Genomic DNA, 72,089 nt, shown 5'->3' with positions numbered 1-72,089 from the left:
TGTACATATACCTCAAATTGGATAATACACATACCAATCCTCCGGATAACATGCACCCGAACTGGTAAAGTTTTCCAGCAATACACATCACAATTCTACCAAAAATATAAACAAAATGTTGATAGTTCCCACACTCATGATCCTACTCAACCAGAAAGCAGACTCTGCTTTGTGAATGGAATGGATCCATGAGACGTGGGTGTAAATGTATCTGAACCTGACAGCATTGTGAAGCAATACAGTGCTATACACATCTCTGTTAACATAATATGATACATGGGAGACAGAAATTCCAGCATAAAGGTCTGTCTCTAATTTATTTTCTTACTACACTCAAGTTTTTTATATACCTGCTGAACTCTATTTAGTTATTATAGTTGAGTTTGACATCACAATGACTGCTGCTGGCTTTTCCTTCATCTGATATGTTGTTCTACAAAGAGAACTGACCAGCACAAAGGGGGTATTTATGGCAACATGTTATTTTTGCATGCTGTAAGTTACTAGAGGAAACACTGAATCTTTCTACGTGTTTCTACACATTCGGAGCTACAGCATTTTTTTATCGCATTAACATTAAACTGATTCTAATATATATTTTTTGCAACAAATTACTAAATGCTTTCGGGTGTGTTACTTTTTGAAAGACATATTTCACTTGTATTCGTCACGTCTGCAAGCATGAACTGACATTAAATGAAATGAGGGATTTATAAAGCGCTACAAATTCCGCAGGTGTCTAGACGCTGGATAGACCAGTAGGCAGTCGTATTAGGAAGATGTGTTAATAAAGCCAGGTTTTTAAATGCTTCCTGAATTGAAGCAGGTTAGGTTCATTTTTGATCGAAATGGGCAGGGCGTTCCAGAGTTTGGCAGTGGTGTAAGTGAAACTTTTGCCTCCCCATTTTACTTTGGCTATATTGGGAATAGATAAGTTGCCACTGTTAGATATTCTTAGTGATCTGCCCGGGATGTAGGGTTTGAAAAGTTGCGATAGTTGCCATGGGCCCTTGCCACATGTGGCCTTGAATGCAATACATAAGGTCTTAAACTGAATGCGCTTACTGATGAGCAGTCAATGTAGCTCTGCGAGAGCCTTGGAGGCTGAATCGAAGCAAGTGAGCCCAAGCAGGACTCTGGCAGCAGCATTTTGAGTAGTCTGCAGTTAACGTACACTGCGCTTGCTTGCGCTAGTAAGGAGGGCATTGCAATAGTCCAGCCTCAAACCAAATAAGGATGTGACCACTGTTTTCCTGAGCTCTAATGGGATGAACGGAAGTACTTTTTTCAGGATTTTGAGAATGAAAAAGCAGGCTGTTGTGGTGGGATTGATCTGGGATTCGAAGGAGAGTTTGGAGTCGAAGAGAACTCCGAGGTTCTTAATCTTGTTGGCTGGTGTTGGGGGAAGTCCCATGTGAGTTGGCCACCAGCTGTCTGACCAGATAATAGGCGTGTTGCCAAAAATCATAACTTCCATTTTTGAGGTATTACATTTCAGACATTGGTCTGCATCCACTTCCCTATGTGGCTCATACAGTTTTTGAATCGAGATGCAGTATCTGCGGATGAGCTGTTGATGGACACGATGATTTGTGTGTCGTCCGCATAGGACACCAGAGTAAATCCAAAAGTTCTTATTAGCTTGACCAGAGGGGTGACATACAGATTAAAAAGAGTGGGGCTCAGTGAAGAGCCCTGAGGTACTCCAGAAGGTAGTGAGAAATCTGGGGAAATAAATGAGTCAAGTGCCAGTTATGGAGTCCTGTTTGAAAAGAGGGATCGGAGTAGGAGGAGTGCTTTATCCCTGATTCCCAGCGAGGCAAGGCGCTCAACCAACACATCATGGTTGACCGTGTTGAATGTAGCAGAGGGATCTAAAAGGATGAGGGCAGCGCACCCACCTCTTTCAAGGGTTTGCCTAAGTTCCTACGTAGCTGTAATTAGGGCCAGCTCAGTGCTGTGATGTGCCCAGAAGCCAAATTGCAAGTGGTTGAAGATGTCACCTTCCGCAAAAAAGGTGGACAGCTCCTCATTTAGCTATCTTTCTATAGTTTTAGCAGGAAACTGTATCCTAGAAATAGGTCTGTAACTGGAAGGATCCTCAGGATCCAAATTTGTTTTTTTCAAGAGTGGCAATATAGAGGCTCTTTTCCAGTTAGTGGGAAAGTCCCCCGAAGAAATCATGAGGTTAAAGATAGGCCAGAGAGCGGATGCTGTGATTTCAGGGACCAGGTGCAAAATTTTGGGAGGGCATGGATCAGAGGGAGATCCAGACTTAACTAAAGAGATTAGCTTGATAGTCCGGTTGAGTGTGATTGGCGGAAACCTAGGCAGTATGGTGGTGGAAGGGCTGTCTGTATTGGTGTGACGGGCTAGACGAGCACTTGGGTTTTTATCTATGGGTGCAGACAAATTAGACTGGGGAACGGAAGCATCAAAGACTTGCAAAGACAAGCATGCTTCATTTTTCAAATGAAAGAGGAAGATCCCTAGTATTTAAGTGGTTTGAGGTAAGGTTGATGATATGTCCATCTATTATAAGGAATAAAATGCCCTCTGCCGTATGCTAAATAGATATTGCAAGTCAGCTTGGAGTTCCATGAGGAAGGACACAGAACTTCTTTGTGACTTGCTATAGCCTTATAATATGTGACAGGTGGTACTGTGTCCCATATATAAGATGGCATATGCACAAGAGAATCACAGGATGCAGTTAAATGTAATTCTTCAGTCAGTTCCCACTATTTTGATTATGGCCATGCTTCGACAATCCTTTCGTGTGTCAGGCTTTCCCCTCACCGACCATCATCGATGTAGACTCAATAAACATGAACCAACCTTAATGTGTATGGCTTTAACGCAACTTATCAAAAATTATGTAATGTTCATAACATCAGGGACGGCTCCTCTCCTATGGCGGAGGAGTGTCGCCCCACTAGTGAAATGCGAGCACAAAGAAGGTAAATAAAATGACAATAAAACTATTTTATTATCATTTTATTTTTCACTTCTAGTCTTCGAGGCGAGTCTGGGGCAGGCTGACGTCTCCACATCAGCTGTGGGGGGAGTGGGAGTAGGCACGGAAAGTATTCATGTAGGTTTGGCCGGCAGTCAATGGCCGGCCAAACCTACATGCGCATTTTGATATCTCCAGGCTGTTCCTGGGAGATATAATGAGTGCTCAGGGCACACGCTCCCGGTCCTCACGGAGCATTAACCTGGCCCGCTCTGCCCATTCCCAGTGCTTCTTTCATGGTGGGGATTGGGTGGGGTCTGGAAGCCTGTGCTCCCAGGGATTGTAGTTCCAGGAGCCGCGAGGTGTGGCACGTCATGAGGCCAAGGGAGCAGAAGAGTGTGGGCCGGCGAGGGAGAAGAAGAACAAAGGGCCAGCTGCGAAAGCTAAGTGTTTAAATGTTATTTTTTTTTTTTTCCCCTCGCTGCCCCTGCTGTCCCCCAAGTCAGATTGGCAGCAGCCACTACTGCATCACATACCAAAATAATGTAAACCACAGAGCTTAAAGACTCTTTACACATGTTAACCAATGAGGGGCGTAACTATACCCAGTGGAACAGGTGCATTGGCACCAGAGCCCAGAGTAGTGAATGGCCTTCCACACCTCAATATTGGCTGTTGTTTACTACCCAACAGGGTGCATAAGACTGCCTATGTTCAGTGCTTGAAACGGAAAAATAGAAGGGCTTGTTTCTGAGAAGGGCCGGTACTCTCCAATTAAAAGTATGATGTCCCTCTTGAGAAGTGCCGGAACTCTCCAGGGACTCTCCAAATAAAAGTATGATGTCACTCTTGAGAAGTGCCAGAACTCTCCATCTCAAAAGAAAAAAGTGCCGGTACTCAGTACCGGTCCATTTAAAGCGCCTGCAGTCGGGCCCACTGCACCCATGTCACGCCACTGAAGTCAATGCAGCCTCCATATCACATCATGGCAGCAGAGAAAAGACTATCTTTGCTGATAGCAGCAGACGGCCGCATTTACCCTGATGGTTTCACAATCGAGGGACCCTGCCCGCTCTAATCTTGCAAACCAGCAGAAGCACGTCTGCCTCAGAACAAGATTATCAGCCAGTGCGTTCTGCCTCTGTGAGGACTCGCTCCTCATTGTGCACTGCGTACAAAACAACCGACTGAAGCAAGTTTGCAAAGGAATGTTTTAATGAATGTAAACCATCTGCATTTTGCTTGAACTGCCACATAAAATGCAGACTATTGAACTCCGACTTGAAATAGCTTTCGCTTGCGAGAGATCCATGTGCATTGAAAATTACTGCACTTGCATAAAAAAGCCCAACACCATTCTTCCGCGAATCCTTTAATCATGAGCGTTAAAAGGCCGGCCCTTCAGAGGATTGCGGGCTGCAGACGCGGGTCTGCGCGCTGCCAGAGTCGCTCTCGGCGCTGCTAGCTATTTTTCTCGTGCAAGTGATGCTAATGGCGAGTGACACGTGCACCTGTTGTCACCATCTCGCGGTAATTAGCATAGTGCCCTAAGTAGCAGCGAGGCCATCGCATCCAAGCACAGGCCATTAGCATACTGCAGCTGTTATCGGAGGGGGAGGCTAATGGAAGGGGTGGTTGAGCGCGCGGCGGCCTCACCACGGCAGCGGAGCTCCCACTATTGGGGTCACCGGGGACGGGACAAGGGGGCTCTGGGATGGAGCCAGTGAGGGGTGAAAGAATGCATTTTACTGCAGGTTTACTTTCATGCATTATGCATGGCCTTCAAGGTCACTGCGTGATCACTTATAAGATTTTAATGAGATATCAAAGTGGACAGGTTGGGAGGTAATTAATGTGATCGTATGGGAAAGATATGGGTGCAAAAATAGAATGGAGGCACGCAGTCAGTGGGGAAAAAGTGAGCAGCGCGAATGAACCTAAATATGGCCTTCGAGGGCCAGCACGTTAAGTGAGAGATCAAATTGTGAAGCACTGGTCTCTTTCGAGGACATCTCGCTGCTGCTTTTGCTTTAAAGAACATGATGGGCCCGAATTAGAGAGAAAATAAACCCCGTATAGTGAGTACGTGCATAGTATTCACCAGTGCAGCCACAGCCAATGTGGATGCACTTTTAATGTCTGCTGTGGAGAAAACAAATTTTCGGAAAATGTCCAATGCCTGATTTAGAGGAGGTCAGTAAGTGTACATCTGCTTAAACAAGCATTGGCAAAAACCAATAGGTTTCGCCACTGCAAAATCTATTATTTCTGTCAATGTTTCTTTAGACATGTTACACAACAGTGCAAGGTAAAACTTTATTGACTTTGCCATTGCTTGTTTAAAAGTGAAGCAACCTGCAAACAAATGGTAGCTGTGGGGCACTGGGGGAGCAATGAAGGAGCAGTTGGGAGGGAAGCAATGGTTAGCGGGCGAGGAGAGCAACTGGTGGCAGAGCAAGGAGACAGAGGGACGGTAGAATAATTTTAAAAAAATCTAAAGAAAGACAGATAGGGACGGCTCCTCTGTTTCAGCCTAACCAAAATGCCCCATAAAAGCCCCAGAGATGAAAAATACATTGGTATTAAAGTTAATTTATCACCATTATGTTTTTCATCCACAATTCCCGAAGCGAGCATCAGGAAGGGGAGGGGTCTGCTGAGTGACAGCAGCAGGAAGGAAGGTGGGCTGCCTAGTTCAAAGTGCGCAAGTCCCTTTTGCCAGCTGTCTTGCGAGGGCCAGCCAGACATGCGCACTTTGAAACCTCTAACACAGCTGTCTTAAGACAGGTGGGTTAGACCAAGCCTGGGCCTCCAGTGCCCTCAGGAGCTCCCTCCAATCATGACGCAATCCCGACTCACCACTATCTATTGCTGCCAGCTGCAAACTGTAAGGAGAGAAAAGCACTGGGCAGGAGGAGGGAGCAACACAAAGCGGGTCCGGCGGGATGAAAAAAATGCAGGACACAATGAAGAGCGAGCAAATGGGGATAGACGAGCAACATGGAGCGCCCAAGGTGAGGGGTGCATGGCTTTGGTGGAAAGAAAGCTGTACACAAACCCTTGTGTTTAGTGAACATGAAAAACTGCATACACACATAATATTAAAGTGTCTTTCTTTAAAACTGCTTTTACAACAAGAGCTGCCGACTTAGGAACTGGGGGACAAATATCAAGTGCCAGCATTGGCTCAACATCCTATGATGCTGCGCAAATCACAAAACCTCCCCTTGTCTAAAAAAATCAATCTGACTTTCTGTTATTTGAGAGGGGCTCATGTAAAGTACTCCAATAACCTGGGGTGATTTCACGCTGAAAAAATATTTAAAAAAATGTGTTGATAATATTTTACTTATGATACTTCCATAATTGCTTAGAAGAGACTCCCCCCCCCCTTTCTGGCTTTCGGCAACCAACTGACAGTCCAACTCTTCCGTATGTATCTGAAAGGCCGTATGCCATAAGAATTCGACAGAGGCACAGAAACCCTCTGTTTACTGATGCAATTTCTGGCACTTCGCCTGCAGTTGTTGTAAGGCACATTTCAAGGAGCAGATGAGCCATGCGAGCCAGGTTACCACTGAGCACAGAAGGATAAGGTGTTCTGTAGTAACGCGGCATCCCCTGCATTAGACTGGTCCTTTTCACTGAAGCTTCCATCAGCAGTAGAGGAAGGAGTGTGGTAAGACTACACTGTGAGAACGGAAAGGAGAGAGAAAGGGGTAAAGACAAAAAACCTAGATCCAGAAATAAAGACACAACAGTGAGAGAGACATTTCATCCAGTACTGCAGTCTCAACCAGAAGCTTACAGCTAAAGAACTTTAAAACTAAATACCTGAAGGGCTTGTACTGTTATGGCTAGTTTTTGTTTTTGTACTGCCAACTTAGGCAGTAATGTTGTTATGATTGACCATTTCTTGCAGGACAGAGGATGTGGAATAACAGCCAGAACTGGTGACCTTGGAGCTGAGGAGTCGGGTTCGAGTCTTGGCTTTGGCTCAGTCAACATCCTGTACAAGCAGGCTTCAATTGCAATGCACTTTTGCATTGTGAATTGACAGTTTGCATTTGTAAATTGAGATGCGCTGTCTTTACAAATGCAAAGCACTTTTGTGGCTCTGGCCGCAGGGTTTGTAAAAGGTCCAGTTGGGCTTCATTTCCATTACAGAAGTGGGTTCTGTCAGCCCTTCATGAATAGTGCTCCAGCACCTGGCACTGAAGATGTGGGTCACATGACACTCACGTCTCCAGGTAAAACATCAGCACAGCTTTCACCACTTATTTTACACTTACTGTATACTAACGCTAATGTGCAGCAAGTCAACTTGTGTTTTTAGAGTGCACAGCACTTCATCAGCCACTAAGTGAATGCAACCGTCTGCACAGGCAGCACACTGAGACAGGCAGGGTTGCTGTGGACATTCCCCAAGGAGCCAGCTGGGCGCTACATAAAGATCCTGGTGCTGGAAGCCACAGCTTCAAGGTCACTACTGCATTCTGGGGGTACACGACGGTGCGTGAAGGATACAGCATAGCCCAGCAGTACTTTGTATTTATAGCTGCTCAAAACAGAGAGACGGGGTGCTAAATGAAAAAATACATGCTGTCAATGGTAATGTTATTGAATGTTGCTCAGAGCAGCCTTATGAAGCCGATCTATTGAACATATTTATGTACATATATTATACTGTGTCAAATGGGTGGATTCTGTCTTGTTTAAAGTCGATTCTCTGTTCTTCAGATAAGGCATTATGCCTTCACTAATCTTTAACTATGCAGGAATATTCAGGACAGTCAATTTATGTGTACACCTCAATAAGCTTGTTACATTTTAAGTGTGTCTGTGTGTACTTACTATGTAAAAAAGCAATGCATAATGCTTGTTTGTTATAATTGGCCATGTCTTGCAGGACAGAGGATGTGGTGTAATGACCAGAACTGCTGACCTTGGAGCTGGGGAGACAGGTTCGAGTCTCGGGGTCAGCTCAACATCCGATACAAGAATGCTTGAAATTCGTGCCATTACAAAAAAGATTAAATCAAAGACTTTGGACGAACAAAAAAACATGCAGATGACAGGCACTCTTCAAATGCGTGCAGGCCGGGAGAGAATAGGTAAATAAACAGTCTGCCAAAACCGAATAAAAGAAGTTTCACCCAACAATGCGGATGGAAAGGAGTACCTGGGCGACGGGGCACTGATAAGAGAAATACATAAGGAACAAGAGGAAACAGTATGCTACAACCAATAGAAACAGAGGAAAAGCGAGTGGCAAGCACACAAGCCAATAAAAAGTAAGGGCGGCAAATAATCCCCTTTTAAGATTTCTTTTAAATACAATAGTTTTCACAAGCACAGCGCAAGCGCTGTGCAGGCGAAACCTAAAAAAGGTGCATTTACTGTTGCACAGTGCTGCTTTGAGTTTGGCAGATGGAAGGAATACCATCAATATCAACTCCTGCTCTGCTGTGTGCTTTGACAAGGTGAGGGAGTAACTAATTGAAATGCTGGCAGATCTATAGGCTGGTCTACCACCCAGTGGAGTCAGTCTCCATGAAAGGCTAACAATGAAACAGTGGGCAATCTTCCCGCTAACATAAAAGACGGATCACTGACAGCATATCGAGTACAAAATAATCGTGTTACCAACATATTGGGACATAAATATCGATGTCAAAAATATCGACCTCCTATCTTCATAATGGTAAGTACAAAAATATCTTTAAAAAAATATTGTTGTTAAAAATATCGAAAGTCCAAAATATCGTTTTTTATATGTATAAAAAATAATGTAAAATAAATTAAATAATACATCTAACTTAAAAAAAATATTTAGAAATATTTGTAACTATTATGGGGCGGATTCCGATCCGGGTCGGAAGCACTCCGACCGTGTCGGATCCGGAGTGTTTTCCGTCCGAGCTTGACCCCTACAGTCCGACCGAGCGAGTACGATGCGCACGTATGCTGTCGGACTCGGTTCGGTCAGACTCCCATAGAAGTCAATGGGAGCCAGTTGTACGACGCGTACATGCGCTCCCATTGACTGAATGGCTACGTCTCGAACAAGTGCGACCCCTACAGTGGGTATGCATCGGTGCCATCCGCGCCGTACATGCCTGTGTGGGGGAGTCCCATGTCCCTCCCCCTGTGTGCGAGTCGTACGGCTGCGGGTGTTGGGGGCCCGAAGTCTGACTCCGGGAGCTTTTGCGAGCCGGACCCTCCGGCTAGCACAGGCTGTCCAACTCGTGCATCGTACTGGCTCGGTCATGAATCGCATCCATTGCACTCCACGGTTAGCTTTTGACCGAGATGTACGGAGCGGTTCGGTCCCGGAAACGGCTCAGTCGGTGAATTTCGTGTAGCTCGCATCGTACTGGCTCGCTCGTACAGCTGTACGAGTCGGGCGGAAAACACGCGTACGGCTCGTAGTTTTTCCAGCCGGTTCGCGTTCGGTGCCCTTCTGACCTGGATCAGAATCGGCCCCAATATGTAAAAATAAATGATACAGACATATATAAAATGTAATATATATATTTTCTTAATAATAATGATTAAATAATTGTTTTAAATGATTATTAAATATTAAAAATGTATTAAAAATTATATATATATATATATATATATATATATACACCGCTCCAAGTCCACCAAAAGACGCATGCTGTACTCTTCAGGACGGGTGCAGTTAGATGGTGGTGGGTCCATTTAACATAACAAGGCTCACGTGTTAGTAAAAACACACTGCACTCATGGGGTTTACATTCATTCGATTTATTACGAGGACGCGTTTCGGCGTGTCTGCCTTCTTCCAGCTCGTATTTCAAAGCAGTCAACACAGCGTAAAGGGTGCTTTTGAATACAGAGATGGATTCTCATTGGACACTGGCGCAACCAAGGGAAAAGATTGGTCGGTTCTTTTGTAGTACACGTTGATACGAAAGTTCTACACATACTCGGGCAATTCATTTCAAGATATTACAAGTCTGGATGACACATTGAATCCCGCTACAGAATGGGCATTCTCATGAGTATAGGAAGCATGTACTAATTTTCCCTTTGTTGCGAAGCAATTCAAAAGTACCTTTCACACTGTTGGTGTGACTGCTGAACACCTCTTCGTCCAACCATACGGCACTGCGGTTCACGGGGCAGGGACGGCATATATCCGTTGTCCCTTCAATCTGCATGATTAACGACGATGTCGACTCCATTACCCAAAATGCTACACTGGCGGTGCAAAGCATCTGTAGTTTAATACACTGCATCTCCCCTACACATTGCAGGGGGAAATCCAACACCTCCTGCAGAGCATCCCGAACCTCTCTTCTCCGATGACTAAGAGGACCACCACACTTTCGATTCTGATGCCCTCCAACAGCTCGTGGAGAGCCTCCGCAGCCCACTTCCAGGAGCAGGGCAGCCCAGGTGCTATGAGCAGAATCCACCCCCGCACTGAACACACAGCAGGCAGCACCCACCACCACAGCTGCCTCCCAGGACCCCCACAACGAACACATGGCCTTCCATCGCTGTGTGTTGGGGTGCCAGGAGAAGCTGGCTGTACAGGTGCAAGTGGGGTTCGGCCGCATGGCAGACAAACTAGACGCCATACATGGGTGTCTAAGTCCCATCAGGGACCACTCACAGTCCCTAACAGACACCCACAGTCCGCTCCATGCTCTCCAACGAACCATGGCTGACATTGCTAGAGTCCTGACTCTGAGACAAGAACGACTGTCTAGTCAGAGTGGCTCCAGTGAGCTCGCCTGGGAGTTGGGACTCATCCAGAGGCTCATGGAGAACATGAAGCAGACGTGGGAGGAAAGAGCAGCTGCCACGGTTGCACACCAGCGAGAGATAGCTGGGTACCTCAATGCCGTAAAGACCATCCTCATGGTATTGCTGCCACAAGGTCTGGTGCTGATGCATGCTGCTGCTACCACTCCATCCACATCTCTGGCCCCTGATGTGTCAGTGTCACAGAGTGTGGCAGACATTCCATCTCCGGCCCCTGAGGTGTCACTGCCACACAGTGCTGGAGACAGAACACCACCACCCACATGTGAGGCACATGCAACAGCAGAGGACGAAGATGTGGATAAATCTTTCTCTGTGGTCAGAAGGATGCAGTAGCATGCATCTCCTCCATATGGCCTGTTTCTGCTTGGTTCTGCCCTCTGCATCATCACCTTCCACTGTCCCCCGATGCACTCTGCGACACTCACCTTGGACCTCGACATGGAGTGCCATATTCTGTTTGGTCAACAATGACACAGCTATCAGACTGTGGACTGAATTCCTCCTCTTCTGATGTACTTGTCATTCTGTGAAGGACTCTGGCTAGCCCTCCATGGGCCAGCAATGCAAAGTGGGGTTTGCATGGCCCTGTACTGCTCCAGCTACAACACTCCACTGAATGTGCATTAAACATTCATTTTCATGAGGTTCCCCATTTATCCCGAGAGGCAAGATGGCGGCCGTGGCGTGGGCTGTGTAAGCAGCTCCTCACTCTGGCCCCGCACCCGGTGAATGTGAAGACTGTTAGTCGGAGCTTTGCTCTCTAAGTTGCTATTTTGTGGCTAGCATGAGACGGGGAGAGAGATTCGTACCGTAATAAGCTGAAAGCAGAAGAACTAGCCGTTAGTACCTCGTATGGTGCTGTGTCGGAGATTTTGGAGGGAAGGCTTGCGGCGTGGATCCGGGCTTCGGCTCGAGCTCAGACTCGGAAAACGGAATCCGTTTCAGAAACGCCGTCATCCAGGGTGAAATTTCAGAGCTGCTTCTCCTTCAAGCAATCAGATTTTCCAAAGCGTGAGTAAGCTGAGAACTACTTGACTGGCACAGTGCGACTGAAATTTCTGTTTGCTTTTCGAACTTGAGGTGAGATGACGGCTGTGGAAGCTTTCGGCTTTGTTCTCCGAAAATCATAAAAAAAAAAAAAACTGGTGTCGATTGAGCTGCGGGTTTAAGAAAGAGATCTGCAACATTGTATCGCTGTATCGCTGTATGGACACATTTTGATTTATTGTAAAACCTGGCAGCTGTTAGTAGTTCTGACCCGGACATTTGTACTCAGAAGGAGAGGAAAGGAGAGTTTGCTATAATTGAAGAAGCTCTCTGAGCCTCGGGAACTTTAATTTATTCATTGTACTAATCAATCAGAAATTGGCATCAGATGTTGCTTCTTGTTCATGAATACCGGAATCGTTTTCTGCTTTGGCGATATTTTGGTTTCACTGGTGCTCACTGGTCGATAATATACGGGGATAGTGCCTCTCTGAGCTCTCAAAATATGCCACCAAAAAAACAGTCAAAGGCTCAAACTCGGAGTGTGCGGATAAAACAACCCGCTGAAGGAGAGGGTGCTTCATCTCAACTAAATGTTAATAAACTTATACCCACTACAGAATCTGCTGATAAAGTGATAAGTCTTACTGCTGTAGGCACTGTGGATAAAGGCTCCCTGCCTCAGTCTGCTGTAAAACAAGGGATCACTCCGATCCACAGTTTCTTTGGGAAAAAAATAGAGAAACAGAGAGACATAGTTTTACCAACACTTATACCTGAAACTTCTGAGCCCGTAACTGCAGATATTATTATCGAAACCAATATTGCTGCTTCAAACATAACGGAGCAATCTACAAACGTAGACTCTCAGGCTTCTGGTTTACAAAGGATTGTGGGAGATGAAGTTCCAAGCAATCTTTTACAATCCAATGGGTCAGCTGAAACTCCCACTAACATGGACTTAAATACCCTAGAAAGAGCCAAAACTCTTCAAGAGGGTGGTGAAAACTTTTATTCTCTGTCTGACTACACATCGGATGACAGTCCTAGTCATAGTAAGGAATGGGCGGATTACACCGCAGAGAGTAGTTTTGTCGGGGAAGACGATGATGATGGAGTCTCACCGAGTACAAGTATTGCGACAATTAAAAAACTAAAGAAGAGGGGATCTCATAATCGAACGACAGCTAAATCTAGAATCGAGTCTGCAGGGTTCCCCTCCTCAGCTTTTGACAATCCAGTGGTAACAAATAGATCTGAGGCTGAAATTGGAGACATACTGACTAATATTCAAGACAAATCTAATCCAATTGAAACTCCTTTAGAAATTACGCTAACCACTATATATAACACTATGATGGCACACCGTGCGGAGAGCAAGGCGGAAAATCTTCGCACTCAAGCTACATGCACTAAACTAAAGAATTCGATTCGTCGAGTGATTAAGGTTTCTACGGAGACCACTGATAGAGTCACTGAAGCCGAGACCCGTATCTCGGTGTTGGAGGAGGCATCTCGAATTCAGAAAGTAGAACGTGAGAACGTTAAAGCACACAGGGATGACTTATCTTTTAAATTAACCGGGCTAGAAAATCAGGCTCGAAGAAATAACCTGCGATTCTTGGGCATTCCTGAAAAGAAAGAAGGATCAGATACTAGACAATTTATTATTGAACTTTTAAAGGAGGCCCTCCCTGATCTAAAAACATGGGATTGGACAAAGGAGATTCAAAGAGCCCATCGCTTTCCGTTCTCTATGAAGAATACTCGACAGGGTGATCAGCCATATCCTCGAGCAATTCTTGTCAGCTTCAATAACTTTCTTGCAAGAGAGGAAATCTCACTGCTAGCTAAACCTGAGAAAAAGATATCTGCCAAAGGCTGTACTTTTTTTGTGCGGCCGGATTTCTGTCAGGCAACAGTGGCCCAGCGTTGGCAGCTTAGACAGCTAATACCCCAATTTCAGCAGAAGGGGGCTACTGTTTACCTTCAGAATCCCGCCAAACTTAAAGTGATATGGAAAGATCAAACAAAATTCTTCTTTTCAGAGATCAAAGCTAAGGAGTTCTTACTCATGTTATAATACATGGCCTAGTGTTAGATATTAGATTATTTTTATTTTTTTTCTGCTCTTTTTACTTTTCTCTTATCACAATTGGATAATTGGATAAATTGGATAAATTGGATAGTTAATTCTTGTATCATGAAGATTTTGACAAATTATATATATAATTGTCTAGCATAGCGCTACTTATTTTTAAGAACTCTGTTTTCTGATACGGGGCGAAGCCAGAGAGATATGGCACTCCATCTTATACAGGAACTGTTAGTTCCTGAGCCTCATGTGTGGGGGAGGGGGTTGGGTGGGTGGTCTTCAACCTGGGGGTTGAGGCTGTGGTGGGGGTGGTGGGGTTGGTGGTGGTGGGTGGTGTGGTATAAAACAGCAATGATGATTGATCTGGGTTATATAAGTCTTAGTAGGTTGATTTCTATGTCTTATGTGAGCGCCCGTTGGCAAAAGGTCTTTTCGATTCAACTAAATAGGTTATCACTGTCGATACTTTTTAAAGATTTTCGATATGGTGAGAAAAATCAAAATCTGTTCTCTTAATGTTAACGGCCTGAATGACTTTAAAAAGATGGGGATTTTGCGATACTTGATTCAATTTCTCCAAATCGATATTTTATGTCTACAGGAGACACATATTCCCTGGTCTAAGAGGAATTTGTTGAAAAATCTTGATTTAGAGCTACTTGTTTGTTCCAAACAAATGGGAACAACCAGAGGCGTCGCTATTCTCATAAAACGTGGAATTGGGAAATGTATCAGATCTTTAGGCGATAGATGGGGGAGATGGGGGATTGCAGAAATTATTATCGACGGGAACAAACTGACTATTTGCTCTTTATATGGCCCGAAATTAGATGATAAGGAGGTATTTAATACAATCAATTCTGAACTAGCAGTTTGGGATCATCCTTTAATCCTCTGTGGCACCTTCAACATTAATATTAATGCTGATTGTAATATTAGGAATTTCGGGAAATATAGAGATCGGAAACCTCAAACGTTTAAAGCTCTTAGAGAACTAACGTTAAGTAACGGACTGATAGATGTGTGGAATAAATTTAGACCCCTAGAATCAGGCTTTACTTATTTCTCGGCTCCACACCAAAAATTTGTTCGCCTGGATTATTTTTTTATTTCTTTTCAACTTGTCTGTAATAGTAGTATTGATGTTCTACCCCAAATCATTTCTGATCATAATCCTATTGTTTTAGATCTTTCGCTTTCTCATTTAGTCCACTCACAAAAAAGACCGTGGACATTTCAGAGAAATTTATTGTTAGATCAAGATTATCTAGCTCATATGGCTCTGGTAATCAGGGAATTTTTTTCGAATAACAATAATACTGCTTCGATACAAACGGTCTGGGATACTTTTAAATCAATAATAAGGGGTGAGACCTTGAGTTATTCGAATCTCCGTAAAAAGAAAAAACAAGCTGTATTTAGAGAGAGTCTGGATCGAATAAGGCAAGCAGAAATGAAACTAGCTTCTTGTGTCAGGCTGGGTTCAGCGATACAAGAGGCTCAAAAATCGCTGGTCACTGCGCGCTCGACTGTTTATTCTTTTTTAGCCAACCAGGTAGCTGAGAAGTACAAATTATTTAAAAAAGAATGTTACGAATTAAGTGAACAAACTGGCAGAGTATTAGCCCAAAGATTGAGACAGAAAGCAACCGCTACGGATATAGTTCAAATACTGGATATGGAAGGGGTTATTAAGGAATCCAAGTCTGGCGTTCTGGAAGCATTCCGAGATTTTTATCAATCTTTGTACAATCGAACAAATGACGGCACTAGTGTTTGTGAAGATGCTATTAATTATTTTCCGAATATTGAACATCTTTCTTTTCTTACGGAAGTTCAAAAAAGCACATTAATCGCTTCAGTTACTTGGGAAGAGATAGAAGGGGCTATCCTTGGTCTGGCGTCTGGTAAAGCGGTCGGACCAGATAACATCCCTCTGGAATTTTATCGAACATTCCGTAACATGCTACAACCAGAGTTGCTGAAAATCTTTCAAGAAGCATTCAATGGTCGGCCGCCTCCATCATGGTCATTAGCCACTATTGTCGTATTTAAAAAAAAAGGGAAGGATCCTATGGATCTCGGGTCATATAGACCTATATCCTTAATAACATCAGATAGCAAAATCTTCTCTAAAATATTAGCTAATAGATTAAATGACTTAATGCCAAATTTAGTGGCTGATTCGCAACATGGCTTCATTAAAAAGAGAGATACAACCGATCATGTTAGAAGGATCATTACTTTGTTAGACTGGGCGCAGGCCACGGGATCCCCAGTCGGAATTGTTTTACTTGATGCTGAGAAAGCGTTCGATAGGGTAGACTGGGGGTTCCTTTGGCAAGCATTGACTTGGAAAAAATTTCCAGTTGAATTTATATGTGCTTTAAAAGCCTTATATAAACAACCTAGGGCTGTAATTCGCATAGCTTCTGAGACATCCACTACACTATCAATAACAAGGGGGACTAGGCAAGGGTGTCCATGCTCGCCTCTTTTATTTGCACTTTATATTGAGTCTTATTTGCAAAAACTAATACACCAGGAAAGTATCCCGCCGGTTATAATTCATCAAGTAGAGTATAAAATCTTCGCATATGCAGATGACGTCGCGATTGCCACTTCAGATATCAATTTAGCATTTCCTAAAATTATAGAGGCAGCTCGGGAATTTGGTTTATATTCTGGATATAAATTAAATATAGCCAAAACACAAATAATTCACTCTAATGCTAGTCTATCAACTGATTTGACATATGCTACAACGGCCTTATATTTAGGTGTAACACTTTCTGCTAAGGTCGAGGATATTGTTGATCTTAATCTCGATCCACTACTCGTCTCAACTAGCAGATCTCTTGAAAGGTTAAATAATCTTCATCTCTCCCTTTATGGTCGTACTAATGTAATCAAGATGCTCTTTTTCCCCAAATTTCTTTATTTTTTTCGTACTATACCTTTATTATTTCCCAGTACCTTATTCACAAAAATAGATAGAATATTTTCAAGATTTTTTGGGGGATATAAGAGAGCTAGGCGATCCCTTAAATGGTGTTCACTCCCTACTTATAGAGGAGGTTGGGGATTGCCATATCTCCGCCTATACTACTTGGCGATATCACTTAAACTTATGAGAGTCCTAATCTTTCAAGAATTATCACCTAAGGATCCTACTTATCCAACAATATATGAAATGATTTTAGGTGCGCAAGCACGTCAATGTCTTGTACGCTTTTCAGAACCAAGTTATTACAAAAAAACAAGATTTAAAGTCATACTGACCGTCTATCAGGTATGGAGACAATGTAAGAAAAGATTCTGTTTTAATAACATTACCTATTATACACCATTATATAATAATCCGATGTTGCCACCAATATTTTCAGACCAGATTCTTCAGCAATGGCAAAGACTTAATATGCTTAGTCTAGGTGATCTCTATCAAGAAGGACGATTTGTTTCATTTTTGTATGTACAACAAAACTATAATGTACCCCAAAAAGATTTTTTCAAATACGTAGTTTTTTAATTACCAAAAACTTATTATACACTAATAAAATTAGGAAAATTGATATACTTGAATGTTGTAAGAAACAAAATAGAATTGGCATAATTTATCAGACTATGCTAACTCGGATGGAAGACAATCTTGATCTATTTAATTTAAAATGGCAAAAGGATTTGGGTATAAGGTCTATTAACTTATCTGATGCTTTATATTTATCTGATGTAGTCTTAATTAATGGATCCTTAAAAAGCCAATTCTTTATGAGTATTTTTGATTTATATTATACTCCAGCTAAATTGATGAAGTGGAAAGCTAATAGGGGTGATAAATGTAGTCGATGTAATTTTCTTGGTGCAAATGCTGTTCATATGTTTTTTTTCTGTCCAAATCTAGCTCAATTTATTTCCGAAGTTCAATTGTTTTTGAATAATATTATGAATTCATCCGTTACTCTCTCTGCTGAATTTGTCATTTGTGGTGTCCAATCAAATCCTGTTAAACTGTGGACAATTGCCGAAGAAGGCTTCTTATTTATATCTATGTCTATTTTTAGATACTGTATTACTTCCCATTGGCTAGATTCTGATCCTCCTTCATTTATTCAATGGCAATCGAAATTGTTGAACATTTATCAGCTAGAGCAAGCTGTGTATAGACTAAAAGGGAGGAAAAAGAAAGCTCTAGGTTTAAATATTTGGGCCCCTATTAGTAACTGGATTCAATCTTAGAAGGTTAATTTTTCTTTTTTCGTCTCTTTTTTATTGCCTCTGTATTTTAATGCTTTTGAAATGAAATCTGGTCTGATCTTATTCAATTATGTTAATTCCTGTTTTTTGTATGTATGATTTGTAAAACTCGATCAATTATTCTTGCTGTTGTAAAAATTTAATAAATATAAATAAAAAAAAATAAAAAAACCATTCATTTTCACACCGATGTGTCATGTCTATGATCTTGCAAGTGTGGAGGTATGGATGAATGTAGGGTCAATGATTCCCCTTACTTCCATGTTGCTCATGTTGTGGAACTAGAGTCACAGGGTGACACATTGCCGATTACGGTCCTGGTGGCGCCGACACTAGAACGGAGACACATGCATTAGTTACTTCCTTGTCCAGCCCAGAACGGAACCACACCCAGAACCCTTATGCTGGACTGGCATACACCAGGCCAGCCCACTCTGCTTACGCTCACGGGAGGGACGACAACACTACATGTCCCAGGTCTTCCCTGTAGGGATCTGCTGCTCACAGGTCTAGTTGTCAGCATTCCACAGCCACTACCTCACGGCTGATTTACACCCACACCACACCCATCCAGCACAGCCGTCACAGGACATGTGACCCTGCCAATAAAAAGGGCCTGGTGCATGTGCTGGATGCCATTTCCACTCTGCAACTGGGTGTCCCTGTGTGGTTACCATTTATGCATGAGGGCCTAGGGCACTGCCAGAGCACATTGCCCAGTGCCGGGGGTGACATGATGGAGTCCGTGCCATGAGACTCAATCTTAAAGGGTCCATGACTTGCAGTGCACAGACTTGGTGGCACCGGATACACTGCAGCAGGCACAGGCACACCGCCACGAGACGGTGTCTTTCGGTGCACTGAGGTAGGGGCACCTTAAGTGCTGAGCGGGTGTGCAGCCTGCAATGATGCGTCGTCCTGGCTGTCCAGACTGGTAGGATTAGTGTGAGTCCTGCTGGACCGCAGTGTAGGCCTGAGCCAGCAGGCAGTGTGGGCTACCGACACGTGGCATCGCCTCGCGGGTGTGCAGCCTGCGATGATGCCGTGTGCACTATGTTCTCTGCCATAGCTAAATCAAGACCCAGAATCAAGTGTGTGACCTGGTGGACCGCAGTGCGGGGCTGCATGATGTGGAGGGTGCCATGGTCACGGGCCCCGGTCTTGGAGCTCCCACCGGCACGTGGTGGGCCCTTTTGGAGACACGCCGGTGGCGGAAGGTGAACAGTGAGGCCTGGTTGCGCAGGGGAGGGCAATCACCACTGGGCGGCGGGAAGGGCTGGGGTGCATCAGTCTTTGTGCGCAGGGGTGGGCAAGCGGTGTTGGCATGTGCTACTGTATGGACTCTGCCATTCATGTCTCTGGAAACTGTTTCAGATGAGGGACCTGGGGGACTGCAGTCTGTACCGGCACGTGGCTGGAGACACACCAGTGGCAGCAGATGAGCAGTGAGGCCTGGGTCCGCAGTGTCGGCACCCTCTCTCCCTCTCTTTCTCTCTTCCTCTCTCTCTCTCTCTCTCTCTCTCTCTCTCTCTCTCTCTCTTTCTCCCTCTCTTTCTCTCTCCCTCTCTCCCTCTCTCTCTCTTTCTCTTTCCCTCTCCCTATCTCTCTCTCCCTCTCCCTCTCTTTCTCTCCCTCTCCCTCTCTTTGTCTCTCCCTCTCTTTCTCTATCCCTCTCTCTCTACCTCTCTCTCTCTCTCTCTCTCTCTCTCTCTCTCTCTCTTTCTCTCTTTATCCCTCTCTCTCTTTTGCTCTCTCTCTCTGTACTTTGATGAGCGCATGACACACCTTCATATCTAGGTTTTTGTCTTGCAGGCTGTTACTTACAGAATGTCCTGAGAAGACCCGACATGACTCTTCCAAATTGTTGTTTTGGGTTTATTCTATAATAAACGGATTATTTGGATATTCTAAGACGAATGTATGATACTCCTTTTTCTGATCACACATGTATGTTAGGTGTTGTGGTTGTGCGACTACAGGCAAATTGTGTGGTTCTTTATTTCATGGAGCTGATGTGCAATATCTTTGTCCATGGGAGTAGTACCCGGGGTAGGGCCCCAGGGGGATCCTGGAGGGATGGCGGGGGGTGTTGTTGCCCTATTGGGGCTCCAGGCTGCATTCAGTTGCTCTTGGGCATCTGTTGTTCTTCATATGTGGCTCTGGGCTGTGCTCCCTTGACTGGTGCCGGTTGTCGCCCGACTTTACACCAGGTTAGAGCAGGTGTTAGTTTCCTGCTGCTAACGTGCCTTATCGCATGTTTTGTGATCTTATCGCCAATCTGGCTGGTCGTTGAGAATGTTGCGAAGTGGTGTTGTTGTGGCTTTTTGCTCGGGAACGCCTACTCTGCATCTCATTAGCATTAGTTGCCGGGGTCATCTGTGGCGATGTTTTTTGCGCCTGCTATCGCAGGTAAACTGGTGATAGGGGCTGTTAGCACCAGCTTGTGAATGGGGCGATACATTTTTTGCGACTTTGGCTGCGCTAAATCCTTGAGAATATGCCCCAAAGTTGTTTGGATTTGTTTGGATATGGCTTGAAGTGTGAAAATACATACCTATGAACAGTGTTAATAGGCGCCTTTGTCCTCATGAATCTTGAAGAGCTAAAATAATTGTTCATCAATGAGCAATTCTTTTTTACTATCATGTGCTAAGGCAGGGACATAGTACAAAGGAGCAAGTGAAGGCTAACCAGACAACATTTTAGAAAAAGAGTTCTGAACATGTGTAAGACACTGATCATAAGTGGGGCATTACATTTCAGATCCCTCTACAAACTTCTGAATGCGAAATGCGGCGGTCCCGCACCGCTAATTAGAATGCGACTACCACCCTGGCGGTCGAATTCCGCATATTTGACATTGCGGCAGGTGCTGCTGAAAGCCTTGTTATGCATTGCCATGCACAACGTGGCAGGCACCGTGTGGTGCCTGCCACCTTGCATATGGCAATGTAGGGGGGTACCATAGGCACCCCCCAAGTGCAGCCCCCCACACCCCCGGGGGCCCGCAATGGGCCCCCAAAGCAATTCCCTGCAAGCCTTTCCATGGCGGCGAAGCAGCCATGGAAAGGCCTGTGAAACCCTGCATCCTAATATGGATTGCTGTGCCTGCTAGGCACCGCCACCATATTGAGGCCCAAGTCTGCTTGGCTGGCAATCGGAACGCTTGCCTACTGACAGAAAAGCGGCGTACACACTTTGCCTCCTCCACGATACCTCAGCCATTATAATATGGCGGGGGTAACTCGGGTTTGGTTGGTGGGCGGATCGCCACCGGATCCGCCCGCCACCCTAATGACCCCCTTAGTGAGAAGTTTTGTAAGAACTCCATCCCCCATCATTTTCTACAGTTAAACTTAATGTATAGTGAAATTTTCTTGTACTGTAATTCCCAAATAACTCAAATACGTTAATTTTATGAGGGATACTTGAAATAAGGAGGTATTTACTTCACTATGTGTCTCCAGCTCCCTGGGTTACTGGTATTTACCACATATGGGGCCATATGTAGGTAAATTACATTTACCGATTCTTAAATACCGAATTTTACCGATTCGGTATTTATGAATTGGTAAATGTAATGTAGGTAAACAATCGGTAATTATTACCGATTCGGTAAATATCAGTATTTAAGAATCGGTATTTACCGGATCGGTAATAATGCATCCCTTCCCATTCATTCCTATGGGCCTGGAGGCCCATAGGAATGAATGGGAAGCCAGTTACCATTACCGATTCGGTAAATACCGAATCGGTAATAGGGGAGGCATTATCATGGGTGGCAGGGTGTCACATTGACACCCTGTTGCACCCCTGATTCGTGCATGTGTGCACATGTGGCGCACATACATGCCCTAAGGGCATGTATGTCTGCCACATGGCACTTTTCAAATGGCACAAAAATGCTTTTTGAAAGGTATTCGTCATTTACCATCAACTTGTAGTTGGTGGTAAATAACGAATCCAGACACCAATGATGCACTCACTTGAGTGCCCCCTACATCGCATTTCTGGATTCGGTATTTACCGAATCGGTATTTTACAGATTTCTTAAATTCCGATTCGGTAAATACCGAATCCAGAAATCAGCCACCTACATCGCAAATGCCTAAATACCGGTCGGTAACGGGATATTTACCGAATTTCGGCCGTTACCGACCGGTATTTGGCTACCTACATGAGGCCCATGGTATTTACCACATATGGCAAATACTTCGCCCCAATCTGGCCCAATGGTATTCAGAGTCTATGGAAGTTCTCAGTGGGACTGTGGTCTGCCTCTCTCCCTTTGGTAATAAGTTACTTATTACATCATTGCTTGTGTCATAAGTGATCTAAATTGTAGGATAAAGTGTTCCACTAACTACCCTTACTAACTCTTAGCAATTGTCTTTTAGAAATAAGCCTACATGACTGAACAATGTTTGTTGGGTGTATATTGTCATATTAATATGATGCAACTACCATCCTATTTTCATACAGAACAACGCAAATTGTGTATAACTCTAAGGATAAATATTACTAAAATTAATTGCTTGAGTATGTTGAGTTCTTGCGAGAACTCCTTAGGATGAATGTTTGCCATGCCACCTTCTTCATCAACAGTTCCCAGCCAATCTCAGGAGCAGATTGCCAAGTGCTCTCAACTTGCAACGGGTTACTATTCACCTGCATCAAGAAATGGGTTGCCATGCCATGATTGCTATGCAACCACTGTAATCTGGCTCAACGCTATATAAGCACATCTTGTCGTGAAGAACAGGAAGACCATCTACCTGCCTGGGACCCCTGCTCATCTCAATAATATTTCATGTTGATAATGTAGGCTAGATTTCTCATAACTAAGCCATGGGCTATATCATAAATATGTGCGCTAGAGCAGAGCTGTGCAATGTGCCTATTTTGAAGCCATTGCACTGTCGAAAGCACATGCACTTAACTTGGTAATTCCCAAAATTAGTGCATGAGCTGGTGACAGCACAGCTTATGAACAGGGAGAGGCAACCACTGATCCCCATTTCATCTCTGTGCTTTCTTTAGACCATGCACTAACTCAGGGCATTTCATAGCTAACTGGATACACTTTAAACAGTACAATGGCTTTAGAAAAGTGGCACAGCCTGCACCAGCACACACATTAATAATATGGGCCCAAAATGTCTGGTGGCTGTATTCTCTTTCCTCAAATTTAGTTCACTCTTGCTTGTATCTGTATTGCGATTGTGCTGATTCTATTCCATATGTTCTTCAATAGGTTGTGGTATAATAAACCTAATATAATTTATTGTGCTACCGTACACTGTTTTGGGCAGGTCTAAACTGGAATAAACTCCTCATAATCTCAACAAGTTCTCTGGCAGTTCTACAGCCCCTCAAACATCTCTCCTCTAAATGTGTGTAGGCTGCAGCGAGGTGTATCACACACATCTATTTGTTTACTTTTTACCTGTGGGAGGATAACTGTATCTACAAGTCTTGGGTCTAGGGAAATCTATCGCAGGTTTCCCCAGGAATCACACACCTCACGCTCCAGGGCAAGACTCAATTAATGGGTCTGATTTTAAAGGAAACTGATTGGAGCGCTACAAAGGTTGGGCTTGATTAATCAAGTTACTTTATCACTTAAAAAGATTTTGTTAGAACTTGGGTTGCTGGTTGGCAAAGGCATGCACCCTTTCCAAGCAGAATCCACTATCCTAGTCAGGGTAAGATAGATACACACTAAAAGATAACCTGTGTTCACCCTCTTTCAGTTTGACACAGAGCAGTCAGGCTTATCTGAAGAGACAATATGCAACACACACATGCACACACATACATACTACAGACACGCACACACATACACAGTAACACAATGAATACATCACAGAAAAGACTGCAGAAGGTTTATTAAAATAGGTTATTATATTATAAACAAAACAACAAAAATCCAATGTATGGAAGTTGAGATATTTAATTTTAAAAGACTAAATGCAGGAAGGTGCTTAGAAGCACGTACCGTTAAAAAGGTTAATTTAGGTCACGCTGTACTGGGGCAAAGTCGAAGTTCGGGCCGACCTCGTGGAAGCACAGGCCAGCTACAATTACCCACACAGGACCCAGTGAACAAAGTACCTTTCCTGGTCGCAAACACCAAGATGCATCGATCTCCACACAGTGAAGGCGATGAGCCAGTTCCAAAGACTGGTGCCAGAGTCGCAAGGCATCGGATTCTGCCATCCAGTTGAGGGATGCATCAATCTCACCAAGCTGCCATGGCGGTGATACACTGTCTGATGCATCGATCTCTGGAGGCAAATGCGGATTCCGATGAGCCAATTTTACTCCCACAACTGGGTCAATGCGCCAGTTCTGTTACACACAGACCGGAAATACATTGAAATCCACCTTGCAAGTATCTGGGCCACTTCCAGTTAGCCAGGCACAGAAGCAGGGGTAGAGACTTTGATATCACTGAGTCTCAAACAACAGGAGGCAAGCCAGCAATCTCTTGGAGATCACTTAGAGTGAAGGCAAAGTGCAGCTCTCCTTTAGCAGAGTCAGAAAGTAGCAGGAAGAAGGACAACATACAGAAAAGCAGGCATTTCAGATCAGCAGTCCAGCTGAGTTCTTTTAGCAGCACAGCAGTTGTTCTGGCAGAGCTTCAGTTACAAGTCCAGTAGTATCTGATTTTAGGGGGTCAGAGACACAGTACTTCTATCCAAAAGTGCCTTTGTTGTGGAGTGACTTCAAAACATCTCTCTGAAGTGTACAGGTTCCACTTTCAGCCCAGTCCTGTCTGCTAGCCTATCTATGGGCGGTAAATCAGCCCTTTGTGTGGGGACAAGACACTTCCTATTCAAGTGATGTGTTAACCCCTCCCTTCCATTAGGCCCAGGCAAGGCCATCAGAATGCAGATTTAAATAGATGGGTACTCAGGCACAGTTATCCTTCCTGTCTTGTGGCTGTCTAGAGGGAATGACCAAAGTGTAGTTGTCACCCGCCCCACATATGTATTGGTGACATGCTGTCAGGCACACAGAGCAGTAAGGGCAGACAAATGTCCACTTTCTAAAAAAAAAACACATAATTTCAGGATGCACTCCTTTCCTTGTTGATATTCATGAATCATGTTTGTGTCATCGCTGTGATGCGTGCGATCAGAATGCTGTGATCCGTCCCGTGCACAGCTCATACTATAAGTAAATTTAAGAACACTATTTTTGTGTCCCATCTGTCGCACTGCATAGTGGGCGAAAGGTAGCCCCTTTTGTTTAAACAAAAGGGGCTACCTTTCGCCCACTACGCAGTGCGACAGATGGGACACAAAAATAGTGTTCTTAAGTTCACTTTCTAAAAAAGGCATTTCTAAAATAGTAATGCTAAATCCAACTTCACCAGTAAGTAGGATTTATCAATACCAGCCCAAACATATGCTACATGTAGAGGCAACTCCTCTGTGATCAGGGCTTACATCTTAAAAGTGTACTAGGAATTCCCAATGCTCACCTATGAGAGAAGTAGTCCCCACAGTAGTGAAAAACAAAATAGGCTGTCTGACACTACCAGGACATGCAAAACATAAAAGTACATGTTCCACCTTTTACTTACATAGCACCCTGTACTTAGAGCTAACTAAGGTCTACCTTAGGAATGACATATGAAATAAAAGGGAGTTTAAGGCTTGGCAAGTAGTTTTAAATGGCAAGTCAAAGTGGCAGTAAGCTGCACACACATGGCACTGTAGTGCAGGGTCGAACTGGCTACCGGGTTTTCTTTAATAAACAATGCAAAACAAATGTTTTAAAAAGTATGCTTTAAAGCGATTTGTTTTGCATTGTTCATTTAAAAGCGCTGGCAACTCCCCAGCAACAAAATCAGCCCCATAGCAGTGAACCTGGACCCCACCCTGCCACCTCAGCAAAAAACACCAGGTAGCCAGCGCAGTGCAGTGGCAGGCCTGAAACAGGTTTGAAATGCTACTTCTGTAGGTAGCACAATCAGTGCTGCAGCCCACTAATTGCCTTTAACTACAAGAGAGAGAGAAAAAGAGAGAGGGATGGTCAAGGTAGAGAAAAAATGATCAGGGAGCAGAATAGAGAGAGGAGTGAAGTAGAACGAGAGAATGGATGGATGGAAAGAGCGATTGCGCAAACAGCTGAATGGAGGATAGCTGGTTTGTGTAATTTTGGCACGGCCGCTTTTGTTTCCCCAGTCTGACCTTCTCCCTGTCCTCTCTCTTGTTATTGCCGGCACTGTTCAAATAATTAGGTCCCAAAAAGAGCAAGAGCTGCTGAGTGTAAGAAATAGTGTGCGTGTTACACATAACACTGCATCCATTGGCCCGAGGGTAGGCCTAACCAGTATCTGGAAACAAAACTCTAGAAGAGTCCACTTTTATAATCTTGTTGGATCCATTTATTTTTGGTCCTAGTGTGCATGTGTTGGCATTCAAATTCCTGCACCATGGCTTGTTAAGCCTTCCACCTTGATGGACATCTCACTCCCCTGATCCCCTATCTGTTTCCTCTGATCTCCTTTCTATCAACAAGGAACTATTCTTTCTCCTCTTACAAATCACGACATGCACAGATCAAATCTTGAGGGAGCTGCAGCTATGCATATTTACAATAAAAACTCCTTCCTCCTAGGAGCACAAATTAGAATCCATTATCCTTCTTCTGCAACTTTATGACTATAAATGAGCCTGACATTCGTTGTGCAATAGCCTAGTTTGGTATTCAGATCTGCAGGGTTGGGAGGCCTGATCTAGTATCCTGATCTAGTATTTCACCTGATGACTTGTGAGGACTGCATGTCCCAGGGGTGGTTTTTAGTTCTCTGTGTTAATCTTAGAACATATTCATTGCAAGTCACTGGGCTTGTGTTATAGGAAGAGTTCATTTATTTATGTATTTTATTTTGTATGTTTGGTTACTAGCACACTAGAAATCGAGCAATAATGATTATATTACATTTCATAGCATTCACTAAGAATTATGAGTTGTGTGCAGTCGCTGTTTGAATGTAAAATACCTGTTGTGCATTGCTCAAGTTCCTCCTAAGATAAGTTCACAATTGCACTATATAAGTTAATATGAATGTTATAATGCCCATTACCCCACTGTGTGAACTCCGCGTGAATTTATTCTTTGATGTTTTATATACAAGTATACAAGTTCGCTATTTTCTTTCAGCATTGTGATGGCCAACAAAGTGTTAACATGTAAAAAGAAATGATTTAAAATGCATGAAAACACCAGTTTCCCATTTAGAAAAGGTTAAGTTCCCCTAAGCCATAAGAGAAAAAAACACCCTCTGATGGCCTAAGATGGCAGTAAACATCGGTGGCAAGTGACAGGAATTGATCTTTTTATTCAGCGCCTGTCATGTCTCCAAATTTTATTTCCGCCTTTCCAAGAACGCCAGCAAAAGATCAAGTATTGGAGTGGGGCTCTGGCCCGAGGGCAGTGGTGCCCAGGTCTGTGAATTGTCTTCAATTAGCCGACCTTGCTGCCGCATCGTGAAGTGTGCTTCAAACTGGAGACCCTGGCGGCTGCGAGGTATTGATTATCCGTAATATGAACTCAGATTCGCCTGGAAGAGCACCGTGATCAAACATGGAGTCCAGAGGAGGCAGCGCGCGCGCCGATTCAAAGGGCCTCACATTTTGATGAGCTATGTGTTTTCTTTGCCAAGAAGCGTCTTCAGTGTCACGGAGAAAGTCGAAGGGACTTTTCGTCAAAACCTGATATTTTGGACTTGACATGTTCTTGTTAGTTTTCTTACAGGAGCTCCCAGGCAGATAGGAATAGGAGGAAAGTCTAATTCTTCATGTTGTGTGGAGAGCTGCCTGTCTCTTTCGTTTTGAAGCATGTAGACATAATCATTCCATGGAGGGTGACTTTAGCTTGTGTGTTTTTTAGATAGCGCTTAGAATGTAGTTTTGTTTTTATTGCTGTAAATAAGAGATGCTTGTGTTTCCATGTTAGACTTGCCCTCCAAGACTGAAGGCTGAGTGAGCCTTTTTCACTTTGAAACTCATGACATGATAGATATATGTATTTACATAGTGAACCTAGCCAAAAGGCAGCCGAGACACAGTACACGAGTGATCAAAATGGGTAACAGGATTCTAAGAGCGAAAGTGGAATATTACTGCATGGTGATGTAGTGCTTTTGAAGGAGGTGTGTCTTTAGTTCGTTCCTCAATTGGAGAAGACTGATGGTTCAGAACTGGATTCTTAGATGGAGACATCCTGTTGCCTTGTTTGTCTGCAGTCCAATGGGTACCTGGCTGCAGGTTTAATGAAAGCAATCAAAGATGGTGAGCTTGTCAGCCATATTGGCAGGGGTGTCAGTGGTGATGGCTTTGTAGATGGTCCAGCTAGTGTTGAAGATTACAGAGGTCAATAAAGGGGAACCAGCTAGGTTACATCAGAGTGGAGAGGATGTGGTCATACTTCTTCAGACCTTTGATGACGCATGCTGTATCATGAAGGTTGGTCTTACGATATGCCAGTGTGGAGTCTGGGAGGCTTGGACCAGGACATTGCCACCATCCAGAGAGAGAAGTACAAGAGCGTGATTAGCTGTTCTTTAAATACCTTCTCTTAGGAGAGTTTCAGTTTCTTTAGTAAAGCAAGCTAAGACTTCGATTCCTCGGTGATGTGTTTCTTGAGGGTGCAAGCACAGAAAGCTCATCAAAACTTTATAAGTAGCTCCACTTAAAACTTACTAAGCAAACTTTCAATTTCCATTACTCTTTGAGTCGATGAATCTTTGCCACCGTATTAGAATGGAGCACAACCCAAACACATCTCTAAAATAAAATTGTTTTCAAAATTAGATGTTCTGTCAATAATGAGAGGTTTGGTGAAATGGTTAAAGTTTATTTTCTCTTTAAGAGATGAGTCTTTATTTTTGTCTTTTTATTCAGATTAGTCAAATAGATCAATTTACCAAAATATTCAGAACATATGTTTAGAACAAGCAAACAAAATATCAGCGTGTTCCATAAAGAATGAATCCCTATGTTAATGCAAAGGACCTATCTTAGCACGCAACCAATAAAGAGTTCTTTTGAAAAAGAGCATGTAAAATTTCTAGAGCAAAAGGCTGATAGCTTTGAAAAAGGTTGAATTTCTCATAAAGAGTAGTTCTAGAAACTCAGCCGAGTTCCCTATCAGTCACAAGAGAAACCATTAAAACAGGTAAAGGAATTAATCACAGCACTTGCTATAAGCAGCATAAGACAGAAAGTCTCCCCACAAATCGTAAGGAAAACAAAGAAATCACCTTTAGCAGTAGCTTGTGGTAATTCAGGTTATCACAACAAAATGCTAAGGGACATGGCAGGGTAGGGGTGCATAGAATGCCATAACTCTCTAGCTAGGATCAAGTACTATTTATAAAGCACAAAACATGTTGAAAAAACTGTTGGTTATGTAATCTATAGCCAATGACGAAGGATCTTTCGATGGTCCATCCCCTTCTCCCTCGATTCCCATGGTAAACACCCATGGCGACATGTAGTTACTTGAATGTGGCTACAGCATATTACAAAAAGATACATCTAAGAAGGTTCTCATGAGAACCTTTGCAAGCCTGCTCTGTTATCTGTTCAGTGTCCCATTGTGTGACAAAGGTCTGCTCTATGAAATTAAACATTAATATCTAGCATGTCCTGGTTAGATCATGGAATTTAAGTCTACAACAAGCATCTCTTTGATTGGTATACTTGTTCATTATAAGCATATGGCAGAGGAAATAATCTGAAATATAATTAAGTTATATGGTGTGAGGATGGAAAGAATCACATTTTGCAGCATATAGCACATTTCATGAAAATATCAAGTTCTACAGTTCAGTTGTAAAGTGAAATAGACTTTTACAAAAAGGCATAATTTTTCAAAAAGAGACAGGAAAGAATCAAAAAAATATTGAGGTCTAGCAGTGAAAGAACAATAGAAACTGGAGCTTTCTGCACAAATAAGCAGTATTTTCACTTTTTGCGTGTTGAATAAAAGTACATTTTCTAACGACTATTTTGATATGCATTTTCTATGTTACTGTTACAGCACATTTCTAAATCATTATAAGGTTATATTTACGTAAACATGTCAACTTCCACAATCCCCATCTAATGATTTTATTAAACAACACATATCTAAGTTTCTCATGTGCGTCCATTTCAGAGTGCACTTTCATCAACAGTTAAGTCTCGTCTTTTTCTTTTCAAACATCTAAATTTCAATGAGTTTATGTAGTCATCATACATAATACCCCTCAAACCCAAATCCTTCTCATAATTTTTTTCCCCAACCTTTCCTTTCTTTTGCAAAATATATATCTACAGCCCAAGAATAGAGCATAAAGTAATATTAGACAAAGCCCCACTATTATTATTGCCATTATAATAGCTTTCAATATACCCTTTCCTGCTGTTGAAAACCAATTTCCAATTGTGACAATTCCTCTTCCAAAATTTTCAAACAAACTTGGGGGCATGTTCTCAAGGAGATAACGCCGAGTTATCGGCACTTTAGAGCAGCCAAAGTCGAGTTAAAATTACCGCCCCATTCACAAGCTGGTGCCTGCAGCCGATATCACCAGATGTCCGGCGATAGCATCCTCAAAAAACATCACCACAGATGACCACGGCAACTATCGCTAATGAGATGCAGAGTAGGCGTTCCCAAGCAAAAAGCCACGACAACACCACACCCCAACATTCTCAACGACCAGCCACATCGGCGATAAGATCACAAAACATGCCAAAAGGCGTGTTAGCAGCATGAATCTAACACCTGCTCTGACCTGGTGCAAATCCGGATGACAACCGACAACAGAAAAGGGAGCCCAGACCACAGCCACACATGAAGACCAACAGACACCATGGAGTCACTGATCATGCAGCTCGGAGCCCCAACAGGGCCACAACACCCACCGCCACCACACCCAGGACCGCAACCCCTCCGGAACTCCTCCCAGACCGGACCACCACAGAGGCAGCGTGGACAAATATGGCTGTCCCCCAGGAAATGCACCAGACTCACACACCTAACACCTGACAATGTCATTGCCCACTACAGGCTCCAAAGGACAACCATCCTACGCATCTTGACCATCACCGCCCAACAGGCTCACGGCACCAACACAGCGGACAACCAACATCCCACCCCAGACATAACTGCTGGCTGTGCTGCACCTGTTGGCCCCTGGTACCTTCCCACCAACAACTGCCAGAGTCGGAGGAGTCTCACAAGCAGTCACATCCAAGTCCCTCACACCTGTCCTGGATGCCACCATAAGTTTGGTACTCCAATACCTATACATCCCCACAATGCGCAGGAACAGCTGGAGACCAAGCAAGGCCACACGCCATAGCTGAATGCACGCATGTGTTGGGGGCAAAAGACAGCACACATGTCCTACTTGTGCCCCCTGGTGACACTGCACACAATTACCCCAACGGAAAGCACACGCATTCCATCAATGTGCAGGCAACATCCGAGCACCGTGGAATCTCCACCAACGTCATTGCCAACTACCCAGGCAGTGTGCATTATTCCTTCATCGTCCGACAGTCCATCATCAACCAGCGCTTCCAGGATGGCACCAATGGAAATGCACAGCCCCTTGGCAAGTACCAAATGAACACCCCACACACCTCAACTCCACAACCATGCAAATCACAGCTTTGGCAATGCACACGTCACAAACTCATATACAACATGCAAAACAACATGCCCACCCACCAGACACGACAGCACAACTTACTAAGGTAATTGAATGGTGTGCGTAGGATGAAAAAAAGTCCAGGAATTGACTGTAGATTTTTCAAAGTTCTTTAGTAATCAAATTTGTAAGTTGATTCAAACGCAAAAAGTTCAGCCAACGCGTTTCGTTCTCGAAGAGAACTTCGTCAGGGCTGAAAGTGATAAAGACAAACATCAATATACACAAATGGGGAGGATAAACAAGATATGACATTAATTTAAATAAAAACAGGGGAAACATTGAAAAGACGCAAATAACTTGGAGAGCTAATCAAACATAGATATGAGTATACATTACGATCACAAAAGAATATAAGTAAACAATTAAAAAACTAATAATCAACAAAAATACATCTGAAAAGCAAATTTGTACATTTATAAACGAAGCGACAAGGGAAAAAAGACAAAGGAGTCAAAATAATTATTTAAATAAAGAAAGGACAATCATACTACATAATACATAAACACCTAGGGCCCGATTCACAGAACAAACTTAAGACTAAATCCTAAACTTAGTACCATTCTGGTATTCACAGAATGCACCTAGTACTTCTGGTATTCACAGAATGAACTTACTACTTTTGCTATTCACAGAATGAACTTAGTACTTTTGCTATTCACAGAATGGATTTACGACTCCTAAACTTACGTCCGCACTCGGGCCGGAAATTCCGGCCCGGAGGCGGAGCTTCCGGCCCGGAGGCGGGGCTTCCGGGCCGGAGGCGGAGCTTCCGGCCCGGAGGTGGAGATTTCAGCCATAGCTAAATCGGCTGGAATCCCCACCTCCGGGCCGGAAGCTCCGCCTCCGGCCCGGAAGCCCCGCCTCCGGGCCGGAAGCTCTGCCTCCGGGCCGGAAGCTCCGCCTCTGGGCCGGAATTTCCGGCCCGAGTGCGGACGTAAGTTTAGGAGTCGTAAATCCATTCTGTGAATAGCAAAAGTACTAAGTTCATTCTGTGAATAGCAAAAGTAGTAAGTTCATTCTGTGAATACCAGAAGTACTAAGTGCATTCTGTGAATACCAGAATGGTACTAAGTTTAGGATTTAGTCTTAAGTTTGTTCTGTGAATCGGGCCCCTAAACCTTGGACACACAAAGCATCTTATAGCAATTAGTACCCTAAGGTAACATGATGTATCCCAATGAGTACACTCATTGTCTCAATTGCCCCAAAGTGAAATGCATACAGTGCATTTAGCTAATGGCCTAATGGAATTACAGGCAATAGCTGTGGGGCAAGCAGAGCAACCAACATTACTAAATTCAAATGACATACAAAATCGTGTAGAAGCCAAAAAAGAAAATAATAAACAGGACATCGACATGAAATAAAGTGGAGTGAAAGAGATAGAGTGAAAAAATAGAAAAGAAGACTTAATAAAAGTAACTGAATTAAAAAAAGAGAGAGACCATGCAACTATCTAAAGGAGCAAGCTCGTTTTTCAGTAAAACATCTCACCTTCTCAGGGTAATAACCCTTCTGAAGGAGTAATAGAGTTGATCTGCAAGTGTTGTTAAAAAATTTCGCATAAGACCTAAACTGAATGGGAACGAGTTGACTGCTTAGTATTCTGAAAGGAAAAAATGAATCAAAATAAGTAAATCCTATTCGTAAAAAGTAAAAATAGCCGGTCGTCAAGGAGCATCCTAAGTGCTTATGGGAAAAATTAGTAGAGAAGGAAATACGTCTAACCTTTATGCGGCAAAATTCATATGGTAGTCACGGTCCCACTCTCAGTAGAAAACACCCAATAAGGCTCTTCAGAGATGTAGACGTATCATGAGTCTAAAGTAACAAAATTCAGGGTTGTCATAATATCATTAAAAATTGCATAAGATGGGCAGTAGCCATAGCTGTAGAGATCACAAACTGTACCTGTGAGGTAATTATGCAGACACACACTCTCAGTAGAAGACATCCAATCTGGTTCTTCAGAAGTGTAGACGTGTGGTGAGTCTAAAGTAACAACAATCAGGATTGTAATGATATCATTTAAAAAATGCATAGAAAGGGCAGTAGCCATTGGTGTAGAGATCAGAAAATTTACCTGTGTGGTAATTCCACAGACACACACTGTGGTAGAGGCTCCAGGCAGTAACTCTGGAGTAAAGAGGGAATTAACCCAAGGCCAGAATAGGACCTAAAGAAGGGAAAAGAGAATTATTAATATAATCTTCTAAAAGGAAAAGAAAAAATCACTAATACAATATGATGAAAAAACTGTGATGGTGTGCTCCAAAAAGAACACGAAAGGAAAAGGGGATGAGGTTCGCTGAGAAAGGTGATTGAGCAATTACACAAGAGTATGTACGAAAAGGTTGTTTTTAGAATAATTCCGCCTCAATTAAGAGTGTGATATATCACATATGAAGAAAGTCAAGATGAGAATGCAATGCAAATTGAAAGCACGTTTAGCCGCTTTTCTGTCTATACTCAAGTTTCAGATGCTATACGTTAACGTGGCACGATGTGTCGTGTACCAGTACAAACAACTAAAGAAAAGGCACAATAAAATAAAAGCTTAAGGACCGCACTATATTCACGCTGTGAGCAAAGGGTAGTATAAAATGGACTTCTAAACGTGCTCCAGGTCAGGGGGAATAGAATACCAATTAATTTGTGTAAAAGGAGTGTTATGTCATGTATGAGGAAAGTTAAGATTAAGGGTGCAAAGCACATCTGAAGCGCGTATAGCCACTTTCTGTCTATCATGAATTTTAAGATACTTTAAATAAACGCAGCACAGTATGTCATGCATCTGTTCAAATAATAGGGAACAAAGGGCAATAAGTCAAAACTAAACTTTAAAAAAATGTGGCACATTATGTTGTGTATCTGTTCAAATAATAGGGAACAAAGCGCAATAAGTCAAAACTAAAGGACAACGCTAAATATATACTGCAATCGCATAGAAGTGTAAAGCGAACTTATGAAAGTGCTCCAAGTCGGGGAGGTAGAGTACGAAAGGGAAAAGGAAGAGCGCATCCCAAAGCTTACCTGAGTGACCGCAAATCTGCGTCTGTAGTGCCGAAGGAATTGACCTCCCGCGCTGCCCTTCAAGTAGTTTGCAATTTCCAGTATGGGCATGGCTATAGAGGTGTAGCCGCGTCTTGAGAAAGAAAGACTAGAACGAGGTCAGTATAAACAAAGGAAGTGCGTGTTCCGAATACAAAGTTCTTCCATTCGGAATATAACTAAAACGTACTTGATACTTTTAAATCACTAAAAAGTAAGAAAAGCGAAGAAATAATAAGGAAGAAAAAATAGAAATAATTAAGAAAGGAAGCAGGTTAGGACACAAAGTTCAGAGAAACCATAAGACGGAAAAGGAATCCCAGCATGGGCGTGACTTGCATGACATGAGCGCAAGTCCATAAATTGCGGAATTCGAACATTTAGAAAGGCCAATGAGTAAAGTGCAAGCGAAAATAAATTTGGGAGTCCATCACATGAGATTTATGCGATCAAAACCAGCAATACATTAATGTAAAAAATGGAACATTGTGTCAATAGGCAAAGAAAAATTATAAGCAATAATTAATTTTGGAGTCAGTTATAATAAATTATTATTAAGGAGTCAGTTGCAAGAGATTTGAGAGATAAAGAGGAGCAATGAGATCAAAACAAACAATGCTTAGATGAGAAAATGGAAAAGAAAAATTGCATCACTGGTTAATGAGAAAATGTAAGCAATACATTTTAAATTTTAAGGTCAGGTAAGTTACAAAAAATTATTATTTGGGAGTCAGTCGCAGAAATAATTAAATCAAAAAACGAGCAATGCGTGGATGGGTCAGAGACACATTGCGTCAAGATTCAATGAATAATTGTAGAAAAGTTCATTAAAGAGTCAGTTGCAAAAGAAATAGTATATGGAGTCAAAAAAGACGAACAATACAAGAAAAAAGTCAAAGGAACATTGCGCAAACAGTAATTACAAAAATCAATACATTTGAGAATTTGTCCAAAGGAATCAGTAGAGCCAAAGGAACAACCCGCAATATGTCGTACAGTGGATGCGGGCAGCAAGAAACCATATCGGGCGGTGCTAGAAAAAGTAATAATAAGCTGTATATGGTAGGGGCATAAAAGAATGTGTGTGTATATATATATATATAAAAGGGGGTGGTTGTAACATGTGATATTTTAGTTGCTCAGTGCAAGGTACAAAATGAGTTTATATTGTAAAATAGAGCACACACCCATATGTAAAGTTCACTAGTAGGTGTGTGTAAGGTGGCTCACTGAAAAAAATACCTCTGTGGACATGTTTGTTTACAAGTAAAGATGGCCTCAAAAGGGGATACACCTCGGCTAACAGGATCTTCATGAAAGGACGAATATTTAAAAGGAAGATCTAAGAAGACAGAAAGGGGAGATGTGCATACGCATCTCTAGACAACATCAATCCAATGGGAACCTTGTTTAAATTAAAAACAGCTTTAAAAGAGATACAGCTCGGCAATCAAGATCCTCATGGAAGGACGAATATTCAGAATAAAGATCTGAGAGGACAGAAAGGGGAGATGTGCATTTCATCTCTAGACAACATCAATTATATGGAAACCTTGGTATGAAATTCCGAAGAGGGATACATCAGCATTTCAGGAAAAAGTGCATCTCATCATCAGTGTTATGGCCGTATGTAGTCGCCCTTAATCTACAAATCCATTTTGCCTCATTTTGTCTAAGGCTTAGTTCTCTATTGCCACCCCTTTTATTTAAAGCAATATGGTTAGAATCAAAATTGGCTATTACCTTGGTGGAATTTCACATAATGTTCTGCCAGGGGGTATTTGGTATCCCCACTCAGTATGGCCCTCCTGTGTTCTTGTATTCTTAGTTTGAGGTGTCTCTTTGTACTTCCTACGTAAATCATATCACAAGGGCACCCAACAATATGGGTTGTGTTACAGTTAATAAATTGCCTAATTGTGTATGATGGTGACCCATTAAGGCAGAAACTTTTGATTTTGTTAACTCAAATTTGCAAACATTGCAAGAGCTGCAAGTGTAAAATCCATTGGGTTTGTCAGGTAGCCAAGTCTCAATTCTGTTTTGGGAGGTGACATAACTGGGACAGAGTTTGTTTCTCAGAGTAGTTCCTCTTCTATAAGTAATCGAGGGATTGTTACATATGGATCCCTGCAGACTTGGTATTGCCTTCAACAGATGCCAATTACGTTTGAATAATCTGAAGATTTCGCTACTGTGAGTGGTGTACTGTGTAATGAAGTGTACCCTCCTGTTCTGTCTACTATCTTTTCCTTTTTGGGTGTTCTCAGATAGTGTCGAATCTCGTTCAAGGGTGAGTACTCTCTGCTCTGCTTTCTCTAGAACTTCATGTGTATAGCCCCTGATTTCAAATCTTTTTTTGGCCTCCTTAACATTTTTGGTGAAAGTGTCTTGTTCGCTACAATTGCGCCTAATTCTTACTAACTCCCCAAAGGGTATATTTTGAATAACCAAACTTGCATGTGCACTACTCGCGTGCAAAACACTATTGCATGCAGTACTTTTACGATACAGAGTGCTTTGTTTGACCCCCTCATTTATGTAAAAATATACATAAAGGAAGTTGATTGTATCATGGTTGTAGTCCCTGGTGAATCTCACATTGAAGGGGTTGGTGTTAAGAAATTCAAAATAGTTCTGAAGGGATATTTCCAGTCCAGACCATAGGCAAATAATATTGTCAATGTACCTCCCCCAGAACTTACTTACTAAGGTAATCTGGGCTAGCCGTGAACATGAGCCATCACCGTCATGGCACACAATAGCGGAACGTGGGGAGAGGTGGGAACCAGGCATGTGTGAAGGAGGCAAGTGACACAGGAATGGGAAAGCACACAATGCCAAGTGTGGCGGAGATGTGCTGGACAGACCGCAGTATGCAGTACACACCCATATCCATGGCGACATACACCGTTGGTTTATGGAGTGTATTGGACAGTGGACACAACCATGTCCCCCAGCCAGTGGGGGAGTTCACGGAAATGTAGCCTGTTATGTCCCCCCCGTAAGCGTGAGTGGAGTGGGCTGGCCTGGTGTATGACAAGCCAGCCTAGGGGTTTGTATAAAAAGCACATAGCCCTGGGCGTGGTTCTCTTCCGGAATGCCCAATGTCCCTGCCAGGGCAGGGCCTCTCACACCGCCACGAGGCCGACGCCTTCATCGTGAGCGGAGTTGCCTGAGTTCCTGTGTGCCTGCTGTGGTCATAATGTATGCATGAGGGTCCCTGGGACTACAATATTACATTGTGCTGTGTACAGCAGGCGCAACCATGTCACCTCTGGCAGCGGGTAAGACCTTGGACATGAAGCATTGTCGTCACCCGCTCAATGTGTGGGAGGAGTGGACTGGGCTGTCGTACGGAGGTCCTGCGCGGGGGTGTGTATGATGATTCCTGGGCTCTGGGCGAGGTTCATTGGAGGAAGTATGCATGTGTCTCTGTCGAGGTGTTGGTCTCCTTTGTGGGGTTACGGTGGTCCCGGGTGGGACTTGAACACACACGTGTGGGATCTAGTTCAGCTTCCATGTGTTCTGACCCCATCCCTCACCTGAGCGGCCACCTCCTTTTGGCATTCTGACACCTTGCATTAGAATTCGATGTGTGCCGAGGTGGAGTGTTGGGAGCCAGACGTGGAGGCGGGTACTCCCTGCTGTGTGGTCTGTGCAGGGGTTGGTGTCTCTTCTAGGTGGCTTGTCTGCACTGCTCCTGGGGGTGGGTTGTCTGGGATGTCTATGGGCTGTTGTAGGGCGTCGGTGTCGAAGGTGTGGTGGTCCTCTCCAAAATCACTGATGAGTAGTCTGGTCTTCTCTGCTGGAGGTATTGTTTGTCCCTCTGCAATGTGAAGGGGTTATGCATGTTGACATTGTTTTGACATGTGTGTTGGCGCATTTTTCTGGTTTACAAGCAGTTTGTATGACAATGTTCATTGTGACTGTTTGGGAGGTGCAGTATGTTTGGTGCGGGACAGTGGACATTTGGACTACATGACGTAGGTGAGGTTGTACGCGTACGTTTCCATCTATCAGTTTCCTCCTGTGGCACAGGACTCCCACCTCCTGTCGTCGTTGCTGCCTTCCTGTTAGCAGCGGGTTTGTACTTAGTTTGGCTTTTCACATCGTGCCAGCGCCTCTTGTCCTCCTCCATGGGCGTCCTCGACACTCCGACTGCATTCATGTTTGTCATATTGTTGTTCAGTGGATGGTGGTGTTCTGTCACCTCCGTGCCGCTGATCTGGTTTTCCTGCAGACTGCACCCCGTCTGCCTCTTCCTCTTCGGCTTGGCCTTCCACAACCACGGGGTTCCTTGCTGGTGGTCTGTGTTGCTTGTGGGGTTCGCGTTGGCCTCTGCACTCGGTCCAGGTGCATCCATGGCCTCATCGCAACTTTCTGGTCGTTAGTGTTTTGCGGTTTTGCGGCATCGCGTTGACTTTATCATGGACATTTGACGTGTTATTGTGGGCCTATCGCATGGTTCCGCCGGCTTGGGAATACCACATTACCATGGTGTTATTTTCCCACGATAGACTGCGATGTGGATGGTTGCATTAAGCAACTTCTGCTGTAGTTTTCACACGTTCTTGAGAATGTTCCCCCAAGTGTTTCCATTTGACAGAGTCCAGTTTCTAAACCTGATATGTTTTTTGCAAAGCCTTCTTTTTATCTACTCTCGTCGGGTATGTATCTATAGCAATGAGTTCATTTAATCATTCTGCAGACTCCCTCTTTTTCTGTGAGTAAGAATTCTAAGGCAAGTTGGTCTTATAAAACCATTGACCACATCGCAATTAGTTCTGTATTAATTACAAGAAAAACTCCATATGTGCTAGTTACCATTTTATCAACAAGTGTTGATAACTTTCTAATCTTTTGACCATTTCATATGACACCTGCAGGTGGAATGACAGCTCCAAATATGTCTCCTACTAATCCTGTTCCCGTTTTTGTATTGAGTTTTTGTCTGTGTGTGGGCGTTAATGTTAGAGCATCTAAACTCTTCACATGATACATCTTTGAAATGAATATGCCCAAATCAGAAATTCCCTTCCATTCAGCTGGCAGTAAGAAGTAAGCATTCTGTCCACAATGTTAATAAACGCCTGGAATAGCATTCTCGTTTCCCTGTAAAATTTGCCAAGATCCCCCTGTTAACTCGAAGATGTGTTCACATCTACTAATCCCTACCTGCCAAGTTCTTTTGGGTGTTTGTCTAATGTATATGTAAATGCTCCCTTTGTGTTGGCTGTCAAGTCTCAGTTTATGGTAAGTCATCTTTCTAAACTCATTTTCTTCCTTCTTTCAAGCATTCTCTAAAACATCACCCTTTTTGTCAGTAGTTCATGTCATGTTAGTGTATCATTTTACTAAAGCCATTATATAAGTCTTCTCTCTTGGTCACATTACACAGTTTAAATTGCTTTTGAAAGCCTTCACACTATCTATGAGTCTATGGGGAAAGAAATAATACCACGCTGTATCCATCTCCATTGCTTGTGAGTGTAAATTCATGTTCTCTATTAGTGGCACAATAGAAAGTATTAGATCATGATTAGAATAGAAATACACACTATGTCCTCTACTATAAACTATTGGCAATAGGATGCTGCAAGAAATAGCATAAGATAAAGGCATATGGTAATAAGAAACATCTTTTGAAACTGATGTAGGTAAGTGTGCACATACATAACAATTGTTTGCATCCATAGCATTCGTATATTCTTGTACTAACCTGGAATAAATGTTAGTGGAATAATCATTTTTCTTATAGCTAGCAAAAGAGTAACTGAAGGAGTCCTCTCTAATATTGTAACTAGGTGAATTAGTAATGTTATTTACTGTAGGCTCTGATTCTGGTGCTAGGTAAAGTTCTATTAGTACTATTGTGATCATTGTTACTGTTTTATTACAATAATTGAACCCATGATGAATTTACACCTATTTCTGATTCAACACATTTCTCTGAGTCAGTTCAAAACATTTAGTTCAACTACTTGTAATACGTTTTAGTAACTAGCTTCTTTAGTGTGGTTCTTCTTCTTTCTTTTTCTCAACAGGCAAGCTTCTAACCAGACAATCTTTAACCCTACTCCTTGTTTTTTAGAATGTTGTCCCTATCCTTCTGTAACGTTCAACTTGGGCCTAGGTGGATCTTCTGTAAAACAAAGAATTAAAACAATATGCATATAATAAGCTCAGTTTGATTTCTTTCTTCAATTTTGTTTGGTTTCAAGTGTTTTATCTTCTTCAGACTTTTGCTATTAATCTCGCTTTTTCCTTTTCATTGAGGTTCAAATAGTTTGTGGATTCAGCATTGTACAACGTTATAAAACAATACTGTCAGAAGGGAGTATATTTTGCTCATATTGGAATAACCTATTATCGGTCATATGTTGTGTCTTTGTTCGTGTTAACAGTAACTCCACACAGTGTGGGACCATGACAGTTAATGGGTATCCTATCACTATGTTGTCGCTCTTCTCCAGACTAATACTTACCATGGCCACTGCTTTAAGGCAACCAGAAAGTCCTGCAGCTGCAGGGTCAAGCATGGTACAGAAATAGGCATGTGTTTGTGTCAAAACCAAGAGAGTGCACCCATCTCTCTCGCTGCAAAATAGCGTGAATTATTTTGTATAATCTGACATTGCAAGCGCTGTGTCACAGCACAATTCTCTTTCAACTGTAGGAATGCTCTTGTACATTCACTGTCCAATGGAATCGGATCAGACACATCTTTATGTGTCAGCATCAGCAGAGGCTTTGCCACCAAGGAAACATTTGGAATCTACGTTCTACAGTAGCCAACCATTCCCAAGCACATTCTGATTTCTTTCTGAGTTCATGGTGGATTCATCTCCGAAATTGCTTCCACCCTCTCTGGTGACACTTCCCTAGCTCCTTTCACAATAATGTGTCCCAGATATTGAACTTCTTTTTGACAATACTGCAGTTTCTCTGGCCACGCTTTATGTCCATTCTCAGCCAGGTGATTCAAGAGTGCAATGGTGTCATGTTTGCATGCATTTCACGTTTCTGATGGCATCAGCAGATCATCTACGTATTTCACAAGTTCATAGAAAAGGAAGGTACACTCAGAAGGAAGTCACACAAAGGAACAGGTGTAATCCATCGATCTTCTTTATTCACATTATCATTTAAAACCGGCACACAGCCAGCGTGTTTTGTTCCTTGATGCCAAAAGGAACTTCGTCAGGGTTTCAAATTGGAGTGAGGGTTAAGTATTGTGATGACCAATGTATGGTATATGTCGTCCCGAAGATAGAATCACATCAAGGTAAAAGTGGTATTTAAATCAAGCTTCTATTCTTAAATATATGTCAATGGTGCAAGCGTCATCCATAGGTTAGGTACTCAAAGAAGAAAGTCCCTCACTTCACTCACAATCAGAGAAATGGAGATTTGAATCCTACTGCAACATCTGTGCGACGCAGCGAATAGAACAAACGGCATGATAACCGCCGGTTCTGGCTCCTGTGTGGTTCTTTTAATTTTAAGCCAATCAATATCTTTCAGAGGTACTATGCCTTTCAAAAAGGTATAACTGCCTTATACTTCTCCATCACCACAGGAAACTGTGCATTTGTCCCAGCCACTCTCGTTGGTTCCTCTCTAGGCCACTGTACCACAGTCTTACATTCAGCCCATAAATAATCAGACAGTACAAAGTCAAAAATGAATATTCAAATCAGTCTACAATACCTTTGAAATCTTTATGAAGCTTTCCAATTCTGCATACCACTGCAGCGGCTTGTCTCTTAATTTGGGAAAATAGTTCATGAATGCTGCCAGATTACCATGACTCCAAGGAACATGTACATACATTCCTCCTGCGATTTCTTTTAGTGGGTGAACTGTCACTTCTCCTTCACTTCCTTATATTGCTTTCCTGTAATAGCAGATTCCCTCATTTTCTTCTCATGTTTCTCAGACCATTTGTCTTCTAATTTTTCAGTTTCACTCAAACCTGTGAATACACTTGACCAATTTAATAATATGCAAACACAGTACTATGATCCTCATATTCTCAAATTCCAGGTCATCCAATTGAACCCTATAGCTTCTGTGTAGATGCACATTTTTTGTAAGATCTTGTACATATTTTTTAACCAATTCAGTTAATTTGTCAAGAATTAAGGCTCCCCTTCTCATAACCTCTTTGCAAAGGTACATTAATTCTTTCTTTTTGTATTGTTCTTTGTGCTCAAATTCCAAATATCCCTTTAGTATTTGCTCCAGTGTAACCTTCAATTGAGATACATTTAAGGGCTTCTATATTTCAACCTCTAATCTATCAGGTGGTCCTGCACTCTCTGTCTTAGTAGGTCCTGCTGTTTCATCAAACGAAGCTGATATATATTCCTCAGTCATAACTATTTCTTCTGATGATCTTGGGCTATGCGTACTAACATCCCTCCATCGATTAGTGCTTGTACCCATTAGTGGTGGCTTCCAGGCAACTATCTCTGAGTTCTAAGAAGTCGGAACAAATCCTGAGGTGGGTAAGCCTCAGGTAACTAATTGAGTCTCATGACTTGTCTCTACAAGTGGTGGAGCACTTGTTACCACCCTAGTTACAGATTGACCATTAACAACAGAGACTGGTGCTATACTGGTCACTGCAACTGTATTAGTTACTGTTGGAACTGCAACTTGTGGTCTCGCTATTATTGGTGAGGTAGCCTCCAATTTTTGTAGGGGTTGTTCAACTGGGTTTTCACCTTGCTGTGCAGGAGCAGTTGGCACTATCAAACTAATAAAAGCACTTGATTCACACTCTGTTCTGCAGGGGTTACATGTGGTGGAGGTCTCAAACTCAGCACTTGTTCCAATATTTCATCTCTTGAATCCGTATCTGACTCTTCCCCTTCTTAGGAATCTTTGTCCTTTCCTTTCTTAACAGTCTTGAGGTAAGCACTGGATATAATCTAGTCCCTTCTATAATAGCTTTTTTCCCTCTACACTGCTCTTCTTCCCATCGGGCATTCGCATAATTTTTCACTGCTCTATTAGTCCTCCTCCAGTATTTTCCAATCTCCTTTTATCTGGAAACTCCCTCCCAAGCATTAAATGCTTCATATTTGAATAAGTCTAGATGGTGGGTTGGTTTCGTACAATTTTACATACAAGTGATCGAGAATCCTGATGTTAAATGACCCGTATCTAGGAAAACTCAAAGCACCTGCTCCATTGGCGAAGCCAAAGATGTGTGGTTAAACCATGCTCAGTAGTCATAATGTGTGAAGGTGTACCCTCAGCAGATGCCTCTTCACCTTTGCATACTGGATTAGTAACATCCCCTCTTACCAAATTCCTAATTTTTTAAAAACATTTCATAATGACAGACCAATTTGAAACAAAACGATTAAACTGAATGTTATGATTTTGTTTTGTATACGTCAATCCTCTGTTAAACCAATTGAATTTCAGTTATTATTTTTCACAATTCTTAACAACAAATCCAAATACAGTATTCACTTTTAAGGAATCCAAACCCAGCACGGCACTGCAACATCACCAGCCAACCACAGTGCAAAACACACCAACCGACCAATCCCAGGGCGAAACTCTATTACGCACAACCTCACTCCCCGAGGAAGCTCACTCTCCTTTACAATTTTCTTTGTATTCACACAACTATAATTATCATCGTTTTAAACACCTTCTTGTTTGTTCTACTAAAGAAATTAAGTTTCCCACACATTCTAGAATATTTTCAACACTCACAAGTGAAATCTCAACCAGCGTGAAATCACTCAGATCAACACATTTTCCCCCATTTGTGCAATTAGGTTTAACTAACACTAATCAATGTTAATCAATCATTACAAATTAATAACTTTATGTCACTGGTGTAGGTGTTGGTACCTCATACACCACACCTCAAAAACAGATTTTCAATTATTATGTTATCCCAGGATCTTTCGACTGCAACAAGTCTAAAATCTTCAAACACCTTTTCAACCACTTGTCGACAATTTCTTTTTACCCACTCATTCTAATCAAACATTCAACCTAAAAGAAAAGCACAGTCATGACCACAACTCATTTGCCCTGATAATACTCAAACCTTCTAAACCACAACCGCCTTCGAGTACAGCTTTGCCGGATCTTCAAGTTGTGTACACTGGATTCAGGAATTGGCAAGTTCAGGTAACATTTCTGGGTATTTTAATAAATCCATTCAGTCTGTTAAACCATATCCTCTGCTACCAGATTTGTGAGTGTGGAAATCTCATATAAAAGTAGCTCCACTTCAAACCCACTAAGCGTACCTCCAATTTCCACACCACTTTGAGATGAAGAATCTTTGCCACCGTATTAGAAAGGAGCATAACCCAAACACATTTCTAAATTAAACATTGTCTTCAACATTAGATGTTCAGTCAAAAATGAGATGTTTGGTGAAAATGTAAACGTTTATTTTCTCTTTAAGTCTGTATGTTTGTCTTTTTATTCAGATTAGTCAAATAAATCATTAAATATCGAGAAAATTTGGTTAGAATAAGCATACAAAATAACAGCATGTTCCATAAACAATGAATCCTTGCTTAATCTAAAGGACCACACCTATCCTAGTGACAACCCATAAAGAGTTATTTTGGAAAAGAGCAAGTAAACTTTCTAGAGCAAAAGGCTGATAGCTATGAAAAAGGTCGAACTCCCCAATAGGAGTAGTTCTGGAAACTCAGCTGAGTTCAGTAAAAGTCGCAGTAGCAACCGTTAAAACAGGTATGAGGAATGATTCACAGCATTAGCTATGATCAGCATAAGACAGAAAGTCTCCTCACAAATCGTAAGGAAAGCAACAAAATAACCATTAGCAGTAGCTTAGGGTAATTCAGGTTAGCACAACAAAGTGTTAAGGGACATGGCAGGGTAGAGGTGCATAGAATGTCTTTACTCTCTATCTTGTAACACGGACTATATAGAAATCACAAAACATGTTGCAAAAACAGGTGGTTATGTTATCCATAGCCAATGAGGAAGGATCTTTCGATGGTTCGTCCTCTTCTCCCTCAATTCCCATGGTAAACGTCCATGTTGACATGGAATTATTTAAATGTGGCTACAGCATATAACAAAAAGATACATGTAGGAAGGTTTTAATGAGAAGCTGTGCAAGCCTACTCTGTTAGCCGTTCTGTGTCCCATTGTATAACAATGGTTTGCTCAATGAAATGAAACATTAATATCTAGCATGTCCTGGTTAGATCATGGAACTTAAACCTACAGTGAACATCTCTGTCATTAATATACTTGGTCATTATAAGCATATGGCAGAGGAAACAATCTAAAATATATTTATGTCATATGGTGTGAGGAAGGAAATAAATACATTTTGCAGAACACATCTCATGAAGATATCAAATTCTACAGTTCAGTTATAAATTTAAATCAACATTCTACAAAAAGGCATTTTATTTCTTAAAGGTACAAAAAAAAATCTAGAAAATATTAGGTTTAGCAGTGAAAGAACAGTAGAAATGGGTGCTTTCTGCAGAAATAAGCAGCATTTTCCTTTTTGCTTGTTTTATAAAAGCACATTTTCTAATGACTATTTTGATATGCATTTTCTACGTTACTGTTAAAGCACATTTCTATATTATTATGAGGTTAAATTTATGAAAAAAGTTATAACTGCCACAAGGGTGAGATCGGTATCCATGGTAATTTCAAGTGACATGGCAATGGGTGAAAGTTGGAGCTTGATTCTGTGAAGGTTTTTATTGTTAAGTGTTGTTTGGGCTACTTGCTGCTTGCTGTCTGTGGGAAGTGGGGGTCCTTATCGCTTACCGCTGCCACCAAATTCTGAAGGCGGGCGTCCCCGACCCCTCGCTTCAACGTTAGGCTAAGTAAGGATACCGTCTGAGATAGCCCTGCTCACCCCCTTAGTAGCTTGGCACTAGCAGCCAGGCTTATCTTCAAGGCACAAGTGTTCAGTATGTGCAACCACGCTCACAGTAACCCCATGATGTCACCACAAATAAACTCCACACGAGATTTGATAAAATGAGTATAATATTTATATAAGCAATTATACGATACGACTACACGATACAAAATCAACATATAACAATGGGTAGTATTCTTTTCGGTGGGTTGGTAGGTTCTAATCCCAACCACCACTTCTAAGCAACAGTTAAGCTCACTTCTAACCATTTCCAAAAGGTTAGGCAAGTTGTATTGCTAGAATCACACACGTTGCAAAAGGAAACAAATACTGCAATGCGTAACGATATTCTCTTATAGTGTGCAACAGAGAAACAATGCCCTACGTAGCGCCACAGTCATGTACATTGCAATTGAAGGAATAATGTAATGCGTATCACCACCATCATGCCCTGTACCAGGAAGAAACAAAGCAATGCGTCACACTACAATCCTGTACAGTGCAATGAAGAAATAATACACTGTGCCACGTTATGATCAGATACTGTGCACTGAAGAAATAATGCAATGCACCACGTTACAATCAGGTAATATGCAAGGGAAAAATAGCGCAGTACGTCGCACACCAAGCATGTAGTTCGTCAGGCACAAATGAGGTCAGGGTCATACGACAGTTCGATAGTTCGTTAGCAGCAATAGTGCAACGAGTAATACAACAGTTTTACGTGCTCCGTTAACAGTGCCCCCATTATGGATCAAATGATGACACAAAAGTACTGCTTCCCACTCCGGCCCCAACACTGCCCCTCCTTGGGTCAGCACGGGCCGGGATCCGATCTGAAGCAATGGCTCGCGCAGCTGACAGAAGCGGGAGGCCGAGAGAGTGTCCCTCCGGGCCCACACCCCATCCCAGGTGTTGATCCACGTTACCTGGGGGGCGCGACCCCACTCTCCTCCCCAACGTCAATGACGTGGGCCTTGATCCAGTACCTCATCACGGATTGCGGCTGGCTCGGGCCAGCGGCTCGGCTCCTCTTGGGCTGCCGGTCCGGGCCGCTGCTGGCTTACTCCGAGGGCCTAATGACTTGCCCCTCCTTCCGGCGGTCTCAGTCCACACCGAGAGCCGCCCTCAGCACTGTGGAGTCTTTACTTAAATTCGGTGCACAACCTACCCAGGAACTCCTCACCAGTACCTCAGGTTGCACTTCGACACGCACACCATGCATCTGAGACTCCTCTCTTCTCTGGTGCTAATGACGATCCGGCACTCTTCACCAACACCCCGCTTGCACCTCAACATGCACCCTGCGCGTCCGAGTCTCTCCTCTTCTCCTGGTGCACACGATGTCCAAGTGCTCTTCAGCAATGCCCTGGCTGCAACACGACATGCACTTGGAACGTCCGAGTCTCGCCTTTTCTCCCGGTGCACACAATGTTCAGGCTCTCCTCACCAATGCCCTGGCTGCACCACGACACGCACTCAGTGCGTCTGAGACTCACTTCTTCTTTCGGTGCACACGAGGCCCTGGCGCTCTTCACTAATGCCTTGGCTGCACCAGGACATGCACACAGCGCGTCCGAGACTCCCTTCTTCCTTTGGTGCACACGATGCCCAGGCGCTCTTCACCAACGTCCCGGCTGCACCACAACACGCACCCATCATGTCTGAGTCTCGCTTCTTCCTTTCGGTTCACATGAGGCCCAGGCGCTCTTCACCAACACCCGGGCTGCACCACGTCACTCACACTGCGTGTCAGAGCCTCACCTTGTCTCCTCGTGCTCACCACGACCAGGCGCTCCTCACCAATGTTTTGGCCTGCACAACGACACGCACCCAGCCCGTCTGAGACTTAGCTTACTCCTGCATGCCCACGATCACAAGGCACAACTTCTGAGGGTCTCAAGCTGCAAAAGCACGTGCACACCATGTTGCTTGGGACTTCTCCGGAAACTTTTATGATCCTGTATTTCCAAACAGGGAGGCAGCTCACCTAAGGCCCTTGTGGTTGCAAGACACAGCACAAAGCACAGTCTACTTCAAGCAGGGGGACCCAGTGCCTCCAAGAACAGTCCCAACAGCCTCTCCCTTAGAACAGCAAACTGCAGACCAGACCCAAATCACGAAGCAAGGATTGGTCTTTCCACAGCAGTCTCTTCAGTTGCTCCTTCTTTAGCACAGGTTCTGCTTGACCACAGAATGGGTCCAAGCCTTTACAGTCTCAATCCATATCTGTTTCATTCCAACATTCAGGGGCTTCAACTCTCCAAGGCAAAGGCCCCTCTGCCTTCAGAGGACAAAGGATTTTGGGGTATAAGTATTGGGACCCTGAACCCAAGAATTTAGATCACTTTGGGAAACAAGAAGAAAACTCTGCTGAGGAGAGGAACCAAGAAGAAGCTGAGGAGAAACTGTCCCTGGAACTGGGGGATTGGCCTGCAGTGGTTGTCTTACTGCCAAAGGGAGGAAAAAGGAACTGTGTGTGTACTTTTGCTCAATTTGTGAAGGATCTCCAAGGGCTTGGAAAAGAGCTTGCCTCCTGCTGAAGTCTCAGGAACAACAGACTTCAACCACCAGCTTCCCAGAGTTCCTTGGAAGTGCCTGCTGCTGTTTTGGGGCCTTCTGAGGGACTGCGTGTCGCAAGGAGCTGGAAGCGCGACTCAAGAAGGAGAAGCGTGCCGCCGTTGGAGCTGTTGTCGTCGCATGGCGTAAAGGGTGTCGCCGCTGCAGTTGTTGCATCGAGCGGAAGCGTCTCGAATCTTCGAAGAAGTGTCTCGCAACACCGAAGAAGAGTGTCGCCATCGCAGCCATCGTAGCTGACGCATTGCACCGCATCAAGAGAAGGGTCTTGCATCGAGGAAGAAGCGTGTCGCCATCACAGCCGCTGCCGTCGCATCTTGGATGATGCAGCTGTAGCTGTCGCATTGCACCGCATCAAGAAAAGCACCTCTCATCCACAGAGAAGCGTGCCGCCGTCGGAGCTGTTGTCATCGCATTGCGTAAAGGGTGTCGCCGCTGCAGTTGTTGCATCGAGCTGAAGAGTCTCGCAACGTCAGAGAAGAGTGCCGCTGCCAAAGCTGCTGTCGTCGCATCACGTAAAGGGGTGTCGCCGCTGCAGCTGACGCATCGAATCGAGTCTTCTTGCAACATCAGAGAGGCGTGCCGCATCTGGAAGATCTTCACGTCTTTATTTCTTTGCACCAAACTTTCATCGCATCAACATCGTTGCAACACTTTCGTTGCCCTGCGTGTCGCATCTGAAAGGTACATTGACGCATATAAGAACTAAAGAGAACTAAGCTAAATTCTACCATCTTAAAGTAACCGTATTGTTGATTTTTGTCGTTTAATGGTCTTGTGGTAAATCTATATGAAGAATACTTATTTTTTATATAAAAACTGTGTGGTGTCCATCTGTAGTGTTGTCACTTGATTACTGTATGTGTTCACAAATGCTTTACACACTGCCTCTGAGATAAGCCTGTCTGCTCATGCCAACCTACCAAGGGGGTGAGCAGGGGTTATTTTAGGAGTGTACCCCTTTACCCTGACCAGAGGCGAGGGTCCCTATTTGTCACAAATGCATACCTGTGCCAACTAGAGACCCCCAAGTCTAACATTGGTGGTCAGCGGTGAGGATTCTGGACTTGCATTTGTGACTCATGTACAGTGATTGGTGAACACTACTAGTGAGTGCAGACCAAAATGCGACCACATACTTGTTGGTAGATTTCTTTTTGGGACTTTCTATTTTTGAGTACTGCCAGGTTTGATCATGATGGAGAGAGCAGAATCTGTAGTCTCTGTTGATAATGAGTGGGAGTGGGAAGAAGAGAAACTGAAAAGCTGCAAAGTAACACAGCTGAAGTTCTTCTGCAAGAAATTCAATGTTTCCACTACTGGATGTAAAAATAAGGCAGAGTTCTACAAGGCGCTGAGGGCCTGGGTAGAAGCAAGGAATGCCACTGATGATGATAATGCAGAGGAGCATCTGGAAGGGCCAGTGGGCCCAAGAGGAAGGAGAACCCCTTCTCCTGCCGGTAGCAGTGTTTCTGTTAAGAGTCTGTCTCCAGAGGAGTTGGCAGATAGAAAAGAGTGTAGGATGCATGAGATGGAGCTGACCAAGCTCAAGTTAAACGGGCAGTTGGAAATTGAATTGCAAATTAGGAAATTGGCCCTAGAAGAAAAGAAAATGGAAATGGAGCATGATTTGAGAATGAGGGAGCTTGATTTAGAGCTCGAGAGGCTTGAGGCCATGAGTGTCTCAGCCCAGCAACAAGAAATGTGTGTAGCTCAGAAAGTGAGCTTTGCTGAGTTGGAGGTGGAATCCAGCTCAGATGGTGGCTGCAATATTGAGTTATCTAGTGCTGGGAGAGTAGTACACACACCTAGAGATTTGGCGCCTGACTTGAAGGAGGGGGTTAACATACACCAGGAGGTACACGGATATAAGGTAGCTCCAGTAGTGCGCAGTGTCCCTAGGATGGATTGGAGAGCTGGCACAGGGGTTCCTAGTCCTATGGCGGGAGGAACTCTCTACTGACTCTAGATGAGAGGTGCAGGGAGAGGGGTTCCCCCATGGTTGAAGTCCTGGTGTGTGAGTGTGAAGACTGCCCAGAGGAGTGTGGGTTGAATGACAGAGACAGTCAGATACTGTCTTGCCAATCTCAGTAGAGTGGTGTGGAGTACGTGTGCGAGGCACTAGATGGTGAGGTGAAGGATAGTTTGGTTAACCCTTGTAGGGGGATGTGTGATCCAATTGTGGGAGAGCATATTGTAAGTCCCTGTTTTCCAGAGCTATGCCAACACCTGTTGGAGAGTCAGTTCTCTGACCCCAGGGAGCTCACATTGGAGGCAGACCTTTTGGTGGATTCCAGAGGGTCCGGAGAGGCATTGGGGAGTGATCCAAAGAAGAGTGGTTCAGGTATTTTCCAACCCAGAATGGGGGAAGAGGTTCAGTGTAGCCCAGCTAGGTTCCAGTGTAGTGCAAGTGTGTAGGGACTCACGTCCTGTCTCAGTGGAAAAGGAGTGAGTTTAGGGCTGGGTGTCCTGAGGTGCCCGAAACCCAGTCTCAGAGCCTGGGTGGTTCTTTAATGGAACACCAGGTGGGGAGCCTAGTCTGTCCTGAGGGGCTGCCTGTTGTGCGGGATCCCCTAGTGTCTAGTGGACTGGGAGTGTCTGTAAGCAGGCCTCCATCCGTTCTGGTGTCTATCAGTGCCACTCCTAAGTGGAGGGTGCAGAAGCCCAGACTGGGGGTGAGAGGGGGAAACAGTCCCCAGTAGAAGAACCAGTGGGTCAGGGGCCAGACAGAAGGGCTGCGTCACCAGTGAATGACCATGGTGACACCACTTCTGTCCTGGGGAATCTTCGTGCACTGTCAGATGGACAGGGGTCAGGAGATCTGCGCCAGGCAGACTATCACACAACACATGAGTTATGTGTTCCCCTCAGGGGGGAGGCATATGTGCTCCCCGGGAAGTCCTGGTGGGCCAGGCGAGTGTTCAACCGCATGGGTTGGTTCCAGGGTTGAGAAGCCAGGTTCAGGTGTTGACTGACCTGGAGGAAGTGGCAACTGTAATCAGTGTCCTGACCGATGTAGCTTATACGTGTACCACTCCAGGTGGGAGGGTACAGCACTCTGCAAGGGGGTGCAGAGGGAGGGAGTCCTGGCCTATGACCCCGGTGCAGGCTGAGGGTTTAGACCCTAGGTTGGAGAGCCAGGTTCAGGTGTTGTCTGACCTGGAGGGAGGGACAACTGTAAACAGTGTCCTGACTGGTTGGTCTTATAGGTGTACCACTCCAGGTGGGAAGGTACAGCACTCTGGAAGGGGGTGCAGAGGGAGGGAGTCCTCCCCTCTGACCCCGGTTCAACTGAAGGGTTTAGACCCTAGGTTGGAGGGCCAGGTTCAGGGTGCCCCCCCTGACCTGGAAGCCCAGTTGCAGGATAGAACCCCTGAACTCGTGGGCGAATTGTGCAGGACACCTGCTACAGGCACCATGACAATTCTGGAAGGGGTACCACTCCACGTGGGACGGTACAGAGCCCCAACAAGCAGGAGGAGGACCGGGTGTGGGAAAGCCCACCCCAGTCTCCTGTCCAGCCGCCGGGTACAGGCCTGGGGCTGGTGTGTCAGTGCCAGGATGTCATACCTGACCTGACAGGAGGGAGAGTGGACAAAGGGTGCCAAGCACCTGGGGCTACCGCCCCGCTCTCTAACGCCATAGAGGTTTGAGAGGCCTGAGAGGCTTAAGGCCTGGGTCTCATCACTGACTACTGTCAGTCGCCACAGTGGCTTGCTGTCTGTCTGTTGGGACACACCTGTGAGCAAGTTAAGGTTAGGTGCTGCACAGGTGGTGTCCACAGGTGAGGAGAAGGGTTCCACATGGGTTAGCTTGGTGGGCCCTGAGAGTATGGACAGAGGAATTGGAATGTGTTCAGATTGGCGTAGAACTGGAATATGCCCCTGCAGTTGTGGGCCAGGTCCAGGTTCTATCGCCCAAAGCAGGGAAGCCCATCATGGTAGTGATTGGTCTACCCTCCATTTTGGCTGGAAGGGGGTCGTGTTGGACTTGGCCCTTTTTGCAGGGTCATCCCTGAACTTTTTGCCTTCCTCCTATATTTATTCTGACCTGTTGTTGGCTGTTTTATGACTCTGGGCACTTTACCACTGCTGATCGGTGCTAAAGTGCATATGCTCTCCCCAATGTAAATTAATGTATGGATTAGTGATTCCATGATTGGCTGATTTGGTTTCCCTGTCAGACTCTAGTACAGTGCACCAGGAGTGCCCAGGGCTTTTAAATCCAAATGCTGCTAGTGGGCTTGCAGCACTGATTGTGCCACCCACAGAAGCAGCCTGTAAAAGTGTGTCTAAGGCCTGCCATTGCAGAGCCTGCGTGCAGTCTGGTACTGGCATGCTGACTGGGCAAATGCACCCAATTGCCAGTCCCTAAATCTTCCCTTTTCTTCATATCAGACACCCCTATGGTAGGCCCAAGGGCAGGGTGCATTGTAAGGATAAGGTAGGACATGCCCTGGTGTGTGTGGCATGTTCTAATAGTGAATTACAGCCATTTTCGTTTTTCACTATTGCGAGGCCACCTGTTCTCCATAGGCCAGAATGGGCAGTTGGATTATTACACCTTATAATCCTAACTGACTCAAGGAACATGGTAGAAATTGAATTTAGTATGCCTGACCTCAGAATGATAAAATACATCTTTTAGTGAAGTTGGTTTTAACATTCTGTGTTTGAAAATACCACTTTTAGAAAGTAGGTATTTTCTTGTCTAACCATTCAAACCTGCCTCTGCTAGGCTGTGTATTCCTTGTCTGGAGTTTGAGTGACAGGGGCTGGGGAATTCCAGGGGGCTGGGGAATTCCAGGAGACAGGGTGAGTCAGAACAGGGCTGAATAGAGAGATCTGCATCTAGATGGGTGGGAGGAGTAGCACCTGGGACCTGAATAGGACTGTGCCTTCCCTCCACAATGCTGGCTCCACCTCCTGTGGTGCGGCTGATGTCTCTGCCCTGCACTATGAAAGGAAAGAAGGAGTCAGGTAAACAAAGTGCTCCAGGACTGACCAGAACTGGTTTGAACAAGGCAAAGGCCCCTCTGCCTTCAGAGGACAAAGGTTTTTGGGGTATAAGTATGGGGACCCTGAGCCCAAGAATTTAGATCACTTTGGGAAACAAGAAGAAAACTCCACTGAGGAGAGGAACCAAGAAGAAGCTGAGGAGAAACTATCCCTGAAACTGGGGGATTGGCCTGCAGTGGTTGCCTTACTGCCAAAGGGAGGAAAAAGGAACTGTGTGTGTACTTTTGCTCAACTTGTGAAGGATCTCCAAGGGCTTGGAAAAGAGCTTGCATCCTGCTGAAGTCTCAGGAACAACAGACTTCAACCACCAGCTCCCCAGAGTTCCTTGGAAGTGTCTGCTGCTGTTTTGGGGCCTTCTGAGGTACTGAGAGTCGCAAGGAGCTGGAAGCGCGACTCAAGAAGGAGAAGCGTGCCGCCGTCGGAGCTGTTGTCGTTGCATCGCGTAAAGGGTGTCGCCGCTGCAGTTGTCGCATCGAGCGGCATCATCTCGCATCTTCGAAGAAGTGTCTTGCAACACTGAAGAAGCTTGTCGCCATCGCAGGTATCGTAGCTGACGCATTGCACCGCATCAAGAGAAGAGTCTCGAATCATGGAAGAAGTGTGTCGCCGTTGCAGCCGCTGCCGTCGCATCGTGGATGACGCCGCTGTAGCTGTCGCATTGCACCGCATCAAGAAAAGCACCTCGCATCCACAGAGAAGCATGCCGCCGTCAGAGCTGTTGTCATCGCATCACGTAAAGGGTGTCGCCGCTGCAGTTGTCGCATCGAGCGGAAGCGTCTCACAATGTCGGAAAAGAGTGTCGCCGCAAAAGCCGCTGTCGTCGCATCGTGTAAAGGGGTGTTGCCGCTGCAGCTGACGCATCGAATCGAGTCTTCTCGCAACATCGGAGAAGCGTGCCGCATCTGGAAGATCTTCACGTCTTTATTTCTTTGCACCAAACTTTCATCGCATCAACATCGTTGCAACACTTTCGTTGCCCTGCGTGTCGCATCTAAAAGGTACATTAACTTAAAGTGTCGCATTTAAGAACTAAAGAGAACTAAGCTAAATTCTACCATCTTAAAGTAACCGTATTGTGGATTTTTGTTGTTTAATGGTCATGTGGTAAATCTATATAAAGAATACTTATTTTTGATATAAAACCTGTGTGGTGTCCATCTGTAGTGTTGTCACTTGATTACTGTAAGTGTTCACAAATGCTTTACACACTGCCTCAGAGATAAGCCTGTCTGCTCGTGCCAAGCTACCAAGGGGGTGAGCAGGGGTTATTTTGGGAGTGTACCCCTTTACCTTGACTAGAGGCGAGGGTCCCTATTTGTCACAAGTGCATACCTGTGCCAGCAAGAGACCCCCAAGTCTAACAGTTACTTTAAATAGCATCACATGTCAAGCTGTATAATACAGACTTTTTGAAATATCAACTGTTCACCTTTTACTTGCTTATTCTAGTGTTACGGTGTTAAATAGGTAGTACTGAGATATATTATTGGATCTTGTTTTTCTAAAATCCAATAATTTTACATTCTTAACTACATAATTAAGCATTGTTTTCTTCTTTTCACTGCAGGCTACTGAACAACATAGTCCAGCATATTGCTACTATTTTCATTAAATTATACGATGTTGAAAAAAGTACAATTTCATGTTATCTAGCTCAAAATAGCGTAAAATAAAAATACATAACCAGTAATATAGTTCATTTCAGGATAAATAGCCCTTTGAATGGCCTATTGGTGAACTCACAATATTTGCACTAATAAGCAGCTGAACTCAAAAACACAACTGCATTGAGTAACAACATATATCCTGATCAAAAAGGTATACAGTATCAATCATTATGCAATCTACAATGTCCCTGGTAAGATGGTAACATAATATGTAATCTCATTAGTGATGTAATCAATATTATTCAGAAATGACGTCTGTCTTATTATAGGTGAGGTCAAGGGCAGTCCATTTTTGGTGTCAGTTATGTTTTTCATGGTTGTGGCATGAGTTATGGCTCATATTACAAGCCATAACTGGCATTTTAGAGATTTTTAGGTTTTGATATTGAACCAAAACATCTCTATTACTGTGTATTTATCAGTGAATGTCTTAGTTCTTCCCATGTGAAAGTTTATATTAGCACTATCAGGACTACAATTCTTTTAACTGTGTTTTTAAAAAGGAAATAAGCAATAGAACTAGGGCCATCACTCATGCCCTTCAGCAGTTCATAGCGGTGGGGGAATTAAAGGACTGACAAAAACCAGGCCCTGTACCCAATCACTCATGAATATTTACCCTGTCACGGCCTTCAGCAGTGCTTAACAGGGTTTAATCAAGGGCCTGGCTGCTGCCCACCTGCCTGTGAATTCCTGTGCTTCACTGCAGGGCCTGGCTGAAAGCCAGATCTTGTAGCCAACCGCCAATGCATCCTACCAGGCACTGCACCTTATTACAGGACTCATAGTTGTTTAATATTTCCAGATTTCATGATACTCTTGAATTCTGAAGTTCACCTCTCCCAAGCTCATGAACTGATGAAAATGGTACCGGTTTCTGAATGCAAAATGATCGCTGTGAGCTTTCTAAAAAAATTGTTAATTTGCTGTAAGCTAAGTGCATTTTTGACTATTTTTCATCTAATTTTCCATGCCTTTGGGATCATATTTACACACCCATGGTGAATAGGATAGGTCATTATGCATTCCCTTCGCCTTGTAAATATTTTCCCTTCTATGCGAAATACACAAAAATCATACATTTCAAGATGCAAGAAAAAAACAAGCATTTGCAGTGCAATAGGTCTCGCATTTATGCGATTTTGAGCTATTGACATTGCAAATAACAATGTCTTTTATTTTTGTTTTTGTTGTTAAAACATAAATAAAAGGCATTGTCATTTACAATGCCAATAGCTTAAACTCGCATAAATGCTAGACCTACTGCATTGCAAATGCTTGTTACACATGGTTCACAATATGCCCGGCACCAACACATGTTGCTTCATTGTACCCTCACATTGAAAAAAAAAAAGAAAGCAACATGCATTGGATCCTAGTTTATCAAATAAACAGTCATTTTTGGCATATGTTTACGGGATAGGGTGCAGATAACCTCCCTTGCAGTACCGCCATTTTAGAGCACGACCCCCGAGCAGACCACCTCATGCTGTTAATATGCGGCAGGAAGCACTTAACCCGATTAGTTTAGAGGGGCTTGTCACTGGTTGACACACTGATGATGACGAGTTCAAAATAGTTCAGTCCCGCTGCATTCTGTCTGTCGGAGATGTTAGGGGGCACGCGGCGGCGGCGTGGTTAACTCTTGATTGGGACACGACCTTGACCATGAGCAGAGTGACCCTAGAAAGGGGGGGCTATGAGTTCAATGCTCTGCTTTAATTGATGTTGAAACATTGGTAAGTATAGGGGCGTATCAGCAGCTGCTCTTGTCAGCCGCACAACCTTTCAAAGTAACCCTTGGACTACGTAGTCTTTGGAATGCATGTAAAGTTGAAATTGTGAAAAACGTAAACCACTGTTCACAGCAGACCGGAATTAAAGGGTGTCACTGCTAATGCCGTTAATGCCCCCTCTGCAACGTCTGTACCCGGCAGGGATGCGTCTGTAATGAGCACAAAGCAGACTATGCGTATTGATTATTGCTCTGTGGTGATTGGAGGCGTCAGAGGAAAGGCCAACCTTTAGCCGCTATTACTGAGAACTAACCAGTCCATGTGTGTGTTTGGGTTCCACAGACTTCCATGAACTACTCGCCAACAGAGAGGGGCCAGGACAGACCTTCCAGGTAAGTGACGACTTATAATATGCTTGCACAATTGAGACGTGCATTTTTATTGCTGTTCCATCACACGTACTTACTGCACGCTAAAGACGAGCACGGTTGTTTCTGAAAGAGGCACGCCTGAATTACCCTGTCCAAAATAAGGGTCACAGAGGGTTCGCCTCGCCTCCATTTGCTGTGCGCATTAAATGGTTTCTAAGGAAAGCTGATGAGGTAAATTAATGAAAGTATTAATACACAAATGAGCAAGCGAGTGAATTGATCGATTTGTCATTTATAATAATAAGCCACCTAATGAAGCATTATGGCTATTTAAAACATACAAAAACAAAACCCATTGGCCTGGCTTGCACTGTGAGTCTTGACCAAAATATGTGAAAAAGGCATTTTAAACAAGCGTATTATCACTGCATACCAGAGCGAACCAGACAGCATGCGATCGCAATAAACAGAAGCAAGGCACGCCAGGCACGCCGCCATTGTTCGTGCCGAGCTGGTGAAAAAAGGATTGTGGAGGAGCATCTCGTGCCTGCTGGCTGCGACAGACAGAAAGCAATAATAGGGAGGGGGAGTGACAGCGGAAAGCGGGGGGGGGGTTTGGAGAACATATTGAAACCATTAACAGCGCCGTGCTGATTATGTATGCAAGTGGGGCCTTAAAAAGAAAGTTCCCCTCGGACACACATGAACAACCAAGAGCCTACAAAAACTGTAGTTAGGCGGTGCTGCTTCCGGAATACATGGAAGTGATGCATCAGATCTACAGCCAATAATAAGCCCGCTAAGAAAAGCAATGCCAGAGATTACTAATGGCAAGCGGCAGGTGAAATTACCCGGCAATAGGCGGAGTTTCACCCCTGATACAGATTACTTGAAGTCTCGGAGAGACAGCGCATGCGCGCTGCCTAGGCAAGACCTAATGATTTCCCAATCATATTCTTTAAACAGGCAAATGTGACTAAGAGAAATCTTGAGTTTCTACCTCATGAATTTAAATGACCAAGAGATCTCTAAACTGTAGATCTTTGATGCACACTAAACACATTTTGTTAAAAGCACATTTTTTACAAACTATTGAACAGATTAACATCAAATCAAAAATAAACACTTTCGTGGTAATGTTTTTCTTTCTTGACAAGTTTGGTGTAAAATCTATCTATCTATCTATCTATCTATCTATCTATCTATCTATCTATCTATCTATCTATCTATCTATCTATCTATCTATCTATCTATCTATCTATCTATCTATCTATCTATCTATCTATCTATCTATCTATCTCTATCTATCTATCTATCTATCTATCTATCTATCTATCTATCTATCTATCTATCTATCTATCTATCTATCTATCTATCTATCTATCTATCTATCTATCTATCTATCTATCTATCTATCTATCTATCTATCTATCTATCAGTCTGTCTGTCTGTCTGTCTCTCTGTCTCTCTGTCTGTCTATCTATCTATCTATCTATCTATCTATCTATCTATCTATCTATCTATCTATCTATCTATCTATCTATCTATCTATCTATCTATCTATCTATCTATCTATCTATCTATCTATCTATCTATCTATCTATCTATCTATCTATCTATCTATCTATCTATCTATCTATCTATCTGTCTGTCTGTCGTCTGTCTGTCTGTCTATCTATCTATCTAAATGCAAAGACATACATATATAATAAACCAAAGGCCGAGTGGTTTTTAATTTCCTTCTGACACCTGAGATGCCAATGTAGGGCAATATAGGATCATATCACACAATTTAGCTTTTATGTTATAATAAAAGAAAACAGTAGCTTCCTAATGCTATTCTGGACCAACCTAATCAACTCATGTATGTCTTACATCATCATTTGCAATGACTTAAAAATAGGTCAAGTCAAACCCCCCAAACATTTGGAACAATATATTTGTCGGGATCCAACTTATCATTCCTGACCAAGGCAATACAAAGCTTTGCTGCACATCTGTTTAAAAAACTTTTGAAAATCAATTAAAGTGGAGTTACAATTGTAAATCAATACCACAAACCACTGAAATTCACAAGTTATGGGTATAACTGCAACCCATAAAAATCAGACAACAGACATGCAATCCAAAATTCACAGATCAAATGCAATGCTTATGGTATGCTACATATATAATGAATGCCATAACTCACACCATCCACCACATTTTTCTGTTACTAGAGTGCATTTTATCTTGTGCCATTTGCAAATGGGTCCTTTGAGTGTGGCAGGTGACATAAATGAGTTCCTTAAATCATAACAAATCCAATTTTGATGATCATGGTGTCTTTGTGCTCATTAAGTTTTTTCTGTGTTTTTAAATTGGTTTGACCATTTTATTGGGGTTTTTTTCTTTGAAATTGTTGTTACTGCTTGAACTTAGCGCACTATTCTCTGGGGTTGCCTGCTGCTTATGCCATAGCTACCAGGGGTTGAGCACAGATTCTCTCAGTACAATGCCTCGACCTAACAAGATTGCATTTATTAAGCCAGTAGGGACCATTCTCTCTATGAATAATATCTGCTTTCCGAAAAGAGATACATCAGTACTCCTTTTAAGTACTGGAATGCGAATTACAAGGCCTCTACTTGGGTTATGGCGGCATTAGTGACTTCAGTCTGAATGGTGGCATCTTGAATCGGTTGTAGTGGCTTTCAACGTCAGAATACCAAAGTTCCAACGAACAAGGAGAATTTTAATGCAGAGCTATACAACCTGGAGTTTGATGAGAACATGTACTGATGGAAACAAATTAATGGAGGTCTAGATTAGCAGTTCTTAATCTGTGGTTCATGAATACCTGGGGGTCCACGAAGCTTACTCAGGTGGTCAGTGACTTCCTAGAAAATTAAGTAATATTAACATATTAATAAAGTGAATATAAATAAAACTGCAAATTTGAGAATTTAACATTTCAAAACTTTTTGTAAATTATAAGGAATTTGAAATTGGAGACTAAAAATTAAGTTGGAAGACTCGATTGATTTGTGAGATAGTACAAGTGCATCAAACAGAATATAGTGTGGATGATGGGTAGCCTTAATGAATTCAGAAAAACTGTGATTTTTTTATACTTGCAAATTAAATTAAACATTTCATCATTTGTGCCTTGATTTGTAGTTCAAATCATCGCAGCTGCTTAGGCCGGGGTCCCAGACTTCAAGCAATGACTCGATTCCAACAGATATTCAGCGGGGAAACTGGATTCCAGTAATGATCCAGTGGGGGTCCACAGTAGTCAAAAGGTTAAGACCCACTGGTCTAGACCATATCTATGCTGAACAGGGTAGAATGAATGAATCTTATGCGCAGAACTGTCTGCAAATCTCATAAAGCCTTGAGAACCAAATACTTAATGCAAAAAACCCACAATCCTTCTTGATGTGATGAGGCTGGAATAATTACAAAATGTTTGAACTGTTACTGGATGCCCTTTGACAAAATCTGGGGCTCCTTTAGGTATCAATACATGGGAATGTTCAAGGGAAAGCAAGGAATCAACCACAGGAAACAAGGACACTAGAAGAAATCGAACCTGAGCTGCTATTTCTTATTGATGCACCACCACTCAGGTACTTATAGGCTCTGAGGAAGCTTTAAGCATAATTTGGCAAGTGAAAAACTTGCCAAAGTAAGCTCCAATTTCCCTTTAATGTGGAAATAGAATTGTTCTTTGCTAGTACACGTTTGATTGGACCTTTATTGTTCACCTATACTTCTATATTGTACATGATATAAACAAAAGTGCGGCAACCCTTAAGAGCAATAAGCACTTCTGAATAGCCAAGAAGTCAGTGTCTGAAGGAATATGCATGCACTCAATTCCGCATCTCTTCTGTATCAGCCAGAGGACCAAAAAAAGCATTGAACTTACCAGCTAACCAAGCGTTTTTCTACAGCCCTTAATGAGTCTAATGGGATTTATATAAAAGCTGTCTGCTTTGTCTGCTGTGAAGGCAGCTATTGCTAGAGAGATGCGTCTGAGGATCTTCCATGACAATCAGGTATACCCGAGGATATAATCCTCAAAGTTTCAAGAAACTTTACTTTTGGAAGTTGAGTTCCAGGATGTGATATGGGTCATCAGATAGAAAAATGCTGTCATTTGCTTCACCAAATCTGCTAACTTTGCCGCAAATATCGTTTGACCCTTCAAAGCTGCATGTTAAAGAAGCTTTCTGGACCAGGTCTGATTTAGCTCATTTAAGGGGTTTTATATGGCACAAGCATGTTACCTTTCACTCACTGAAGCCGAACATTCACTGTGGTGTTAGACTATTATATAATATCTGAAAAGTAATCAATGTGTTTCTCTCCGGAGAGTAACATGTTAGAGCAATCCAAGCCATTCTTGACTGCCACCCTAAATTAGTTAAATATTCTGCAGAATATGAACTATGTCTGAGGTAAGCATGGCACCCATGATGGAAAAACTGTGGGAAGCTGCCTCATTCCTATCCACAGGCCAAATGGTACTATGTTCTGAAACTCCACTGCTGTGCACCATGATGAGCAGAAGCTTTACCTTTAGAGTACCTAAAAGTTCCATCTTAATGTGCTTTTGACAATTATATCCTGGTCATGTATTTAGGTACTACCATTTTGTCGGTCTTCCTTATACTATCAAAAGTTAATCATGAAGAGAAACATACAGTGGCAGAGCATGAATTGGCAGAGCCTACTTAGGTGAAATATGCCATCAAATGTCAGGAGGTCAACTTGGCTTCAAATTCCAGTTCACTTGGACTTTTCAAATGATCTCTTTCACAGATGCCCCTTCTCATAAGTTTGCAGCTGTAGTTTTAGTTTTCTTTTCCTCTCTAAGGGCCCGATTCACAGAACTAACTTAAGACAAAATCCGAAACTTACTACCATTTACTCATTTTGGTATTCACAGAAGGCACTTACTCATTTTGGTATTCAAAGAAGGCACTTTCTCATTAATGAGTAAGTGCCTTTTGTCAATACCAAAATGAGTAAGTGCCTTCTGTGAATACCAAAATGAGTAAGTGCACTTACTCATTTTGGTATTCACAGAAGGCACTTATTCATCAATGAGTAAGTGCCTTTTGTGAATTCAAAATGGGTAAGTGCCTTCTGTTAATATCAAAATGAGTAGGTGCCTTCTGTGAATACAAAAATGGTAGTAAGTTTAGGATTTTGTCTTTAGTTAATTCTGTGAATCGGGCCCTCAAGGTCTGATTTGAAAAGACATCTCTGCGAGACCTACTGCATGTGTCTACTTTGTTAATTAAGTACATCCAGTACTTTTCTTTTTGCTAACCTGCACCAACTTTGGTGAGACACTCTGCAAAATTTCAAGTAAGCATTTAAATTGAACTGCATGTACCAGGATGCAAAGGGGCGAACTGTGCTGGGAGGTAGCAGTGTGCTCCCATCCCCCTTCTGTTTCAAAAAGGCTCCCTTGAGCCACTGGGCTGACGAGCACATGGGAGGCACCTGTGCGCCAGGGAGAGGTACAGAGACATGAGAGGATTGTGGCAGCTTTCTCAGCAAACCCCAGAAGAATTTTGATTTATCTCTACTGAAGAAGGATAGAGATTAACAGCACTAACCTGCACCAACTTTGGTGAGACATTCTGCAAAATTTCAAGTAAGCATTTAAATTGAACTGCATGTACCAGGATGCAATGGGGCGAACTGTGCTGGGAGGTAGCAGTGTGCTCCCATCCCCCTTCCGCTTCTCACAGACTGTCACTCACTTTCAGTCACAAACATGAATGCTCACACATACACATGTTCTGTGTCACATAAACACTCTCTCACCTACAAGCAAACTGCATACATTGAAAAATATTTTTTGACTTACCTCAGCTGCCAACGAATCACCTGTTTCAGCTCCTGTTACTCCAGTTTTCATTACACAAATAGTAACTAATGTAATATTGTTCACTTTTGTGTAATTTGAAATGGTCAGAGAAAAGGAGAGTGGAGCCCTGAGCCCATAAGGACGAATTCTTGTCATGATTTTGCCATCTTCGAGGCTAAGGGTCACAGTTGAGGCCCATAGTGACACTTCAATGACATCCACGACGTTTTACATTATTGTAATTTCTTTTTTAAATCACATTTTATGTTCCTCTTCTAATACCAACGATTAAACCCAGCCTAGCTTCTAAATGGTTACTTAGAAGAGTATATATTTCATAGTTGCGTGCAACTATGAAATATATACCTAGCAAAATGGACAGAAACTGTGCAGTTCACACAGAATTACATCATCCACAAACGTTTTGCACTAACACCCGATGGTCCCAGACTGAGAAAAGAGGCACCGTCTCATGGCAGGTAACTTCAACAGACCAGGGTAGGTCATAAGCTAGAGTACATGAATATTTCTTTGTCTTCTACTTTTTGCTAATAATTATATGATTAATTGTTTTACCGCAAAAAGCATCCTCTTGTTACATAGTGGACGCATTTTTCCAACATTTGAAAATATGTCATTGGGTCTGATTATGTGATGGGGTGAAATTCTGATCGCTGTTCAAACAGTAGTTTGCACAGGGATCAGGATAAAGCTGCAGATAACTGTTGTACCCTCTGGGGGAGATTTACTAAGATTTTGTGCCATGTTCGCGTCACAAAAGTGACACAAATTGGTGCAAAATCTTTCCCTAATTTTAGTGCAGGAAATAACAGAAAAGTATTGTGAAGCAGCGCATCCCGCTGATTCGCATTACTTTGCGAAATATGGGCGTACCAAGGGTGGTGCATGGGCGTTCCCATACAACCACCCAAGGTTTCTCACACTAAACCCAATTTAATAAATAAAATAGATTGGGTTTAGCGTGAGAAAACTGCACACTTTTCAAGTATGTGCACCGAAGGAGAAATGCTTTTTTTTCTCCTTTCTTTTCCGACATTGCATGTGTGCTGCACTTTACAGCACACACACAAAGTGGGAAAATGGTTAAAGTGAGTCTGTGCATAGTAGTTTGTACTGGAAGAGTTCCTTCCTGTACAAAACCTATGCTAGACTCACGGAGACACCCTTGCACAATGACGCTAAGGCATCTCCGTCGTGGCGCACGGCAGCTGATTCCAGCGCTAGTGAGAGGAGAGGAGAGTGCCTTATTTGAGTAAATAGGGTGCTCTCCTCTCTCCTTTTGATGCAGCTCAGCATTTGCAGCTGCTGAAGTGCGCTACGTGAAAAAAAGTAAATCTGCCCCTCTCTGTTCTCTTTCCACAGATGTCAACAAGTCAAATGTGACACAATTTAACAGGTGAAAAATGCTCTGAACAAAAGAGTAAACGTGGAATTCAATGTGTTAAGTAATGATTCCACATTATGCCTCATGTTGAAGAGAAAAGTAGGCATTACAACATGTGTAAGTGGCTGCATGGGTTGGTGAGTAGCTACATGAGTGTCTATTTGGGTTATTGATTGGTTCTCTGGGTACCTGTATGGGTGCCTGAGTGTCTGGGTGGGTGAGGGGATGTGTAACTCCCTGTATGGATGTGTGAGTGGGTGAATCACTGGGTGTATGTGTTCATGAGTACATCTGTGAGGGGCAGTATGGGTGAGTGAGTGTGTCATGAGTGAATGGATGTCTCAGTGTAATATGGGTGAGGAACTGCATATGTGAGAGGCAGCATATGTGAGTGTTGGGGTATATAAGTGACTGTATGTGTGAGTGAGTGATTGTGAGAGTGGCTGTATGGTGTGTGCTTCTGTCAGTGACTGTATAGGAGAGTGAATATGTCTTAGAAGCTGTATGAATAGGTGAGGTGGTGTGTGTATAACTGTATAGGTGAGTAAGAGGCAGTGTGATTGACTCTTTGGGTGAGTGACTAGGTGTGTCAGTAGCTCTATGGGTGACTGATGGTGTGTAAGTGTCTGTATGGGTGTATGAGTGGATATATCAGTGGCTGTATTGGTGAGTGACTGGGTGTATGAGTGGTTGTATGGGTGAGTGAGTAGATGTGTGTGTGTAGACCTCTGAATCAGTGAGAGGGGATGTACATACTGGTATGGGTTTGTCAATGGTTTCGAGCATGGTAATCTGAAATTTGGAGTGGGTGTATGAAAGACTATATTGAGGTGTGAGTAGGTGAATCAGAGATTATGTGGATGATGTCATCAGTGATGTCATTTGAGATGTCATCAGTAATGTCACTGACCATGAAATGAGTGATGTAATATGTGACGTCATCAGCAGCGCATTGTGGGGGCACAAATTATAGTTAGCTCAGCTAAGTATAACGGCTGAATTTCACAGGTGAAATGTCAGCCTAATTATAACGTTCCTGTAGCTTGTGTTTTTTTCTGTGAACTTCTAATGTTTTTAAATGCTAATTCCTAACTATAACGCCCTTAAAACCTGTGTTTTTTTCAGTGGATTTCTAAGGTTTTTTTAAATGCTAATTCCTAACTATAACATCCCTGAAGCCTTTGTTTTTTTCAGTGAATTTCCAAGGTTTTTAACTAGCAGTCACGTTTGCAGACTGGTGGAGAAAGGGGGGCGTGGCCTCCGAAGACCTCTTAGTAATCCCACTTGTGTGGGACTTACTGGAGGTAACAAGAGAGGTAGTTGGCCCAAAGGATATCCTTTTGAGCCATCTACCCCTCCTGTTACCTCCAGTAAGTCCCACACAGTAATCCGAGTTCTGATACCAGGCCATGCCCCCTTTCTCCACCAGTCTGCAAACACATCTCCTGGCATGCTCTTGGTTGGGGGATGAAGTCCCCTTGGCTGCTGGGGATCCTTAGGGGCCAACTAGCCTACCTGTTACTTCCAGTAAGCCCCACACAGTGGGATTGCTGAGAGGTGGTCGCAGGCCACACCCCCTTTCACCACCACTCTGCAAATGCGCCTCCTGGCATGTTCTTGGTTAGGGATGAAGTCCCCTTGCCTCTTGAGGGTCCCTGGGGGCAAACTAGCCCTCTTGTTCCCTCTAGTAAAAACACACACAGCTGCAATGCTGAGAGGTGGTCAGAGGCCATGTCCCTTTTTATCCACCACTCTGCAAACACGCCTCCTGGTGCTTTGCTGCTTGGGGGATGAAGTCCACTCAGGATGCCTCATCACCCCACCAGCAGTGTGCTGGGAGGCCCCAGGGAAGTGGCAGTCCCTGGAGCTACGTGGGGGAGCTGGAGCCTCACACGTATCTTTTGAATTTAGCCCCAGTGAGGAGGCGGTCCTTGGGGCTGTAGGGGAGGAAGCGTGGCCCCCCCACATTACAATAAATTAGCCCCGGGTAGGTAGCGGTCTGCAGGGATGTGGGGGTGGCGTGTGGCCACCGCATTCAACATAATTAGCCATTAGCGTTTTATTTTGAAAACAAAGCCCAGGGGAGGTGGGTGGAGGTCCGCTGGGCTGCTGGGGGCCCCCACATTTAATATACATAGCCCAGGAGAGGTGATGGTTCCCGGGACTGCAGGGTCCCATGTTGGGCCCACATCTGTTTTAATAATTGCCCCTGGGACTTGGTCCACCAGGGGGCTTAAAGAAAACGATGGGCAGGAGCCTGTGCTTTGTTTTTTTTAGCAAAAATGCTTTTTTGGGCCATGGTGGTCCCTGTGGGACCGCTTGAGCAGGCCTGGGCGGTCTGAGGGTTTCTACCATGCCCCCTTTTCTTATTTTTTAGCATTTTCTGACCTTTTTTCTGTGTGACTTGGTTCAACCAAGTCACAAGATGGCTGCCATCACAGGCATGAGATCGGGAGGCTTCACAGATTCTTCGTGCCCATATTTGGATCTCTGAGAAATCTTTACATTTCTCAGGAACTATTGCACGGATTTACACAGTTTATATATATATATATATATATATATATTCATGATCAAACCCCCTTCAGGTAAGCAAGGAGAAGAGGCCACTTCGGGGAAATTAGGGAGTCCTTTATTAAAACAGCATGTGCATAATGCATTTCGGCTAAAATGGCCTTCCTCAGATGCGGCTGTTTCTTGGATGTTGCTCCGCCCCCACCTTTGAATGTCCTGCAACAACCTCATTGGAGGAAAATTAATGACCCCTAATCACCTGGTCACACTGCCACTGCAATCCATGGTGGACTCCATTACCCAGAAATCACTGTTTCTGGCTCAATGTTGCGAGGGGAAAGGCAGCAGGAAAAAGGTGCATTATGAAAGGACGGGACATCCAGCGCCGATGTTGTCAGGCTCCCTTGGGTCCCCTTGACGTTCCAGCCTTGTGTGCAGGAATTTTGTCAGGCTCTGAGACGAGATGGAAGAACGCTCGAATCCTCGTGAAATCACGAACCACCATAGGTAGAAGCCTTTGTTCTGCCGGACCCCAGGGCGGACAGGAGTTGATCCGATACCTCGGAAAAGCAGTTCAAGCTGAAACAGCTGGTGCCAGCACTACTCCCGCCACATTCAGGAACGGTGCCTCTTAAAGCGCCACTGGCAGACGCGCAAAATTCATGATCAAACCCCCTTCAGGTAAGCAAGGAGAAGAGGCCACTTCGGGGAAATCAGGGAGTCCTTTATTAAAACAGCATGTGCATAATGCATTTCGGCTAAAATGGCCTTCCTCAGATGCGGCTGTTTCTTGGATGTTGCTCCGCCCCCACCTTTGAATGTCCTGCAACAACCTCATTGGAGGAAAATTAATGACCCCTAATCACCTGGTCACACTGCCACTGCAATCCATGGTGGACTCCATTACCCAGAAATCACTGTTTCTGGCTCAATGTTGCGAGGGGAAAGGCAGCAGGAAAAAGGTGCATTATGAAAGGACGGGACATCCAGCGCCGATGTTGTCAGGCTCCCTTGGGTCCCCTTGACGTTCCAGCCTTGGGTGCAGGAATTTTGTCAGGCTCTGAGACGAGATGGAAGAACGCTCGAATCCTCGTGAAATCACGAACCACATTAGGTAGAAGCCTTTGTTCTGCCGGACCCCAGGGCGGACAGGAGTTGATCCGATACCTCGGATATATATATATTCACTGAAAAAACCATAGGTTTCACACATGTTATAGTTAGCTGGACATTTTACTCGTAAAAAACCAATGAAATTCCCCCGTTTTAGTTAGTTCAGCTAACTATAACTCGTGCGCCCGCAATCCACTGTTGATGACGTCACATATTACATCACTCATGACATGGTCAGTGACATCACTCATGACATCACTGATGACATCTCAAATGACATCACTAATGACATCACTGATGACGTCATCCATTGAGTATGTGTTTCTGAACAATTTTAATATGTTTAATATATATAGGGAAAGGCCTGTTGAAGAATGAGTGGCTGTACAAGTGTGTAAATGGATTATTTTCTGTGGTGCGTAACATGATTCTATAAGTGAGTCATTAAATGTATCTTACTGCAGACTAGTAACTAAACTGTGTAAATGTCTGTATGTGTCTGTATGTTGGTGTATAAGTGGCTGCATGGTTTTGTGAATAGCTATATGAGTGTCTATATGAGTTATTGATTTCTTGTCTCAGTATCTGTATGGGTTCCTGAGTGTTTGTGTGGGTAGGGTGTGTGTGACTATGCATAAATGTGTGAGTGGGTGATTCTATGGGTGCATGGTTTTAAGAGTGCATCTGTGATGGACTGTATGGTTGAGTGAGTGTATGTATGGGTGTGTTAGGGATTGAATGTATATCTCAGTGGTACATTTATGACTAACTACATTTGTGAAAGGCAGTATGTACATATGCGTGTGAGAGTATATAAGTGGGTAGATGTGAGAGTGTGTGATTGTGAGAGTGACTGTATGGATGAGTGTGTTCTTGTATCAATGATTCTATAAGAGCGTAAGAATGTGGTACTATTTTTATGACTAAGTGAACTTGAATGTGTATAACCGCATAGGTGAGTAAATGGGAGTGTGAATATTTGCATGACTGACTAGGTGTGAGAGTACCTCTATGGATGATTGGTGGTGTGTGAGTGTCTATATAGGTGTATAAATGCATATGATAGTTTTGTATGGAGTGACTGTAAGTATGAGTGACTGTACAGGTGAATGAGTGGAGGTGTATGTAGACCTAAGAGTTAATAAGTGGGTATGTAGTTATTGGTATTGCAGTATGTATGGTTTTGAGACTGGAACTCTTAAATTTTGAGTCGGTGTATCATAGGTTATATTAGGGTGTGAGAAGATGTGCTAATTTATCACATGGATGACATCATCAGTGATGTCATCAGTGATGTCATTTGAGATGTCATCAGTGATGTCATGAGTGATGTCACTGACCATGTCATGAGTGATATAATATGTGACATCATCAGCAGTGGATTGCGGGTGCGCGAGTTATAGTTTGCTGAACTGACTATAACGGGGGAATTTCATTGTTTTTTTACGAGTAAAATGTCCAGCTAACTATAACATGTGTGAAACCTATGGTTTTTTCAGTGAATTTGCAAGGTTTTTTAAATGCTATTTCCTAACTATAACATGTGTGAAACCAATGGTTTTTTCAGTGAATTTGCAAGGTTTTTTAAATGCTAATTCCTAACTATAACATGTGTGAAACCTATGGTTTTTTCAGTGAATTTCAAAGGTTTTTTAAATGCTAATGGTAGAATTTTTTAATATATTTTTTATATATTTCTTTTACAAAAATGTCCCTATGTATACATTTATAAATTATCTGTATCCTTTAATTTGGTGTGGCTCATTTTTTTTTACTTTGAATTTGGATAAAGTTGAACAGCATTGTTAATATGTTCTATTAACTTATGTACACTTAAATTTTTTTTTTTTCTTTAAATTTTTAGGGTGCGCGCACTGAGCGCGCACCTAGTACGCATGCGTATGTTTTTCATGTACGCCTGCGTAAGTTATCTACGTACGCATACATATGTTTTAGTGCGCGCTCGCAGCGCGCACTGAGTACGCATGCGTACGTTTTTTGTATACGCATGCGTACGTTATATACGTACGCATACGTACGTTTTAGTACGCGCTCGCAGCGCGCACCCAGTACGCATGCGTACGTATGCTTGCGTGCGTCGTACGTGCTCCGCGCGCTACACTCGCGCATACGCGCGCTGCCGTTGGCGCATGCGCGCGTGCTGCATATGCGCGTTACGTACGCGCATAATACTTATGCGCATGCGCGCGTACGCGTTCGCGCATGCGTAATTGCACCGTGCGCGCTCTGAGCTTGCTCTGTGCGCGCACCTCGGGTTATGTGATTAATAAAACAACACTTTTAAGTGGTTTTCATTACTTTCAGTTTCAGATTGTTTCAACACCACACCCAATCCCCTCATGGCAAGTCATGTGATCAAGAAACATCACTTTTCATTGGTTCAAAGTACTTTCAGTTCCAGATTCTTCCAAAATCACACCCACTCCCCTCATTGTTAGTTCTGATTCCCTTGGAGAAGGAGCTACTCTGTTTTGTGAGACAATGGCAGAGCACCAGCCACCTTCTGAGAGTGAACAGGACACTCTTGAGAGACAGAGGCAGAGGAAGCAGAAAGACTCCTTTATATGGCAGTTTTTCACTTTTCCTGAGGGACAAAAGAAGGTGAATGCACCAAAAGTCACCTGCATACTTTGTCAGCACACCTTATCACGTGGGAATGCTAATAAGAAGTACTCTTTTAGTATTCACACAATGTTGAGGCACGTTGAGAAAATGCATCCTGTGACTTTTCGTCAAGCTTCTGGAGCAAACCCTCCACCTGCTCAGCCGACGACATCTGCAGCAGCTCAGCCGAGCACATCTTTGGCAGCTCAGCCGAGCACTTCTTCTGCGATGGTGCCTTCACCTTCTTACACACCTCTGGATATTCATCCTTGTTTTGGGAGGATGAGTACACGCTGCATGGATTGTGGTACTCTTATTACTATGGGTTGGAGCAGTGTTGATCTCATTCAGAGAAAATTTGCAGTGAGCCATAGTTTTGTTATTTTTTTTCTTCGTTTTTCTCTTCCTCTGTCCCTACAT

This window comes from Triturus cristatus, chromosome 8, assembly GCF_964204655.1.
Source record: "Triturus cristatus chromosome 8, aTriCri1.1, whole genome shotgun sequence".
NCBI classification, from domain to species: domain Eukaryota; kingdom Metazoa; phylum Chordata; class Amphibia; order Caudata; family Salamandridae; genus Triturus; species Triturus cristatus.
The sequence above is the reverse complement of the archived record's forward strand: the minus strand, read 5'-3'. Positions refer to the sequence as shown.